General features: G+C 31.7%; 4 protein-coding genes across 5 annotated transcripts; 1 reads left to right on the top strand and 3 right to left on the bottom strand.

Moving 5' to 3' along the window:
- Positions 1-4,058: 4,058 nt before the first annotated feature.
- VNE69_09121 (uncharacterized protein) lies at positions 4,059-6,484 on the top strand (the record flags this gene model as incomplete). Its single annotated transcript, XM_065474640.1, has 3 exons — positions 4,059-4,128; positions 4,508-4,551; positions 6,467-6,484. The coding sequence occupies 3 exons, from the start codon at positions 4,059-4,061 to the stop codon at positions 6,482-6,484; spliced, it is 132 nt and encodes a 43-aa protein (XP_065330712.1).
- Positions 6,485-39,945: 33,461 nt separating this feature from the next.
- Positions 39,946-41,989, bottom strand: VNE69_09122 (reverse transcriptase domain-containing protein; the record flags this gene model as incomplete). Of its 2 annotated transcripts, XM_065474642.1 has the most annotated exons (4): positions 39,946-40,127; positions 40,185-40,993; positions 41,025-41,886; positions 41,962-41,989. In XM_065474642.1, the coding sequence occupies 4 exons, from the start codon at positions 41,987-41,989 to the stop codon at positions 39,946-39,948; spliced, it is 1,881 nt and encodes a 626-aa protein (XP_065330713.1). The 2 variants fall into 2 exon arrangements, with proteins under 2 accessions (XP_065330713.1, XP_065330714.1); XM_065474641.1 differs by lacking the exon at positions 41,962-41,989 and having other exon boundaries at positions 41,025-41,173.
- Positions 41,990-43,038: 1,049 nt separating this feature from the next.
- VNE69_09123 (endonuclease) lies at positions 43,039-44,880 on the bottom strand (the record flags this gene model as incomplete). The annotated part of the gene is made up of 2 exons (XM_065474643.1): positions 43,039-44,154; positions 44,200-44,880. 2 exons carry the CDS (start codon positions 44,878-44,880, stop codon positions 43,039-43,041), a joined length of 1,797 nt encoding a protein of 598 aa, XP_065330715.1.
- Positions 44,881-45,023: 143 nt separating this feature from the next.
- Positions 45,024-46,187, bottom strand: VNE69_09124 (reverse transcriptase; the record flags this gene model as incomplete). Its single annotated transcript, XM_065474644.1, has 1 exon — positions 45,024-46,187. The coding sequence occupies one exon, from the start codon at positions 46,185-46,187 to the stop codon at positions 45,024-45,026; it is 1,164 nt and encodes a 387-aa protein (XP_065330716.1).
- Between the last annotated feature and the right edge of the window lie 25,902 nt (positions 46,188-72,089).

Below are 72,089 nucleotides of genomic sequence, written 5' to 3' on the forward strand. Positions count from 1 at the left end.
ACAGCATCATCTTTCAATATTCCTTCTCTTATGGTTCCTATTACCCTTTCCACTCTTCCATTACTTCTATGACTTTCTACGCTTACTTTCCTATGTAATACATTTTCCTCTGAACACCAATTCCTCATATATTCATTACTAAATTCTTTACCGTTGTCAGTAATTATTTCTACCGGGTTCATTCCTGATCCACACAACTGTTTTAAAAATCCTACAACCGAGCTTCCGCGTTTGTCCTCTATTACTTTTCCCCAAACGATCCTAGTATAATAATCAATCACGACCAACACATATTTCCCTAAATCTCTAAACTCAATCAAATCCAAAGCAACCTTTTCAAAATAAAATCTTGAACTAACAAAATTACAACCACCACTCTTTTTCCTATTATGTATTTGGCAAACTTCACACTTCTTTAAAACATCCTCGATATCCTTCTTCATACCCGGCAAATAAAATTCAAACTTCATTGCATAGTACACTGGTCCTAAACTTCTATGTCCCAAATTTTCATGAGCATTGACAATTAAACCTTCACGCAATTCTTTCTTTGGAATCTCCGCTTCTCTACCAGAGTCAAATACCCAAATTTCCTTTCCATCAACAACTTTAACATGCTTGTCCCATTTACCCTGTGCCTGTTTAATACTTCTCTCCTTATTCATTAGCGTTTTCTCATTTTCATGTACCCTACTCAGTGCATCTGCTACAACCATGGTACTAGGCTCTCTATATTCAATACTAAAGTCGAACTCTTGAATCTTTTCAATCCACCTGTTAATTCTATTATTGTTAAATGCTGGTTTATTTCTAATCTCGATCAATGCCTTATGATCAGTTTCTACCCTAAATCTTCTTCCGCGTAGTTCATATTCAAACTTTTTAATTCCCCAAAAGACTGCATACATCTCCTTCTCACTGATTCCATATCTCTTTTCCGTAGGCGTAAACTTTTTTGATGCCCACTGTACTGGTACCCAATTACCTTGATCATCTTCCTGCATTAAAACAGCACCCATTCCAACATTACTCGCATCCGTGCGTAACAAAAATTCCTTATTATAATTAACAATTGCTAAACCTTTTAAATCCCTAATCACTTCCCTTAAACTAATATATTCTTTTTCCATTTCTTCTGTCCATTTCCAATTACTTCCTCGTCCTTTAAGAGAATCCGTCAACGCCAATGTACGTTTTGCATAATTATCAATATGATTTCTAAACCATCCAGCCAGCCCAAGAAACTTCCTAACATCTGATACACACTCCGGTTTGGGAAATTATAACGCTTCATTTTGCTTTATTTCAGATGGCAGTATCTCCTTGCCATTAACTGTTACTCCTAACAACATCACCTCTCGTTTACATAATTGAACCTTAGCCAAATTAATTTTCATATTATTCTCCTCTAATATATCCACAGCCTCTTTCGACAATTTGTCGTGACCCTCTCTTGTCTTACTATGAATCACAATATCGTCCATATAAATTTCGATTCCCTTACCAATAAATTTTTCAAAAATCCCATTCATTATTCTTTGTAATATCTGCGGAGAGTTTTTAAACCCCATGACCATCGAATTCCACTCGTATACCTTTTTATTAAACTCAAAAGCCGTCTTAAACCTTTCCTTCTCTTCAATCTCAATACTATAAAACCCCTCCTTTAGATCTATCACGGTAAAAAAATTCAGATCCCTGTGTACTTCTAATAACATCTCTTATCCTAGTTAACTCATAAGGGTCCTTCTCTACAATGTCATTAAGAGCAATTAAATTACTTACTAATCTTATATCACCATTCGGTTTCTCAATCGCTCTAATGGGATTTCTCCAGTCAGATGTCGACCTTCTAATTATCTTTCTTCTTTCCAAACTATTAATATAATCTTCCGTCTTCTTCAACAAAGCCTGAGCTATAGCCTGCCCTTTTTTAACAACTTTCTTGCCTTCTTGAGTCTTGATAATATATTTTTCAACCTTACAAAAACTAATATCTTCATCCTCTCTTCCTCCTACCCGTGAAATAATCTCCTCTAAATACGCGATGCCTCTTACATCCCTTCTCAACAGAACTCTCTTATTATTGTCCCTTTTGCTATAATCTTGTATATCCCCTAAATTTTTCTTCTTACGTTTTCCACCATCAACATTATAATAATCACATTTGTCCGAATTGGAATCGTCATCACATTTACCCTCTAAGTCTAATTGCACTTTACATTTACCAACATAATTAAAACTACTTTTATTTCTTCTGTCTTCAGAATCTTGCCTCATTCCCCTACAAAATCTAACACTATGGCCTAACTTCCCACAATTGTAGCAACGCATATTCTTTTTATTTTCCCCACGAGACAACTTATTCTTCTCCTCAAATTTAGCCCATAACGCTAGGGACAACTCTTCAAATTCTTTTTTTCTCACTTGTTCCTTTTCCTCCTGAATAGCTAGCAACTCTAATTTTTCCTCAATTTCCTTCCAACTACCCTCTTGCGAGATCCTCTCAACAATAAAATTTCTCAATAAAATAGAACCTCTCCTAAAAATTTCTAACTTAAATCCACACTCATCAATTTTCTCTAAAAACAACTCATAAACAATCCTTTTAACCTCTTTTAATAATATTCTAGCCTCTTGGCCACGGTCCTCCTTTGTAGACCCATTTTCTGGTATCGCCCCCATGTGTTTATTTTCCATAATGAGGGGTAAAAATAATAAGGATATATAACATATTTTACAAAAAATATTTAAATAAAAGTTTTAAAAGAAGGATAAGATAAAATGAGAAGAGAAACATTTGATCAAGAGAGGGCCATACTAGGACAAGGGCCAAGGTACAATGAATATAACAATATTAAAAATAAAAGCATTATAAGTATAATTGAAATCTGTTTTAAAGACGGGTGTTTTCCCCGTGGGGGCGCTAGGGCCTATTCCCGTGTAATGAACGTAAAAAAACGGCATTTCCCGGAAATAGGCCCTAAACTGCGAAATTTTTACAACCCCCAAAAATGAATAATTTTGAAGAAGAACCAAAAAATTCGAGATCTGACATTTTTTCTTCAAATAAAGCTGCCATGGCCTTTATTCAAAGGCATGACTTACTTGAAGAATTTAAAACATGCTCGAAATGTTATGAGAGCATGGTTTTGGAACATGATATTTCTTATTCGAACGGTTTTCGATTCAGATGTACTAACTTATTTTGTAGAAAATCCAAATCAGTTTTTGAGGTGCTAAAAATTTCAAGTCCAAAGATAGACACAACCGAATACTTATTCATAATATATTCATGGCTCAAAAAAAATTATGAATATAATATTAATAAAAAAAACTTCGGTTTTTAAATACTATAAAAAGAATTAAAAGGAATATTATAGAAGTATTAACTGAAGATAATAAGAATACATGGGAGAAATTGAGGCCAGAGCACCCAATACAAGTGGATGAGAGTGTTATAATAAAAGGAAAACTTATTAAGTCAACATCTGAAATGTATGATTCAATTAGTAAAGCTACTTTGATAATTGGCGCAGTAGAAAAAAAAAACTAGAAACTAGTTCTTAAAGTTTTACCAAACAGACAAAAAGAAACTTTCTTCGACCTTTTCTCTGAAAATATTAGTCCTATGTCTGTAATAAAAACAGATGGGCGTAGATCCTACCCATACGCTGTTGCTGGGATTGGTGGAGTACATAAAATCGTGAACTATGTGGAAGGATTCACCAATTCTGATGGAGACCACACTAATTTAATAGAATGTGAGTGGTCTCATTTCAAATCGGACATCAAAACGAGGAAAGGAATACCAGGTTATTCAATGCCAGGGTATATAGAAGAATATGTTTGGAGGAGAAGAAATTTAGTTACCCATGATTCCAAAGCCTATAAAGACGCCTTTTTAACTCTCTTAAAACTTTTAATTTGAAATATATAATTGAGTTTTTTTTCTTTAATTTTTTGTTAAAGGGTCCCCCCTTTAAACAAAAAAATTACCCGGGAATAGGCCCTAGAACCCCCGTGGGCATGACAATATGGTTTACTGAAGAAGGGAAATGAAGGAAAGTTTAAGACGATTGAGGATGATGAGAAGAACAAGAAATCAATATAGAATTGAAGTTAGAAGTTAGGAAAACAACATGGTTGGCGTTGCTCTGAAGGAGAGGGAAATTTATTTTATACACGGACGCTTCTGACATAGAGAGTGGGGCGATTTTGACACAGATACAGGATGGAGAAGAGAAAATTGTTAGGTTTTTTTTAGTAAAGTTCATTAATGGGAAATGAACTATTCTGCTACAGAAAAGAAATGTTGAATGTAATTAAGGCATTGACAGAGTTAAGATCGGATTTAATTTGGATGAGTTTGAGCTTCGAACGGATCATAAGGCATTGCTGTGGTTGTTTTCGTTACGAAATATGAACGGAAGATTAGCAAGATGGTCATTACTGTTACAAGAATATGATTTTGAAATAAAACACATTAAAGGTGAAGAAAATCCAGCGGATGTATTAAGTAGAACTGCTTGTATTGATGCAGTATTAGAGGTTTAGGAAGTGTCAGTAGAAAAGGGCTTTAAGAAACATGAGATGTTAGCGCATGGTTCAGCAAAGGCAGTTTGTTATGGTTTGAAAGGTGATTAAAGAGAGATATCAAAAGTAAAAGTAAGAGATATACTTAAGAATTGTGGGGTTTGTAAACAGATGGGCGTTTTAAAATTTAATAGATCAAATAATAGTATTCAATCATTAGGTACTTTTAAATTATGGGAGATTGATTTAATGGGTCCATTGAGATTGGTTTCAGAAGAAAACAAGTTTATTTTAACAATGAATGATCATTGGACAAGATGTTTGAGTGTGTAGGGGTGAAGGCAAAAGATATGGGAGTTATTGTTGAAGCAGTTGAACGATGCATATTGAAAAAATATGGCATACGGGGGAAGATTTTGTCGGATAACGGTAAAGAGTTCAGGAACAGAATTACGGCGGAATTGGCCAATAAGTATGGATTTTGTAGTATTATAAATGCCACAAATTATTTATTTTTTATTTTATCAATTTTCCCTTTTTGGAATAGACCATTCGACCGGTCTATTCCAAAAATCAAAATTATTTCCTTTTTGCCCCGACCCCCCACAAAATCATGAGACAAGATAAAGATCATTACCCTTGGAATCTACGACCAAGGAAGGGCCTCAGAGCCAGGGACCAGTATCCCATTACGGATGCCCTACGAGGCTTTAATCAACTAAATGAAGTAAAAAATCTAATCGAACTATATTTGTCCAGAGGTAGCTTCTCTGGATTGCGTCAGATTTAAATGGGGGTTTACATCTCCTTATTCTCCGAGAACTACAGGTTTAATAGAGAGATTCAATGGTACGTTCATTAGGAAGTTAAGGAAATTGTGTAGATTCGGTTCGTTGGATTGAGGAGAGCAGCTAGAAAAAGCAAGACCAGGATATTTAAATTCATATCATAGAATCATAAAATGTACACCATTGGTAAAACGCATGATGGAACAGGAAGAGAACTTTTTGGAGCAATCGAAGGCGGGGAAAATTTTAGCTAAAGAAAGCAGGTTTATGAGTTAATGGTCCAAACACAAGGTGGGTGATTTTGTTATGTTTAATAATAAGTCAGTAAGTAGGGATAAATTAGATCCAAAATATACTCATAAGGGGAATTCTAGAGAAAATGTTCGAGTCAGCTAGACTGAAATTAAATGATGGAAGAGTAGTTGTTTCAAATGTAAGACAGTTAGAATTTTTTTGGTAAGGGGAGGGGGAAGCGTGGTATGTACCATTCTGTAATATTTATTCCTTATTTTTTTTCTCAATTTAAATTAATGTTAACAGACAATAACAATAAATAGAGAATCAAATTGCATTGTTAATACTAACAATGTTTTAGTTTTTTTTATTTTCTAAAATTCAATAAAATGTCACATTAACCAATGATATTTAACTAATTGTTTTTTGTTAATAAAGAAATTTTAATTAGTATTGCTCTGAATTGATTTTTTTATTGTATTTTAGGGTGCATCTTTAGTAACGTGCCGGGATTTTGTTTTTTTTAAAAAATATTTTTTTACCCCTAAAATGGAAAACTTAGATTTAGAAACTCCGGCACGTTACTAAAGAAAAGCACAAAAATGAAACTTGTGTATATACAAAGGCTCTTCCATAACATTGACACCTGTTTAGAAGCTTTAATTGACTTAGAAGTGCTGAAGGAGCAAAAATCATGTTCCAAATGTGGATGTAACATGAGATTGGGTCCTGTCAAGAAAGAAATCGTTACAAGAGTAGCATATCGCTGCTTGAACTTAAATGCAGTGCGAGGCTGGCTGTTAATAAACCCAGCAAGGTCCCTCTTCAAACATTCTGTGACCTTGTATTTGGAATATTATGCAGATATTCTTACTTTCAGTTGATGGCAAGATTAGGCGTTTCAACAGCTACAATCTCTGCCGTAAAAAGCAGCCTCCGAAAGATCTATAAAGATATGCATAGAATTATAATCGGAGGACCCGGGCAAGTCGTTCAAGTAGATGAGTCTGTTATGTGCCGAGGGGGTAAAATAAGATCTCCTACCTCTTCGGACGACTTTATAAGGGACACCGTTTGGATTTTGGGCATAATAGATGCTCAAAATCCTTCAAACTTCTACATTACGAGGGTAGAGAATAGAACCATTGAGTGCCTTACTGCTGCTCTAGAGGGAAGAATTGGTGTAGGTTCGGTTTTACATAGCGATGGTCATCCTAGTTATTCTGGGGTGTCAGAAAATTTATGTCTAAGTCATCAAGTTGTTAATCATTCTATAGGTTTTTTATCTCCTGATGGTATCCATACAAATAATATTGAGAACGTATGGTCTCAAATGAAGTCTGAAATGACCAAAGAACATGGAGTAAAACGGTCGGAGATAGATACATTGCTCGATGAATTTATGTATAGGAAATTTATGCTTCGAGAAGATGTTATGGTAGACTTCTATAAGGGTTTTGTTAATCTTTTATCTAAACTACTGAATTAAATAAGCATTTTTATATCGTTTTCATATTTTTATTCAAAATTTTGTTAAATTTTTTTCTGTAAGGGGGGGTGTTACCTTCCGGCACGTTACTAAAGATGCACCAAATAAATCATTTAAAAGAATAAATGAAGTTGTTGAAGATGCCGAGAAGAAAGTGCAAGATTTTTATGTAAAATAATTCTGTTTATATTAATGGGTTATTATTCGAGGCTACTCTAAATACAGGTTCTGGAGCTTTCCCACTTTAGTCCCCCTTACATATATAAATATCAATTTTTAAAAAATATCCCCTTTTTTCGAAAACCAAAATGGAAAAAAAGGAGGAGAAAAAAATAAAAAAAAAGTACCATATAAATAATCGAATATACAAAAAAAATAAATATTTGTGGTATTTCTCAGTGGGACCTTCCCCGAGCTGAAAAAACTCTCTACTATATTTGTTATAGTTTTATAATTTTGTTTAATATAAGTTTTGTAGGGCTAATGTCGGCTTTAGGAGAAAATTTTCGATATAGGGTTTTTTTGCCCCTTTTTTTCAAAAATGGAGGAGAAAAAATGTGGAGGAAGAAACAAAAATAAAAATGAAAACAATAAATTTATTAATGCTTCAAACACAGAACTAGAAGAATTTCTTTGAAGCATATACCTGAATAAATAAAGTTCCGCACTCCGAACTGATCTATTTCTATTTGGTATAGAATTTTTTAAAGATCGCCAATTACCTTCTATGGTATTGGTATGAACTCCAGTAAGTGGGTCTCTAAAGTGTAGAGAATGATTTACCATTAGATGTTGGTTAAATATTAAGCCTAAATTACGGTAGGCTCTCCACATATCGCCATAAATTATACTATTTCTGTCTACATATTTTAACAAAAGATTAGTTAGCGTTATTTGGTCTCTTTTCTTAATATATATAAATATAATTCGGCGGTGTATGGTACGTTCGACCATACCAAAACACCAGAAACCTTTCACAATTCTACCTCTATTATTCTTATTCTTGCCAATCTTTTCTCATCGATTTCCACTACTGTATTTTCACCGCCTATAACGCCAATACTAGATAAATATTTTTCATAAATATCCAATTCTTTTAACTTTTTTAGTATAAATGACACAGATTCCGCTAAACAACCCAAAATTTGACAAATAGATTTACCGGATATCCTAGAATCCACATATTAAGTATTTGTAATACTGTAATATGGTTAAGTCTAGAATCTTGGAATAAAGTACCTTTCCATATTGAAACTGTTTTTTTACAAGTACTCCATTTACACTTCAAGATAAGTTTTTGTTTATTCTTTATTATCATCTGAGCATCACATAATTCACAATTCTTTATTTTATTTTTGGTTATTAATGCATTATATATGTTTTCTAATTGCTCTCTTGTTTGAATTTTCTCCTCCATTTTTGAAAAAAATGGGCAAAAAAAACAAAAAAAACCCTATATCGAAAATTTTCTCCTAAAGCCGACATTAGCCGTTTTGTAGTTGCTAACATATTTATTGTTGTTTTTGTTGTTGTTCATTCTTCTTGAAATACTTGCCCCTAAACGAATTATTTTTATTTATACAAAAATAATTTCTAGAAAATTCGTTGAGATTATTGACATCTCAATATGTCAATAATCTCATGTGGTTAATACCAAAATATTGTCAATTTTATTATAAAAATGTAATTTATATTTTTTTAATTTATCATGTGCTTTATTTTTTCATTTAAAATTTTAATTTTACAAAAAATAATACTTAAACAAAATCTTCTATAAATTCATTTGTTATACTTCTTTCAGACATTTATCATGATAAATGATTTTTTAGTAAACTTAGTAACACTGATAAAGAACCTTTTATTTTATACCCTATTTCATGCTTAACAATGAAGAAATACACGAAGCATATCATAAAATAAAAGAAAAACTGCGTTTAATAAAATGCTTTAATTGCGGGAAAGAAGTCAAAATAAGACAGCAAAAACCGAATGTCGTCAGATGCATTGGCAAAAAATGCCAAAAAGAGAGGAGTCTTTTTGCAAATACAATATTTGCAAAAACACACATGGATCATATTGATATGTTAAAGATTCTGAACCTCTGGCTTACAAAAATCTCACCTCTTCACATTGCCAAATTGTTAGGTATTTCCTCTAGTGCAATTTCGAGGTCCCTTCAGCAGTTTTTGTTGCACGAAATTTATCACAAATACATGGAAAAAGCAAAAGAAACACTAGGAGGTAAGGACATTATAGTTGAAATTGACGAAAGCAAATTTGGAAAACGTAAATACGACGTTGGAAAAAAGTAGAAGGTATGTGGGCATTTGGGATGGTCTTACGGACTATAGAAAGAAAAATTTTATTTGTACCTGTCCCAAATAGATGCAAAAGTACATTACAAAATCTTATTTCCACATATATAAATAAACAATCAACAGTTATTCTGATATGTGGAAAGGATATACGAAAATGGAATCTATAATTGCTAATCATTGTACAGTTAACCATAGTAAATGGTTTAAAGATCCTATTACTGGTGTTCATATCAACACCATAGAAGGTAATTGGTCTGCGGTAAAACGTCAAACACCACTAAGATGTAAAACAAAAACTTTAATTTCCCCTTATTTATTAAGATTTATGTTACTTAGAAACTCTAAAGACAATTATTATGATGTTTTATTAAATTTACTATTTTAAGTTTTTTCTTCTTCATTTTTTTCAATTTTGGTTTTCGAAAAAGGGATATATTTTAAAAATTGATATTTATTTATGTAAGGGGGGACTAAAGTGGTTTTTGCCCAGGTTCTACCTAGAATTTTATATAGGAGGCAGTTAAAACAAAAAATAACCATCAGAAAATGAGGCCAATTTTCACTTTATCCCCCCTTACCAATAAAAATAAAGAATTTTTTATTTTTATCCCTGATTTTCGAAATTCAAAATGGAAAAAACGAGAAGGAGAAAAACTCGAAAAAAAATTAAGCAAATATAATTTATTAAATATGTTAAAGAATTATCTTTAAAATTTCTTAAAAGCATATATCTAGACAAATGTGGCAAAATTAGATTCTTAGTCCTACATCTAACAGGAGTTCGATGTTTAATTTCTGTCCAATTTCCTTCTATTGTATTAGTGTGTACCTTACTTATAGGATCTTTGAAAAAATTGCTATGGTTTACAGTGGCATGTTTCTTGATGTACTCTTCCATTTCAGAGTACCCTTTCCACATGTCAGAGTGCACTGTGGAATCCTTATTAATATATATCATTATTAACTTTTTAAGTATTTCTTTCGATCTATTTGGAACAGGAAGTAAATTTATTCTCCTTTCTAGTATCTTTTCAACCATTATAAAAATCCAGACTCCTTCAACTTTATGACCTACGTTATATTTACGCTTCCCAAATTTACTTTCATCGATTTCGACTACTATATTCAGACCACCGACTATAGTTGTTGTTGTTTTTTTCATGTATTTTAAATAAGCTAGATTCAGTTTGAATTAACGAAGACATCTAGTAACAACACGTGGATTGATGTATAACAACTTGGCGATAAGTATCGGCGGAAATTTTAGTCATCTATAAGTTTAGGATCTTTATCATTAAGATATGGTCTAGGTGCGTTTTGGCAAAAACTGAATTTTCAAAAAGACTTCTTTCCTTTTGGCATTTTTTATTTATGCATCTTACAGCATTTTTCTTGTTTATCCTAAGTTTTATTTGATAAAAACATTTACTACATGGTTTTTGAAGTAGTTTGCATTTTATTGTTTCGTATAAATTAATAATTTCATCGTCATTTAACATAAGTAGGGCGTTTCTAAGAGCATTTATATAATAGATAGATAGTAAATATAAAAATTATAAAACTTCAAAAATCAAATTTTAAACCATAATAAGGTTTTTGATAAATTAAAATTTTTCATTCAAATAATAAGGTTTGGAAGTTATAATTGTAAAATATTATTGTTTAGAGACAAAATAAATACATAAAATTCTTAAGTCGTTTATGTAATGAACTTTTATTGCGACTTTTTTTCGAGTTTTTCTCCTTCTCGTTTTTTCCATTTTAAATTTCGAAAATCAGGGAAAAAATAAAAAATTCTGTATTTATATTTGTAAGGGGATAAAGTGAAAATGCTCCGAAATGACTTTCAACACATGTTTGGATGAGCCTATTATCATCGAAAAGCATGTTTTTCTAGAAATTGAATACCGAGGAAATATTTTAAGAGAAAAGTTTTACATTTTATCCAAAGTAGGGGCAGAGAAAATAATTGTTGGAAGAGAAACAATAAAAATTTTAGGGGAAGAAAAGAGTGTTAACCAAGCAGAAATAAAAACGAAAGAGGGTATTAAAGTTGTGGGAAAGATTTATGATTTGCCCTGAAAAATTGAGGCAGGGATTGATAAGCAGTAAACGAATTGTTAAAGAAAGGATATATTTCAGATTCTAAATCCACGTGGTTGAATAATATCAGACCAGTTATTAAACCAAATGGAAGCATTCGAGTTACAACTAATCTTGTTGTATTAAATAAATTAGTAGAGCAAGATCGATATTTTTTGCCCAATATAAATACTGTCGTGGCCGATCAAATACTGGCCAATCATATTCTACACATGGACAGATTTGATTGGCTACAAAAAGTATTTAAAAACATTTCCAAAGGGGGATGGAAAATGTAAATAAACTTATTGACATGGCGACAAAGCCAAAGAATGTCGAGTACTTCTCAGGAGAAGCAGTGAGGACATAACCACCTGGATAGGGAACATGATGTTGGTAGGCGAAGTTTCTAAATGGACCAATGAACAATTTAAGATTGCATTGGCCAGTAAGCTCAAAGGAAAAGCTTTATCGTGGGCTTCCCAAACATTAGGTGGGAAAATGGAAACAATGGGTGTGGACGAGGTAATCCAATTACTAAAGAAAAGAATTGGGTCACATAAAGACAACGATATAACACTGAGTAGGTTTCTTTTAATAACAGTCCCAGAGACTAAGAAAGATTATTCTCAAATGTTGAAGGAAGCAACGGTGATATTTGAGCGATTACTCATCAATTTAGATGCTCTATGCCAAATGGTCATAAGCAAATCGTCCATTGAGATAAAAGCCCTTCTATACCAGACTGCCACTACAGTTCAGACTTGGCAAGGATTTATTCAGAAGGCCGTGGACATATCGTGGATTCCGTATACCGATAAGATGTTAGCGAGAACAAAGCTGAATGACAACGCGTGTAGAGGACCCAGCACTTCAAATAACTACGAGGGAGGATTCAAAAAATAACCAATGAGAAACCGCAACGATATAACAATAAACGTTGTACACTTCATGGGGAATGTAATAATTCCACAAGAGAGTGCAAAGCATTAACTATAATACTCAATAGAGAAAGAAACAATATTAAAAAAATATATATAAATTCACTAGAGAACTGTGAAAGGTAAGAAGAATCTACTACTAATAAAGGGAATGAATTTTATTTGCATCATATACCGAATAGTCATAATTCATTTTTTGTTCAAAGCTGTTTATTTAATAAAAATATGAAAGTACTACTGGATACCGGGGCCGATGTATCCGTCATAAACTACAAGGACATTCCGCCAAAAGAACGAAATAAGATTTTAGATATAATGGTGTCGTAAGAGGTTTAGGTAAGGAAATATTAAAAACAGAAGGCCATATGAAAGATTTGAAAATTGAAATTACGGAAAGGACGTGATTTTCTTACTATTGATAATCAAAGATATAAAATATGTTATAATAGGAGCAAGTGTGATATGTAAAAATAGAAAATTGATTTTAGACATTATAAATACATCCAAAAATAGAATCAACCAAGTGTCAAGTTCCACATATGGCCCAGAAGAAAATAAAATTGTGAAAGAGTTCGAAGACGTTTTTAAAACAGAATTAAGCGACTATAACCTCCGCACAGCAGGTAAACACCGAATACTGACAAATAACCCTAAAATAATTTGTCAAAGAACGGCAGAATAACGGTATCTCAGGAAGAAGCAGTTAACGCAGAAATAAACAAACTTTTAAAACTCGGGAAATTGAGGGAGAGCAGAAGCCCCCTTTGTAGCAGAATACTTATGGTACCTAAACCAGATAAAACGTGGAGAATGTGCTTAGATTCCAGAGGACTAAATAGCATGACGGCCAAGGACGCATACATGACTCCCAGAGTAGACGAAATTTTCGATAGCTTATCAAATGCAACAATTTTCACTGTACTTGACGCAACTAGCGGGTTTCATAAATCCCTTTACATGAAGAGGATAAAGAAAAGACAGCGTTCTCGTATAAAGGACAATTGTACAAATTTAATCGCATGCCATTCGGTCTTTGTAATGCCCTGCAACATTTCAAAGGGCGATGGACAATATATTTAGGAAAGAAAATGATAATTTTGTGATCCCATACTTGGATGACATTATAATATATTCTAAAAACAGGGAAGAATATAAGAAACATGTTGAAATTATACTAGGGAAAATAAGAGCGGCAAATTTATCGCTAAATAAAAAAAAATAATTTTATTATGTCCAAAAATAAAGATTTTAGGGAATGTCATAGGCAATGGAAAAATCAAGGTAGATGAAACACGAATCAAAGACATACTGGCGTATCCGATCCCTACTACTTTGAAAGAATTAAGAAGCTTCTTAGGAATGGCATACTATTGCAGAGACTTTGTTTCAAAAATGGCGGAAGTCACAGGACCTCTGTACGATTTACTCAAAGGCGGAAAGCAGACCTCCAATAAAAAGCTATCACTTACGGAGCAACAATTAAAAACATTTAAAAACGTCAAAATAGTATTAAGTCAAAATACTATACGCGCACAGAGTAATTTTAATGCTCCATTCATACTTGTCACAGGCGCAATCGAAACAGGAATCTGAGCAGTCCTTCTACAAAAGAACAAAGGCGGAGCCGAAAAAAAAGATAGCTGCCTTTAGCAAGAGGCTAAACAATTGCCAGAAAATTACTCTGTAACAGATAAAGAACTCCTCGGTACGGTTAAAGGAATAGAGCATTTTAGACATTATCTTTTAGGAAGAAAATTTAAGCTTAGAACAGACCATAAGGCTTTAATCTACCTCTGGACAGTAAAGGATCCAACAAGTATGATTCTCCGGTGGGCACTCAAATTAGCGGAGTACCAATTTGAATTAGAATATATAAAAGGGAGAATAACATAGCAGATGGTTTTAGTAGATTCCACCAAGAGTGTGAAACATGTGATATCAATACACATCAATTATCGGACAGTAACATTAATAATATACTTGAAGAGTATCATAAAATCTCAGGACACGGGTCGACGAACACAATGAAATTTATGATTTCACAATCACATATGTGGAAAAACATGTGTTACCGCCAACACTTGCGGCACCAATAAAGGACTGAAACAAGATATTTCAAACGTTTCATCTCAACCTGAAACATGATTGTTTCGGGCTGAGAATAAAACTATATAAAAAAATTATATAAATAAATATTATGTCTCTTAAAAAGAATTCTTTTTCAAATACCAAGCCTCAGACTACCCCATCTTCGTTTTCAGGTAACAATATGTATTGAGACGTAGCTAATTTGTAAATAATTGTAAAACATGCTTACGCTCTGGATATCGACACATCAAAACAAAGAACAAAGTCATACTTTAAGAAAAACCAAATCAACTGTGAGAATTCGATCCTCTAGGAAAGCTTACCGACAATAGTGGAAGTGGCTACATACATGTAGAGATCGATCACTACTCTAAATGGATAGAAACCAAGATTTTGAGAAGCAAGAGGGGCTGTGAAATATACAAGGCAATCGAGGAATTAATTATTGGTAAGCACGGTATACCAGAAAGAATATTAACGGACAATGGTTTAGAGTTTGATAACTCAGAGGTACAAGCATTAGAGACAAGTATAACATATCGTGGGAATTTTGTTCGCCGTATCATCATCAGACTACAGGCGCAGTGGAGAGGGCCATACAAACAATAACGAACAAAATTAAAAAACTATCTAATTATGGAGAAATCAGCTGGAAAAAAATCGTTAAGGAAGCTACATTGTACACAAATCTGTAGTTTAATCGGCCAATGGGAACTTCGCTGTATATTTTAAGGTTCGGTCAACAAATAACAACAACTGTAGATGAGAGAATTGAGATTACCCCTACGACTTATTCGAAACAAGGGCTGTTACGTAAGCGGGACTCGAACTTCAAAAAGTACAGTAAATACACTGTCAAGGGAAAGAGAGACATCAAACAAAAATTTAGAATAGGAGAAGACGTTTTTGTTTACAGGGATTACCCAGGAAGTGGAAAATTAGAAGCTAAATGGTCACCTGGTTTTATTATTGTCGAAATTCTAAGTGAAGACGCATTTCTGGTAAAAAGAAAAAATTTAACGGGCGAATTGAGAGTTAACATAAGTCATATTAAGAAGGACTCGTCAAAGACTGATCGAGGGGGTGTCGTGGCCGATCAAATACTGGCCAATCATATTCTACAAATGGACAGATTTGATTGGCTACAAAAAGTATTTAAAAACATTTCCAAAAGGGGATGGAAAATATAAATAAACTTATTGATAAATACTATCTTAGTAAATTTAAAAATATGAAATATTTTAGTAAAATTGATTTAAAAGATGGTTTCTTCCAAATTCCATTGGCTAAAGAAGACAGGCACAAAACTGCTTTCCGTGCTAGACATAGATTATACGAATGGAATGTAATGCCCATGGGTTTTAGAAATGCCCCGGCCATATTTTCAAAGGCACATGGATAGAGTTTTGGCCGATGAAATAGGGAAATCATGTATTGTTTACGTGGATGATATTTTGATTTTAGTAAAGATGAAACATAACATGAAGCAGTTTTTAGAAATATTGTCGATTTTTTAGAGAGAAACAAGTAGAGCCAAATGTAGAAAAGACAATCTATAAACAAGGAAAGATCGAATTCTTAGGCCATATAATCAGTCACAATAAAGTTTATCCAAAGAATTCTGTTACACGGGGCATTGACAATACGGCCACTTCCCATGTTAGAAAGCTATTACAAGAATTCTTGGGTCTTATTAATTATTGTCGAGCGCCCAACGAGCGACCGCGCCCAGTGCGCGACCGTATTTTTCCCCAATTTTTTAAACCTAACTACAATTTTTAACATTTGAAATTGGGTTATTTGTAATTTACAACTATGTATATATGTATATTAACTATTTATGATTTATTCAACTAATTTTTTTTACTGACCCCTAAATAAATTTTAAACACGAAAGGATTCGAACCTACGACCTTCAAAATAACGGATGACCATAACAACCACTGTGGCAAGCTGGTTGACTAAAATATTTTGCAATTAATTATAGTAAAGATTCATCATTTTAAAAAAAATTTTATTTTTACCCTCTATGAAAGAAGTAAAAGACCAAGTTGAGTATGATCGGCCTGTCCAAATACTCAAAGAAGACGAGGTTATCCAACAATGTGACAAACATTTGAAATATGGGCTAAAGAAGAAATTAAAAGTTTTTTCTTGTGGATAACATTCTTTTCTTGAAGGATGTGGGGGGGCTGGCACAAAAGAGTATTTGTGAGAACTATGATCCAAGCTATGAAAAAAGAGGTCCAAGTACTTCATCGGCAGCAAAATGGCGCGAATTGTTCTATGATAAGTGTAAAGAACAATACTACAGTATACCTAGGTGTATTGAAATGGAGGCTTGCAGTGAATCCATTATATGCATGACAGCACAACCTTTTAGAACTAAAGAAAAGTAGAAGCACATCGTCGCTAAAAGACCTTTTGAAGATTTATTATTGATATTGTTGATATGAGGACTTATAGTGATGAAAATGATGGTTTTAGTTGAATACACACAGCAATAGATGTATTTTCTAAACATTCTTTTATTTCTGCTTTAGAAACTAAAACCGCCGTTGAGGTCGTATCACAGTTAGAATACAAATTTCAAACGTCAGGCTTTCCTGCTATACTTCAATGCGACAACGGCAAAGAGTTTAAAATGAAACATTAGTTGGAATTTGTAAACAAAATAAAATAATGCTTATTCATGGCAGACCTCGTCATCCCAAGAGTCAAGGACAAGTCGAGAGGTTTAATCAAACCCTTACTCGTTGCCTGCAAAAACATCTTTGTGAAAAGGTTTTAACAATAAGAACTGGCTAGCGGTTATTAATAAAGTTGTTTATGGCTATAATACCGCTGTACATTCTGCTTTAAAGAAGTCTCCCTATAAGTTATGGTATGGAAGCTTTGGATACAATACATGTCTAAGGGAGAATGATGTTGATTGCACTGATAAGGATGAAACAACTGTAAACACGATTCCAGGAAGTGATGCAGTGAGTAATGAGAAATATTTGGCTCGAATGAACGAAAAATGTGTTCATAATTCCATCAACGATTTTTCTATTGGTGATTTAGTGGTTGTAAAAAAAATCTCGACACTAATACGAAAACAAAAAAACTAAAATTGAGTTCTTTTTATAGTGAGCCACGAGAAATAATAGAAATTTTATTGAATAACCGATTAAGGTTAAAATACGAATGTAAGGAGGAAATTATATCAATGAATCTGGTTATAAAATTGAATAAATGATCTTTCAGATAAATTTTACTATTTGTTTTATTATAAATTTTAGTTGTTTACTATCTTTTTATATTATTTATACATTGAAAACTGCATTTAATGTTTTATTCATGAAAATTGTATGTTTTTGAATTAAAAAAGTTATCTGTGTAAAAAGATATCATTAATCAGTTTTTTTAATATAATCCATTTTATAATATATATATGATGTGCGATATTTCAAGGAAAAGTGTAAAAATGCAAATACCAACGTACTAGAAATATAATATTCATATGACCTTCGTAGACTATTTATTGAACGTGCGTCTAAAATGTAATCTCTACACAGCTATGGGTACCTAATTAGCTAAAATGAATTTTTGTGATCTCAAATTTAGGTTTTTTTCTAAAACTTTGTATATGAGCACAGCATCATATTTTTATTTTTTATTTTATTAATTTTTTTTCCAAGTGTGGTATTATAAATACCACAAATTATTTATTTTTATTTTATCAATTTTCCCTTTTTGGAAAATAGACCATTCGACCGGTCTATTCCAAAAATCGACTATTTATTTAAATTTATTTCTCACCCCCACAATTCGAAGGATGACAACACACTTTAACAACAAACATCCTAATTACCATTACCCTTGTAACCCAATGACAAGGAAGAGCAACCAAGCTAGGGAAGACTTAATGCCCCGTACTAATGGCCCAACGAGCCACAACAATAATAAAATTATTAATATCATAGAATTGTATTTGCTCAGAGGCAGCTCCTCTGGGTTTCGTCACCAAGATAAGCAATACTTGAGTTAAGAGTTTTTAATGTAATAAAAAAAATTACTTTAGTTTATATATAAAATCCTCTTTTAATTTATTTTTATTGTTTATAAAAATTTTTATAAATTGAAGTTTAATTAAATTCTAAGAATCTTCTGAGCTGATCTAGAAAAATCAAACCATAAAATATGGCTATTTGAGTATTATGAAAAGAAGTAATGGAATACAATGTACCCATAAATTTGTAATTTTTTTTATGTATATGTATAAAAATAAATAGCTTAATGAATCATCCGATATCAGCTCTTTGTTATAATTTTAATGCGCTTATAAAATCACAAAGAGCATAACCCAATTTGACGAAAACTACCTTTAATTTGAAAAATCTTGTATTATGTGTATATGTTCATGATGTAAGTGGAAGTTAGTAAAGTGTTACTACACAAATATGATCTTTTTTATATAACCTTGTTTATAATACACTTTTAATCCTCAAATATGAAGTTAGATTGAACATACTCTATGCTTATGCATAATTTATTCACGAATTCTTCCGGCCGCGCACTGGGCGCGCGACATTAATTAAATTTTTTAACCAGATTCAATGAGATTATTTTCTCTTTACATTCGTATTTTAACCTTAATCGGTTATTCATTAAAATTTCTATTTTTTCCTTGGCTCACTATAAAAAGAACTCAATTTTGGTTTTTTTGTTTTCGCATTAGTGTCGAAATCTTTTTTTACAACCACTAAATCCCCAATAGAAAAATCGTTGATGGAATTATGAACACATTTTTCGTCCATTCGAGCCAAATATTTCTCATTACTCACTGCGTTTCTTCCCGGCATCGTGTTTACAGTTGTTTCATCCTTTTCAGTTTAACCATCATCATTCTCCCTTAGACATGTATTGTATCCAAGGCTTCCGTACCATAACTTATAGGATGGCTTCTTTGTAGCAGAATGTATCGCGGTATTATAGTCATAAACAACTTTATTAATGACCGCTAGCCACTTCTTATTGTTAAAACCTTTTTCGTAAAGATGTTTTTGCAGGTAACGAGTAAGGGGTTGATTAAACCGCTTGACTTGGGGGATGACGAGGTCTGCCATGAATAAGCATTATTTTATTTTGTTTGCAAATTCCAACTAATGTTTCATTTTAAACTCTTTGCCGTTGTCGCATTGAAGTATAGCAGGAAAGCCTAACGTTTGAAATTTGTATTCTAACTGTGATACGACTCCAACATCGGTTTTAGTTTTTAAAGCAGAAATAAAAGAATGTTTAGAAAATACATCTATTGCTGTGAGTATCAAACATAAAGATCATTTTCATCACTATAAGTCCTCATATCAACAAGATCAATAATAAATCTTTCAAAAGGTCTTTTAGCGACGATGCGCTTCTACTTTTCTTTAGTTTTAAAAGGTTGTGCTGTCATGCATATAATGGATTCACTGCAAGCCTCCATTTCAATACACCTAGGTATACTGTAGTATTGTTCTTTACACTTATCATAGAACAATTCGCGCCATTTTGCTGCCGATGAAGTACTTGGACCTCTTTTTTCATAGCTTGGATCATAGTTCTCACAAATACTCTTTTGTGCCAGCCCCCCCACATCCTTCAAGAAAAGAATGTTATCCACAAGAAAAAACTTTTAATTTCTTCTTTAGCCCATATTTCAAATGTTTGTCACATTGTTGGATAACCTCGTCTTCTTTGAGTATTTGGACAGGCCGATCATACTCAACTTGGTCTTTTACTTCTTTCATAGAGGGTAAAAATAAAATTTTTTTAAAATGATGAATCTTTACTATAATTAATTGCAAAATATTTTAGTCAACCAGCTTGCCACAGTGGTTGTTATGGTCATCCGTTATTTTGAAGGTCGTAGGTTCGAATCCTTTCGTGTTTAAAATTTATTTAGGGGTCAGTAAAAAAAATTAGTTGAATAAATCATAAATAGTTAATATACATATATACATAGTTGTAAATTACAAATAACCCAATTTCAAATGTTAAAAATTGTAGTTAGGTTTAAAAAATTGGGGAAAAAATAGGTCGCGCGAAAATAATAAACCCATGTTTTCACTCCAACAATTTGGCGACAAGGACAAGAACTTTCTTATTATCAGAAATGAAGGGGATGACGACCCACAGCAGTTCCTAGGAGACTTGCTAGAGGTGGGGACGTTGTAGGAGCACAGCGAGGGTAACCTTAACCACTTTTTTAAAATCTCTCTAAAAGAAGAGGCAAGGGACTTGATTAACTCCCAACCAATGGGACTTGGGCTTGATAAATTGATCGAGCGATTCGAGGAAGGCTTTTAGTAATATACAACTAAAAATATTATTGGCAAACTTTCTTCGTTAAGATATCAGGGGTTCCTTATTAAATTATTTGGATAAGATGGCGGGATTGGCACATAAAGTGAATACCCGGAGTGTGTATTGGTAGCCTTTGCATTAAAAGGACTGCCTAATGACTTAACAAACATTGTGTCAATAAACAAAAAGGATTCTTCATCGGGGAGTAAATCTACAGAGCTTTAAGTAATGTGAAGTGCGAATGTACCAAGATATACAGAGGTAGTGCGAGGAGAGCCAATGAAGGTAGATGCAATGAGGGAAAGGTATCTCAGAAAGAGAATCGGAAAACGGAGAAGGAAAGAAAAAATTGGTGTTTTATTTGCAGAAAAGGGCCACATAGTTGTTCAATGCAGATTTAATAGAAGCCGAAAGATTGTTAGAGGAATAGAGAAAATGAAAGAGGAAGAAGATGAAGAATGTAATTTCAATTTATAATCTTTAACTATTCCCTTTTAAGATCTAATGACACTAAAGTAATATTTAAGGCCGCTTCATTGAATAATTCTGAGGCAAAATTTAAAGTCCTGATCGACACAGGGGCAGATTTAAATCTGATTAGACCAGAGCTTTTGCCAAACAACCCCGTTGTTAATCAGCTAAACAACAGCCTTGGGCAGACAATGGATCGAAAATAAAGATCTTTAAAGCAAACAAAATTATAATAAAGATTGATGGGATGATATCTGAAAATAAATTTTTTATAACAAGAGGTATTACTATTCCATATATCATAGGACATGCGTTACTGGATAAATACAAAATAAATTTAAGATCTGGGGATAATAAAATGGAAAGCGAATCCGGGTTAGTAGCAAAGCGTAAAGCAATAGGTTACCACAAGATCATCACAAAAGATGATAAACCAATACTTATACAGTTATACAAGTTAGGTGGCACAAAGAAAACATGGCCTCTAATAGTAAAAGAATAATTGAATTTGGAAATCATAAGACCTAGTTAAAGTGCATGGAGAAGTCCAATAATAATTGTTTAAAAAAGAATGGAGATCGGCGGTTATGTGTAGACTATAGAAGATTGAATGATGCGACTATTGAAGATGCATACCCAATTCAACGAGTAGAAAAATTTATTAATCATTAGAGGGCGCTACTTACTTCACAAAATTGGACGCAGAATTTGGATATCATCAAATTGATAGGGCACTGTGTTATATCGGAAAACAACCTTAGCCTTTAAAGAAGTGTTATTTTGATTTTACGAAAATGCCATTTGGGCTTTCAATGAATCTGCTGCTTTTCAGCGGGGGATGAATAACATTTTAAAAGAATCTTTATTCAAATTTGTTGAAGTATATATGGATGATATACTTATTTATAATAAAATGGAAGAAGATCATAGGAGAGGCGTCAAAAGGGTACTAGAAAAGCTTAATTCAGTGGGTTAAACTTAATAAGGAGAAGTGGGAATTCAATAAGACCCACTTAAAAATTTTAGGTCATGTTATGTCAAAGGAGGGAATAAGTGTTGATGAGGAAAGAGTTAAAAGCATTTCAGGATTACCAATTCTTAAAAGTAAGGAAAAATTACAATCCTTGTTGGGAATATACAACTATTGCTCCAAGTTTATTAAAAACTATTTCACTACTGAGCAAGAGTTGCTAGCAGTTATAAAATCAATTCAATACTTCAGAATATATTTTTGGGGAAATTTACACTAAAAACGGATCATCGGGCTTTGAAATTTTTGTTTAAGTCTAGGAGTGTAAAAGCTAGGTTGGCTAGATGCTTATACTGCTACAAGAATATGATTTCGATATTGAATACATTACGGGACCATCAAACTATACAGATCACCTAAACAGAGATTTTCAAAAACATGTGGAGACTGTTTTAGAAATAATTATAATACAAAAGAAAAAAATTAAAACAGATAGGATGTTAGTATTATTAAAGTTTTTTATGATTTATTGGGGCATAGATCAAAACAGAATATGAAATATAATATTGGTCGGAAATTTACTTGGAAGAATATAGACAGCTACATGGGAAATTACGAAGATAATTGTGAAATTTTATAAAAAGAAAAGCCTCGGGGTAAATGTAGAGGTATAGTATCATTAGTAACAAAGACAATAGGAGAGATTTGCGAAATAGACATAGTAGGGCCCTTGAGAGAAAGCGAGCAAGGATATAAATTCTTATTGACAACGATTGACCACATTTCGAAAGTTTCTGAGGTGGTGCCGATTTATACAAAAGACAGAACGCGGTTATTTATTTAGTAGATAAACATATACTTAGGAAGTATGGTATTCCAACGGCCATTTTATTGATAATTTCAAAGAATTCAAAAATAATATATGTGAGGAATATGCGAAGACCTAAAAATTCCTATGGAAATGTGGCTTCTTTTATAAACCCACATTCATGGACCTTGTTGAGAGGTTTAATAGATCAATGGCCATAAAATTAAGGAAGGTTACAGAATTTGTGAAATTTGATTGGGCAAAATGTGTCTCTAAAGTAGTCAGGGCCTATATGCAATAATATCATAGGGCTATAGGTGTGCACCAATAGAACTCTTAACAAGAATAGTTCCTAAAAGATAGATATACAAGAAGGAATGCATCTCACAAAAGATAAGAAAGAGTTTCAGGAGCAAGCGATTAAAAACTTGGACGTTTACAGGCGAGAATACGACACTAGTAAAAAAGCTATTTCCGACGATAAGGATGCCATTTAGGTGGGAGATGGGGTTTGGTATTATTTAATTCTACCGTTTAGAGAGTAACTCGAACTAAAAGGGGAAGAAAAAGGAACGGTTGTAGAACTGCGATTCAATTCATTAAAGTTGTTGATAGATTTTTTAATATTTTATACGTTACCCCTAATTTTATGAAGAATAATAAACATATTAACACGGTTGAGAATGAGATAGAAACCATGAATAAAGAGATTATAGAGAGAATATTTTAAATGAGATACGAGGACTTGAGTTTATGTCCTTCTTTAAGAATATGGAGAACGAAAGAGAGATTGATTGGATTGTGGTTAGAGCCAGTTACAATTTGATCGATTGGCACTACGAGACTATTGAAGATCGTAAAAAAATTAGCTATGTGAAATAATACAGATGGTTATAGGGGCATTCGGAAGTAAAACATTGTCTTTGGCAAAACTTTATCGAATGAAGCAGGACAAGACGAAAGCATTAAACAGTACATCGAGAATGCAAAGTCTTCATCGCAGCTGTTTAATCTTAAACAAGAAGAAGTAATTGAGATTATTATAGGTGGGATAAAAGACGAATTTGGAAGAGTCAAACATTTTTTAGAAAAAAGTGGATCTTTAGTTGAAAAAAAAATTTTAAAATTGTAAAATTATCGAAGAGAATGTTTAGAAGAAATTAAGAGAAAACAGAAGATGAATGTTTTACTCAAAAAACTTTAAATTTTAAAAATTTAAACAAATAAACAAGTAATTAAATGCTACAATTGTAAAAAAGTAGAACATGTTGCAAGAAACTGTCGTATATAAACCAATTACAATCAACAAAGAAGTAAGAAAGTAGATGAATTTACCACTGAACTATCAGACATTATTTAAAATAAAAAAAATTTAGTTTATTTTTATGGACAAGAGGTTCCTGTTACTTTTGACACTGGATCAACTTACAACTTTATCAGTAACGCGGTAGCTGCAAAGTTTAATCTACCATTTCAATGGAGTTCTAAAGAAATGTAATTTAAGACCTGCCTTGAAGAGCCTTTCATATTAAACAAACATACATTTATTGAATTGACGTATAAAGACCAAGATTATCGTTTAAAATTTTTTATTTTACCTAAAGTGAGAATCAAAAAAATATTGATCGGTAAAAATGGGATGAGGGAGATGATGGAAACAGAAGATGAAGTATATGTGTGCAAAATCAAGGCGGAAGCGGGCAAAAAAGTAGCAGAGCTTGTATAATCATCGTCAAAGAACATGGAAGAAGGCGTTGAAATAGCGATTCAGAAGCTTTTAAGCAAGGGATATATTCAGGAGTCTATGTCTACTTGGCTTAAAAATCTTCGGCCGGGAATAAAATCAGATGGTTCTATTCGAGTGACAACATATTTAGTAGCGTTAAATAAAATAGTTGAACTTGATAGGGGTTCCCTCCTCATAATGGACGAGATTTTATGTAATTTGCGTGGAATGAAATTTCCCCAAAGTTAGATTGAAAGATGGTTTTGAAATATAGTTGGTGGAAAGAGATAGATTCAAGACGGCATTTAGATTCAAACATAGACTGTACGAATGGAAGGTGATGCCACAAGGATTCAAAAATTCTCTTGCTATATTCCAGGGGTTCGTGGATTTTGCACTCAAAGAAGAAATAGGAAAGAGTTGTTTCTGTTATGTGGATGATATTTTAATTTTTGGCAGAGATGAAAGGGAACATGACGAGGCATATAAAAGAATTATAGAAGCTTTAGATAGAAACAAGCTTAAAATAAATGAAGATAAATCAAGTTCTAGATGGCGTAAAATCGACTTTTAGGACACCATATAGAAGAAGGTAAGATATTCCCGTTAATTAATAAATTACAAGGAATGAAGAATTTAAAATCACCAAGGGATAAGCAACAGTTGCAGGATTTTTAGGAGCTATTAACTATTATAGAAAATTTATTAAAGACTGCTCCGGTTCATGTAGTCCACTGTATGAATTATTAAAAGACAATAAAACTTCATTTGGATAGAGAAAGAAGAGAAACTTTTTAGGAAGATCAACAAGATTCTCAAAATGAACACAGGATTATTCCAGCCAGATTATACTAAAGATTTTATTTTGACAACGGACGCTTCTAAGTATGGAATCGCAGCAGTACTTTGTCAAATTATTGATGAAGAGGAGATTCTTATTGCATTGCTTCTAGAAAAACAAAAAGATCATGAAATTAATCACGGTATTAGTGAGAAAGAGTGTTTGGCCATGTTATGGGGCATGAAAAATTTTAATTACTTTTTATATGGTGCGAAATTTGAGGTAATTACAGATTATAAAGCAATAGAAGTGCTTAATAAAGGTGAAATAAATTCCCCGAGAATTCGAAGATGGTTAGATAGAATGTCTAGATATTGCTTTAAGGTGACGTACAGACAAGGCAAAGACATGCCTCACGTAGATTGTTTGAGCAGAAATTTTGATTACGTTGAAGACGAGGAAATGAAGGATGATAGTAAACAACTGGAAGAAGACAAAGAAAACAGGAAGGATATAGAAATCAAGAATTATAAGGTTATGAAAAGAAATTGTGCAAGCTATTCATTAAGAACTATTACATAGAGGGAAACAATAATTAAAGTATGAAATTACAAAAAGAGGACTCGAAATTAATAATGTAGAAAACTAGTTTAGATATTAGTAAATGAATGTGAGATATGTTGTCAATATAATTCAAAAAAGAAAAAAATGTTTATTTTTGTTGCGGCGTTTGGAAGAGGAGAAAAGGTTGCGGTGGATATAATAGGCCCAATAGGGAAGCAAAATGTTATATCGGCTATTGAATATTTTACTTCAGAAAGCTTTGCAAAGTTCTTAGTTTAAGAAAATATGAAAAGATAGTAAGGTTTATAGAAGAAGTCAATGAAAATTTAAGATAAAAACACTTTTATTAGATCAGTCAAATAAAAATTTCCGTTCAAGGCCGTCAATTTTTGTAAGCACTATAATATTAAGTTACATTATACGTCTCCCTACCATCATAAATCCAATGGTAGAGTAGAGAGATTTATTAGGACACTACAAGATCTAATCTTTAAGATTAAGGAAGACAGTTTTTTAAAAACGAAGTTAAAAAGAGCTATAGAGATTTATAACAACATATTTAATACTGGAATCTTAATGGCTTTCCAAGAAGCACCCTTGTTTAATGAACAAGACAAACGTAAATTGATTTAAATGGAAAATATAATAACATACACTAAAAAGAATGGATAAGGTGAAGAATATCATTTTTTAGACTAGGGGAGGTTGTGTTAAATAGACAAGAAGGGAATAGAGGAAAATGTAGCCCCAAGTTGAAGGTTCGAAGATGTGTTTATTTTGCTTTAAAAAATATGCGTATATAATCAAAATAGAAAAAAGGAAAATAAAAAGACGCGCTTCTCAGTTAAAGCTTTTAGTTGATGAACCAACTTTGTACATGGAGATGTTGATAGGTATAAGATATTTTATATGTTACTCCCAATTTTATGAATAATAATAAACATATTAACAAGATTGTAAAAAAGATTACGGGGCTATTTGGTACTCACTTCAGACACATGAGCCTCCCCGCTTACAATAAAATGGCTTGTGAAACGGACAAACCAGAGTTTAGTAGGTAAGTAATGAAGGCGGCGAGGGTTTTTAGAGCCAGTGGGATGGGTATTTACCGTTTGTAATTATGTGTACGAGGTATTCATATCATAAAATCGCATATGTCTCTATTCGAAATGCTATGGCAGGAAGTCGTACTACTTAGCACAATCGACGAACTACAGAGCGATTTTGAAATGTTGTTTATAAACACGGCTTATTTTCTGATCGAACGCACAAGACTCAACAACAAAATAAGAGAATTTACATGATGAAAGAATGTTGAAGATATCAGAAAATATGAAGAGCAGAAATCGAGAAAACTATCCGCCGACGATGGAAAAGAATGAACATTAATGTTCATCAGCATTAGGTATATGACTAGCAAACTTGATAAAATACATCGGTCTCTACATAGTCACGAAAAAAAGAGATTATTGGTGTATACGACATATTATTTTGTATAATACGCCCTAAAAATATTTTTATTATGCCTCTAAAATTGAAAATGAATCATCAAGATTGTACAAATTCTAAGAATAAAAGCTTTGAAGTAGAGCATGTGATCGAGATTTCAGAAGAAAGAAACTTATTTTTTAATTGTTTAAAGTGTAAGATTATTGTTTAAATATTTTTCCGATAAGGGTAAATAAGATGTAATTTATAAAAGAACTTTGGGTTATATAATTCTAATTATTTCATAGCATTTTCGGTTTAAAGCGTACGACTAACTCTTTACTATTTAAATTGAGTCTATTTTACGTCTTAATCGTTAAATAATGTAGTTGAAAAATAAAAATATAATATTAGATGTCAATAGTCATTGAATTGATTGAAAAAATGTTTCTAAATTGTAGTTTTGGGGTTCTAGTTTCAAAAAGTTTTATATAACTCTGTTTTGTTAAGACTAACGAAAATTGTATGCCAAGTGATTGAATCATTATTTCACTTCAAACAAATATGTCATATTGGTATGGATTCAAATCATCAAGTGTAATTTGCGGTATTGTCGATACCACCTTATACCGGCAAAAGAACATTTGAGAGCCGTAACTAATAGATCTGAGGAAAATTTGTTACCTATTATTAAAAATGTTTGTAAAAATAGGACTTTTTTGTACAGCGATTTATGGACCATCTACAAAAAAAAATATTGGAAAAAAAGAGTCAGACTTCGATAGTATATCATTCTCTCAATTTTATGAATCTTAACACAGGAGTCTCTACTCAACATGTAGAATAATACGGGGCTAAGCAAAAATTTCCATCAATAATGAAAGGTATAAAAAAGAAATATTGCAAAATTATTTTATAGAAATTGAGTTTTGTGATCGATATAGAAGATGCGATAACAATTTTACTTAGGTTGTTGAATATTTTTAATATGCATCTTGATCATTTAAAGGTCTTTTTGTTTCTTAGTCTGCCAAATCTTTATTTTTATATATATCGTATAATACTCATTATCCAAAAAAACTTAAAGGAGCCTATGAATTAAGGAGTATTGGGGCAGATTGGAACATTTTATTAACAAAAATGTTCTTGTAATATACAAACGGTTGATAATCTACTGGAAATATAACATCATTTCAGGAAGTGAAGCCTTGTTCTGAGGCGGGGAGAGTGTTACCGGCTGCATTGCACACGCAAAAAATCAGACTGAGATTGAAAGATGAAACAGTTGCTATTGATTTAAAACTAAACTATTTAAGAAATCTTCAACAAAGTATAATTCCAATAAATACAGTTCTCATTCTATTAAAAATACTTCTTAAATAATTAGCTCTTCTTCTGGTAACAGTCTTTTTAAGATTAAAAATCAAAGAGAGTATCTTGGAAATGAATATCTGTGAAGATATGTACTTTAAGAACATTGAAGCAACAATAAAACTTTTTAGTTAAGGATCTTCTAAACGATTGACTGCTTTCAGACATTGTTCGACTTCGTAACGACTTGTTCTTATAAACGTTGAGGGATGTTCCAGCTTTACTGACAGTAAAGCTTATCATTATGTTAATGAAAAGCGTAATTTAAATAGGGAATTTCTTAGGGACAATCTACCCATTTCACAAACTTCTCAGAGCATTCTATTGCTAGGTATTGAATTATATACTTAATAATCAATAGATTTTTGCAAAATATGTATTAATTCATCTGATAAAATCAAGAATACAGTGATTGAAGTAATTGATCTGCATAGTGAAGCTAGCTACTAAATTGGAGGTCCTTCTGTTTGAGTACAATTTGATGAATTCGCCATATGCAACAAGATCATTGATCTAATTCTTCTTTAACTTTGAATTCTATACACGAATTCAATGGTTCTTAGGCGTTATTATAAATTATAAAAAATTGTTCTTAATTTCTTCAAAATCGACAATCTACTACTATTGAAGATTTTTTTGAACTTAGAGTAAAAGCTAGCCTGTTACTGATTACCGTTAATTTTCTTTTTATTGTTCAGCGTCAGGAAATTTCGTAAGCGAACACTACATAGTAAATCACTCGCTTGGCTTTATAGAGGCAAAAGAAGACAACACAAATTATATAAAAAATTTGTGGTACCATAAGAAAACGAATATAGATCAAGATGAGGGTTGACAGGAAAAGATTGATTATTAATAGGTGAATTTGTATGAAAAAAAGAAATATCAACCAGTCAAATAATGAATCATTATATTTTTAATCAAAATTGAACTTTGTAGGTTAGATTGAATAATAAACTTCTTGTGAATAAAATTTTTCTGTAAGAGGACAAGAAAATGAAGTAACGGCTATTAATATTATATTGGCAATTAATTATAGTGATATAGTTATCATATAGTTATAATAGTTACATCTTAAATAGTAGATAACGATATATGAGAAAACAATAGCAGTAAGTAAATTTGGCCTTAGAAAACTAACTGGTTTAATAAAAGAACCGAAATTTGGGTTCATGAGATAATTAAAATTCAGTAATGTAAAAGGTTTTGGATGATACTATGTCGATTGTGTCTAGAAGTTGGTAATGGAAGTGAGAACTTGCGCATGAAGAATTATAATTGACTCCTGAAGTAACAGATAAAAGTTCTCCTGAAATTTTTTAAAAAATCATGTGTGCTCTGATTCATTGTGCAACAAAACCTTTTTAATTCTTGATTTTGCTTAAAAAGATAATTTGTTTTGGTATAAACTATTACTTTACAAAGATTTTTTATGAAAATCTAATACTTGCGGTACTAATGCTGTAAAATAAAGTTTGTACGAAGCAAAAAAGAAGACTTAGGTTAGACACAAAAAAGATTTAAACTTCAGCCTCGCTAACATGATTAATGTTAAAATATAAATTGTAAAAGTGTTTATATTCTTTGGCTTTTGGTTTTATTATTACTTTTGTTCCCGTCTAAATTTTAAAAAGACATCTTTAAAACTAATGTTATTGTGCGAGCGAACGTTGATTTCTCTTCAGAACGTACAAAAATAATAAATAGAAAGAACATGAATACATTAATAATTGATTGTTTTGTATTAAACGGTTTTAAGACTAGATATAGTGAAAATCTCTGTATCTTCTTTAGTTTTACAATTCACTCTGTTGTTTATGAGAATTTCTGCAATCGTAACTTCTTTAGAAAAAAACAACGATAATTTTAGTTTTTTGGTTTTGATATTATTATCAAGTCTTTAGTTAAAATGACCTCGTCACCCATTTCAAGTGTATATTGAGATATGGACCTAAGAAATACGATCCATATATGCAAGGTAGATTAAAGTTTCTAACACAGTTTGAATTGTTCTCCAAGAACATTTTCGACACATCTCTTTTATTTTCTGTCTCAAGTCAAAATTCTATTTTTTTTCAGACTATAATTCAGAGACTCGTTCTAATCATGCGTAAAAACGAAATTAAATCCTGGTATTTTGTTTGAAAAAAATAAATGAATTTGTTTTATCGCACTATGATTGTATAAATTTAATTTGTAAAGAACTTTATAGAATGTTTAAGCCATTCATTTTTATTTTCGGTTCTAGAATTGTCAAGGGAAAGCAAATCCTCTATAAAAACATGTTCTTAAATAGTACTAATATTCGTTGGTTAAATCTTTCTATTTACCAATTTGATTGTGAGTGATGGGGCACACTATGTTTTTGATCAATAAAAAAGTCTGCAAAGTTTATTTATATGTAAATTATAGAATTTTCATTCATTATTGCTTTAAAGAATCTTGGAGAGACCAGTTATATTGTAAAATAAATAGTAGGTTTTCTATAACCTCTCCTCCCGTTTTACTTTTTTTTGGAAAGGCCCAGTTAAACTTACAATACACATTAATATTGTTAAAATTCAACAATTCTCATTGTCAAATTTTTTATAGTGCTTAATAGCGATTAAATCGATCATATTAGCTTCATCGGTTTAGAGGCCGTTATATAGACTTGGCTATTACTGTTTACAGACGCGATTGTATACATACAATGCATTCGAAAAGAACTTTTATAATATTGTCCCTAGGGATTTTCAGAGAAACCTTATTTCATGATGACTTAAATCTGTTAACGCCTTTGTTACGAGACTGGTGGAAGCTCAACATTTGACTTCGATGGCTTCAAGATGTTTACTATAAAAACCGGTAGGTGGTTTCATATGTCTCATACCTTAAATATAGTGCCTCATCTACAAGAAGGAAATTGGCAGCCTTTTGTTTTTACTGTTTTTTGTCGCTTTTCTAAAACAACTTTATTATCTTTGCCTCGTAAGATTAATGTTAAATTTTCGTGTTCAACATCTTTTCTGAGAGAAAGAATATTTTTAGATGGGAAAATTTATTTTGGCCAAAATGTTATTATGCCAGTATATTCTTTTTGAAAAATTTTATAAATAAAATTCAATGTTCTGGTTGTATACTAACGAGTTTTCGCACGAGTCGTGGATTCGAATCCAGTTTGAAGTGTTAATTAATCTAAATGAGATATGATTCGGACAGGGCCTTTCGTAATGAAAACTCAGGGACAATGCTTGAACAAGGCAGAAATCCTAAGGAATCAACGCTCGCGCGCCATATTAACTAGCTTAAATTGTGAGTATTTATTTAAAAGTGCTTTATGTAGATAAGTTATAATCTTTCTTCGTATCGTTTTTCTTTATTTCTAGAGTTCAAAAACTGATTGAGAAGAAAATATTCATTTAATTTAAATTCAACGAAACAAAAGTGAAAATAAGCATTATGAGATGAAAAATAGATGTAATAAATGGATAAAAAACGTATGAGTTTGAAGCTAATAAAAAGGGGATGGAATATGAAGCAACTGAAAGAATTAGAAGAATATCCGAACCACTAGAAATAATATCTAGAGTCAATAAAGCAATCTTAGATCTGCGTGTTTTTTTTAATTTATCATGCTATACAATACTTTTTTGATATTTTGGGGAAATATAAGGCCGATGTATGGATGATAGTAAATAGTCTTACAAAAAAAAATTCTAGATATTTTGGAATTGATATAGAGAATAGTTAAATTATAACAAGTGATTTAAGCTTAAATTGTAAATTCAAAAAAATTGACAATTTAATAAACTCCGTTTTTATGTGGGCTAATATGTTGAAGTGTATACAAAAGATTCTTATAATGTTCTTAAAAACGAGGAACATAAACTAACAGACACTATGAATTTAGGAAAATAGTAGTTAAGTATATTTATAGGAGAGGGTATCGCATAGGGAGAGGCATTGTTATTTTATGTTTAACCCTTATTCATTTAATAGCAATATTTAATTAGATGTTACAGCGAAACAACCTTAATTAACGTCGCTATGATTTAATAAAATTATAAATAAAGCAAAATGTTACAGTTTAATATTAGTGCGAGCATACTTTAACATCTATATAAAATTTAAATCATATATAGGTATTGAATTTATCAAAAAAAAAATTTTAGCTTTTGGTTCACACAAAAAATACGTTCTAATATTATACTTAGCATATATAAAAAATTGAAATTTCAATAAGAAAATAAGTTCTATGGCAGCCCTAATCATAAACAACGCTCAGATAGTCAAAAGGTTTTTTATAAGGGTCTAATATTTTAATTGTTTGTTAATCTGAATTTTTTTAATGTATGCTTGAAGTTGCTTACAGCTAATTTTTGTTTCGTAAACTGCGTTTAAGTTTTTTTTATAATAGTGCTAATTCCCAGTTTCGAAATATCATGAAATTATCTTTGTAGATTTCTAACTTTGTCAGTTTTGTAGACATCTATTAGAGCAACTCATAAAGTCATTTACAAATGGCAAACATACAATTAAAAACCATAGTTAAATGTTTTTTGCTTAATAAACAAATAGTCTTTAATGACAAATCAAAACAATTACGCCTCAGAAATCTAGACTAGCGCAATACCATGCTCCTTCAAGAAAATCACCCTCATACATATACTATAAAATATCCTAATCATTGCACACATGACACTAGCTTCTTTTTATATTAAATTTAGCAAATTACTATATTTTTTAGGTTCTTGTTTTGTTAAAAAGATTCTTAGATAGGTTTTTGGTAAATTAGATATCAATTAAACATTTAATTCAAAAACAGCTTATGTCTATGAGGTATACATAGTTCTACACACAAAAAATATTTAGTTCGTGTATGATATTGATCTTTGAAATACTTATTCTGCATAATGTTAGTTTCGATTTCGTCATGTTTGTTTATTTTATTTACTGTGGTGCCAGAAACATTATCGGTGAGTAAAAAAAAACTCTACTGTTTTTTACACAATTTTGTAAAAACTCATCTGTATTGACTTCTAATTTCCATTTCTTTCATTTGGTTTTTTTTGTTCCCTTCTTTCTAAGAAAAATGTTTGTAAAAATTAATTTTATATAACAATTCAATTTCTAATAAAAATGAGAAAATTGACATGTCGTAGAATTGCAGTCCTTAAAATTTACACAATTATAAATGTTTGTAATCTTCATTAGTTCTTTTGCACTGTAAAGCAGTGACTGACCTATCATGTCTTGCTTTACATAAATAATTTTTTACCCTTAAAAAAATTATTCATCCAATTTGATATTATATCATTTTTTAAGTATATTATGCCAAACATAAATATTCAACCAAACAATAACAAGAAAATCAAAGAAAGAATTATTCTTTATATTCTTTCCAGTCGATTGAATATTTTGTTCATTAAAGGTGTTTGTTTATGCGCAAATTGGTCCGAAGCGCTATTTAAAAATTGTTACTCGTTTACATTTTTTTGCTTAAAAATGCCTAAAGGCTGTCATGTCTACATGATTCATATAAACATTTACTTATTGATATAAATTTTGTATTTAAAAAGAAGAAATTTATATAAAAAAGGATTTGTTTAGTTTTATTACTCATATTTTTCTATTATTTGTAATTGTGTCTCTAATATATTTGTTTTTTGCCTATTTTTTAATAGTATGGTGGTGAATATGACCATATTGAAACAATTAGATATTTTTTCTGCCGTGTTTACTCTCATGTGTTATTGTAAATATCTTTTTAAGTTATTATATTCGTAAAACACAGTTTCAAAATAAGTATTAGAATCGTTTTTAGAATTTATTAAACCTTTTAAAAATTGAAAAAAACTTTATAACCATCGAAAAATGAAAACGCAAAGATGTATAAGCGAAAATGAACTTTTAATGATTGTTTGAAAACATTCGTACAGTATTTTATTTGCGATTTAAATTTTATTTGAATATTGATATGTTCTTAGAAGTACTTTTTAAATATCATTTTTTTTAAGGTCAATCTTGTGTTCGGATTTTGTCAATGATAATGCGTGTATGCGGTAAGTGAAAAGGGGGGGATGCTTTAAAAAACTTCTTATGTTTTGAACTATATATATATTATAAATTATATTTTTTTGTGTTTTTTAATTTAAATCGATGTTCTTTTTTATATAGTTACTAACATATATTACTTTCATCAATTATATTTTCATTAGTATGGGAATAAATTCAAAAGTATAATTGATGATGGTGTTATATACGTCATATAATAAAGATAAAAGATAATCGTTATATAGAAAATAAACACAAAAAATATAATTTATTGTATATATATAGAAAAAAAAGATTATAGATATAGATATATAGAGAAAAAGATTATAGATATATACAGAAAAAGATTATAGATACATACGAAAAGATTATAGATATATTATACAAACAAGAAATTTGATTCTGTGGATATATAAAATAAGATTTAAGATATATAAGAATGGATAATGAATATTATCAATTAGATACAAAAGATACGATAGATGGCCATTGTAATTAATAGATATAAACCAGACAAATATTGATTATGAATATAAGGAGGGGTTTATGGTATCATTCTTCTTACTTTACTCATACACGCATTAATATTAACAAAATCCGAACACAAGATTGACATTACAAAAACATGATATTTAGAAAGTACTTCTAAGCAACATATCAATAATCAAATAAAATTAAAATCATAAATTAAATACAATACAATGATTTCAAACAAAAATTTAAAAGTTCATTGTTTGATCAATACATTTTTGCATTTTTCGATGGTTAAATGTTTATTCAATTTTTGTTACGGTTTAAAAAATTCTAAAAACATTTTTATACTATTTTAAAACTGTGTTTTTACAAAGGTAATATTTTAAAAACATATTTACAATAATACATGATAGTAGATACAAACAAAAGAATATCTGTTGGTTATATTATGGTCATATATATTTCTACACTATTAAAAAAACTATGTAAAAAGTAAGTAAAAGATTGCTTACAACCCCAAAAAACATTGTATATTGACTTAGAAAATAGTAGTTGAAAGATATTAATGACAAAGCATAACCATTCACTCGCATAAAATCATTTTTTCCTCGTATAACTTATAATGCTTGCTAAAATTATTTTTTTCTGACAGCTGACATTATTACGTTTTTTCCATATTTAACCCTTAGATCAAGATTAGTCACTAATAATTCTGTGCTATATTGCAAGCTCTTAAGCTTTTTATTTTTTTCTTCCTATTAAGATGAGTGATTATTATTTTTTAGCTTTATAAAAACAATTACTGTATCTGATTCGACTATAAATTTTAATAAACATATATTCCTTTGTAATATTTCTACATATATAACCTAACTGACGTTAACGCTAGGTACTTTGCTCATTTTTAATAGTTTTTAAATAATTTTTTATTGAAGGCGACGGCTCCCCTGGCATGCATTGGTCTTTGTTTAGTTTTGACCCGTCATAGCTTTGCTATGCATTTCTCCTCTCGCAGCTAATACCCTTCTTTTCTAAAATATGCATTTATAAAAAATAAAATTCTAGAAAATTCATTTTTTGAGAAAAGTTTTTGTAAGAAAAAATAATTTTTTTAACATGTGGATAATACCACAGTTATAAATCTATATTCTAATCGTCTGTCAAAATAGCCAAAACTGATGACCCTCGATATAAACTTAATTCTTTTAAATATTGAATTAGCCGTTTCGACTTAATTCAGCTGTTTTTGATCGTTCTCATCGTGTTACCTTTACCTGGTTTTGTATTATATCTTCTGTAGTCGGATTATCACTTGATAATCTCTATATTCTTTATAGTGTCTATAATACTTCATCAATTTTTTTTTAACTCCGTTATTGCTTTTTCCACTTTTCTCTTAACATCCTTAATCCAAAGTAACTAAACTCAAATATTAGCTCGTAATCGTTAATGATAGTTTCTCCCCATTTTCTATCCTTATATAAAATCGTAACACGATCTTCTTTTCTAAAATTCTCTTTTAGATGTTTTTTATCAAAATGGGAAAGCGGTATTCCTTTCATGCGTCGTACAAGATCTCCCTTAGTTTTTGTCTATTGTAAGCGTTCGTGTGTTTCAATTATAGCCGTATCTACTTTGTCTAAGGTTTCTTCAATCCTTTCCTCGTCCGTTAAGGATTTAAAATTCATCTTCCTGTATAGTTTTAAAAGTAGCTTTGTGGGGTTGCCACCAGATGAAAGGCCATACGGAAATATCACTCTATATGTTCCTTTCTGCATTATTATTTTTTATTATTGTTGTAAACAGTTTATAATTCTGTGAGACTCCTCATTCATCTTCCTTATTTTGATTGTTTAAAGCAGAGGTGGGCAAAAGCTGGGCCGCGGGACGAATCCGGGCCTTTTGCTAATTTTATCCGGCCCGCTGAATAATTCTAACGCAATTTTTTAAAAACTCTTTGTGAGATTTTGTTGACTAAACATTATTAGTATGCGAACTGTATATATAATAGGCGAAATAAAATAACCGTTTGGCCGATTACACTAGTGTGAACGATGCGGGTCGCTTGCGACAATCGCTCTCATGGTGGGGTTTTTATCGAACACAAAGTAGATCGCGCTAGGTTTAAAATGCATGTGTGGACAACATATGCTGCACTCCTCTCAGCCTCTCAATGTTTGGGGGACGATAGTTCGCAGCCCAGGTATTGTTAATTATTATTTTATTCTGATCGCATACTCTTTTTTAGTTCGAATCTACCATTGGTTTGCATATATAAAATTGAAAAAGTGGACTTTTTGTAAGTAAATTTTTAAAACTTTGGTGTTTTTTTATTGTTTTTATTTAACTTATTTTTTTGTAGTCCTTTTAAAATGAGAGAAACTAAGAAAAGAAAAGTTGATTTGGAATGCAGAAACTTCAATGAAGCTTGGACGGTAAAATTTCTTTTTTCAAACATTAATAAGAAAGCGATTTGTTTAGTTTGTCAGGAAACAATTGCTGTTTTCAAAGAAAACAATTTAAGCAGGCATTTTACAACAAAACATCCAAAATATGCAAATATTTACTAACAAAAACTTCAAAACATAGCTGAAAACTTAACAAAAAACTTGAATCAGTAACAAAAAATTTTTAACAAACGAATTAATATTGTAAAATCTACTACAAAAGCAAGTTATGCTGTCGCACACAAAATTGCTAAGTTCTGTAAGCCGTTTTCAGAAGCAGAATTTGTTATACAATGCATCGTACAAGTGTCGGAGATATGTTGTCCTGAAAAGAAACATATTTTTGAAAATCTAAGCCTTTCGAGAAGAACAATAGTACATCGGATTGAAAATATTTCAGGAAACTTACTTGACCAGCTAAGCAGAAAAATTGCTGATTTTACCTATTGTTCTCTGGCTTTAGATGAGTCCTGAGATATAACTGAAACAAGTCAATTATTAATATTTATTCGCGGCATTAATAAGAAATGTGAATTTAGCGTGGAACTTCTTAGTGTGCATCCAATGAAAAATACAATTACTGGTAAAGACTTTTTTCTTGCTGTTGAAGAGTGTTTAGTTAAAGTTAGTTTAACTTGGAATAAAATAGTAAGCGTCACTACGGATGGCTGTCCTAGTTTAACAGGGCAAATATAGGCTTACTTAAACGAATTCGCGACAAAGTAAAAAAAGTTACAACCAGAACACGATATATTATTTTTGCACTGCATTATTCACCAAGAAATGCTATGCAGAAAAGTTTTGAAATTAAATCACGTCGTTACTGTTGTGACCAAATCTGTAAATTTTATCCGAGGACGTGCCTTAAATCATCGACAGTTTCTTGAATTTTTGAAAAAAATTGAAAGTGACTACTACGAAATTCCCTATTACACTGAAGTGAGATGGCTTAGCATTGGTAAAGTTTTACATAGTTTAAAAAATTTGCTTGATGAAATAGTATCATTCTTGTCGATAAAAGAAAAACTACAAGATTTTCTTGAATTGCAAAATGAGGCTTGGCTAAACGATTTCTCGTTTTCAGTAGATATAGTAAAATATTTGAATGAACTAAATATAAATCTACAAGGTAAAAACCAATTCGCTTTCAATATGCTTCAAACGTCAAAGCATTTATGTAAAACTCAATTTATTTGCTGAAAACTTCAATAATAAATTATTAATTTATTTCTACTCATTGCAAGCACGGCGAGAATCATTAAAAAATACAGATTTTTTTAAATATAGTGCAATAACACAAGACCTGCATTCTAAATTCCAAAAAAGATTTTAAGATTTCAAAGATATTGAAAAACCTTTATCATTAATTAGCCATCCTTTCAATTTCGACGTGCAAGAAGCCCTGTTGAAATTCAACTAGAACTAAATGACTTACAATCAAAAAATTTACTAAAAGAAAATTTTTACTCAAACGAATTGAGTGCTTTCTATGGCGCGTTAAATAATGAACATTTCAAACATTTTTTGAACTATGCTCAGAAAAATCTTGTTTTATTTGGTTCGACTTATATTTGTGAAAGAACTTTTTCTTTAATGGTTTCCACGAAAAATAAGTATCGATCACAAATTACTGACGAAAATCTACACTCGGTATTAAGGATTGCTACAAGTGATTTAGAACCAAAAAATGAAGAAATAATGTCGGATGAACATTCGACATTTCAAGTTTCACATTAACATTAAATATTTATTTTAACGTTTGATGTTTTTTTTCTTTTTTGAATTTTTTTTACTATTATATTTAGAGATGCAATATAAATGTTAAATTGTAATAACCATGTGTCAATATAAATAATAAAAAATCGTTAAGACATAAATAAGTAACAAAATAAAATTTTTTTGTTCCCTGAAGGCAAAGATGGGGCAGTCTGAGGCTTGGTATTTGAAAAAGAATTCTTTTTAAGAGACATAATATTTATTTATATAATTTCTTTATATAGTTTTATTCTCGGCCCGAAACAATCATGATTCAGGTTGAGATGAAACGTTTGAAATATCTTGTTTCAGTCCTTTATTGGTGCTGCAAGTGATGACGGTAACACTCTTCCCTCTTCTAATTGGAGCTGTCCGTCTAAGATCGACTGGGCATTCTCTGACAAATTTTCTTCTGTCTTGAATGTTACGAAATCACTGCGGTTAATGTGATGTTCTGTGTCATCCTTCAAACTTTTGATTAGATACGAGCCTTCCGTTTTCCTCCATATTGTTATGTATAGTCAAATGTAGATCATGTTGAGTTCACTGCTATTCATTATAACTATAGTATCTTTAGCATTAACAACATGCCTATCATCTCTCGTAGATCGCCTTTCCCCCTTTGTAAAGTGTTCTCTATTCCGTGTGTTGATTATTTCCAGATTTTCCTCGGTTTTTAGTCTTTTTAAAGCTAAATACTCTAATGGGATTGTAAATAACATTTTGAAGTAGATTGTCAAGACGTGTATCATATTTAGTAAAACTGGTTTTGTATCATTTAGTATTTCTAATGAAGACATTCCGAGTTTTCCGTTCGGTAACAGGCGGTAGTGAAGAAGGCCAAGAGACAAGACATTGTCCCAGTGACTTGAGTAATTAAACATAAATTTAGATGGTTCTACTAAAAGACTCTGATTTGTTCTCTCCTCTATTATCCCTTTTTCTAGGTCGAGTTGGGTGTATATCTTCGCACCGCTCAGATATGTTAAACATTCTTCGATCAGAGGTGGCTGACATACTTCCTTTCCCGTAATCTCGTTAAGTTCTCTGAAATCTATACACAATCGTTTCTTACCATCTCGTTTTGGGGCCACTACTATTGGGAAACTCCATCTACTAGTACTATCCTCTATGATACCTTCTTCTAAAAGACGTGATACTTCCTCCTGAACAAAATTCCTCTCGTCTATACTTAATGAATAATTTCTATTACACACTATCTTAGGTGTGTTTAATTGTATCTTATGTTCAACAAAGTTCGCAGGGGATTTACATGTCAAGTAATTTGATTCATATTCGTGTAAAAGCTTCTGTTTAACGAATATTTTCTTATCCGAAGGCAATCTTTTTAAAAGGCTACTGAGATATAAGTTTTTGGAAAGAGTACGACTTAATAACTTTATTATTAATCACAATTATTTGGTCGTCGTAGTTCATTCGTATTCCGTGGGTCCTCATAAAATCTCTTCCCACAATGACGTCGAAGTTAAGGTCATTTACCACAAGCAAGTCGGCTTTATAGTGGTTTCCTTTCATCCTACATCTTTTTTTTATTTCATCGATCCGAGAATAGGAGGTGGCGGTTGTTAGTACGGATTCCTCAGTTTTCTTTACAGTTCTGTTTCCTATCAGCCGTCTGTTTATGAAAGAATGAGACGCACCGCTATCGAATAGTATTCTCACAGGGGTAGTAGTATTGAGGTGCCATTTGATCGTGGTAAATTCTTTGTCTTCTTGAGACTGAATGTCTTCTATTGACATTACCTTCTTGGGATTATTTTTAAAGCAATCCTTATACAAATGTTCTCCGCCCCACTTGAAGCAATTAAGTTTCTTTCTTTCGTTGTCTTCTGTTTTGGAAGGGGGAGCCCTTTGTCTGATCGGCCCACTACTCTCTGTTATCGTCCTCGCCATTTTCGAATGTGACGTCTCATTGGATTGTTGATTTCTCTCGTACCAGTCGAGGAGTTCTTCCCAAGATTCTGTTGCTTCAGCCCTTTCTCTCAAGGCCAACGGAAAGTGTTTTGCTATTTCCTCGATTGGGTCTTTGACTTCAATATTCGCCCTCTTGTTCAAAATCATCAGATAGTGTATAAAATCTTCAATGCTTCCTTGCATTGGACCTTCATAAACTTTCTTATAGATAATTTTAATTAGATTCGCGTTTTGCTTCAGCTCTTCTTTCCCATATTTATTTAGAAATTTTAATTTAAATTCCGCAAAAGAAGTACTGTTATCTTCGATTACGGCTTCGAATCATTTTAGTGCTGATTCAGAAAGAAAATTTTTAGCATAAGCGAGCATTTTCTCATCCTTCCATTCACCTTCTAAGTATTTGAATGATTTATCCATGGCCATGCATTGTTGTTTGATTTGCCATTGTAGGATATCATTCTGAGTCCAGTGTTAACTCCAGGTTTTTCTAATAAATGTTCCATTGTCGTTGGATTCGCAAAGTTGTCGCCAGTGTTACCTGAAGGCGAAGATGGGGTAGTCTGAAGCTTGGTATTTGAAAAAGAATTCTTTTTAAGAGACATAATATTTATATAATTTCTTTAAATATTTTATTCTCAGCCTGAAACAATCATGTTTCAGGTTGAGATGAAACGTTTGAAATATCTTGTTTCAGTCCTTTATTGGTGCTGCAAGTGATGACGGTAACACTTTTATTGTGTGGTTTATCTAATAGTCATTTATTTATAATAATAATATTTCTTTAAAAGGTACTTGACATGTTTTATTCTAATTGAATTGATACTTAATATTTTTGTTAAAAAATGGGCAGGGAAAAAACATCCAAAATTTCCGCTTGTGTAAAGCAAAGCCGAAATAGTCCTCCGGCCCGGGAGACATTTTAAAAAATTCATTTTGGCCCACAGCTTTATGTATTTGACCACCTCTGGTTTATAGTGTGGGCAAAATAGAGTAAAATGTTTATAACAAATTATTTTCTATAAAAAACATTTATAGGAAAAACAAAATTAAATAAAGTGGTCATTAATACTGTGAGGCTGGCTTCTGCCGCCTGCTTTAAGTGCTTTTAATTCAAAATGATTTTATTGTTACTTGGTGGCGTGGAGTTTTCCATCTCCGATTCTTTCCTTAGCTTCATCCTCTCGAAGGTGATTTTGCTTAAATAATTAAGAATGACCGTTTTGACATGTTTGGCAACTGAGGTCGTGCACAGGGATGTGTCCCGTCCTGAGGTAGTTCTCTAGGATGCTGTGGCACTTGGATACATCGATCCCTGTAATATAATCCTTAGTTGGAAAAGATTTATTTATTTTCTCTTGATTGCTCTTGAAAGGCATGGGGTTAAAAAATTATTTCTTTTTATATTTTTGAGGAACAAAATATTTGAAAGATGATTTTACGTGTGGTAATACCACATTCTGCCTCTCCTATAATTTGACGTCCATTATGTGCGTCATGTGGCGGTCTCCTTCTAGTCTAATCCACCTTCCCTTCCGTCCTATCTCCGTGACTCGTTTCTTCCTTTTAAATTTCTTATCTAGTTTTTTGGCGTGATGGTCTTTGGCGTATACTAAATCTCCTATGTTGACTTTGCATGGTGGAATGATGTATGGTCGCGATTTTACCGTGGTTTTGTTGTGTAGGGGATCGAATACAGAGAACTGCTTGATGGCTGCAAGGGGCGATGTTCCTATGGTGCGATTATGGTTCATGTTTATTGTATCCTCGATGTCGGCGAGGATTGTCTGAATGTTTCTTTTCTTGTTTATTGCTAAGATAAACGCAATGGTTTTGTTTAAAGATTCAGATATTCCATTGGATCTCGGACTGTAGGTTGGAATTAGTGAATGAGTGATCTTTGCATTGTCTAAGTATGTTTTAAGTTCTCTACCAATGTACTGTTTTCCGTTATCAGATATGATTTGTTTTGGTTTGCCGTAATCTCTTTCCCATTGGGTTAAGGCCTCTATGACTTTATTTGCTCCAACATTGTAATAGAAGTATAATCTTGTAAATCTAGAATATATGTCTGTGATGGACAAGATATATCCTGCCTCCTTTTTCCCTTTATGAATGTAGTCATTTAATTTAAAAGGTCCGAAAATGTCGCTGCTTATTTTTTCAAATTTATGGTTGGCAGATATATGGGGTCCTTTAGTCTCTATTCCGTTATTTCGTGGTTTATATCTTTTACAAGTTTCACATTTTGATATTATATCCTTTAAGTTTTGAATGACGTTTTTTACGTAGACTATATTTTTCAAGTTGTTATACATCGTGGTAATGCCCCGATGACCAAATAACACGTGATTGTTCTTTAAAAACATTTTTGTTTCGGCATCCTTTAGGATGATTCTACCCTTTGAGTCCAGTAAATATTCTCCGTCTCTGTAGTGGCTTGCCCTTTGCAAACTTGCGATGTATTCTTTTATTTTAGGGGTTTCCTCTTCAGTGATTGCAAAGCATCTTGATAAGTTGTCGGCTATTACATTTTCTTTGCCATCTACGTGAAAAAGGTCGTAATCAAATTCATTCATGTTTAGCTTTTATCTTAGTATTCTTGAAGTTTCTTTATTGCATCCCATTACACAGTTTTTACTGTCTGTGTAGACTTCTATGTAAGATCCCTGTGTAATTTTTCTAAAGTGAATCATTGATAGCAATATTGAGAGATACTCTTTTTCTACTATTGTATAGTTAAGTTCCGGTCCTCCAAATTTTTTGCTATAATAGCCTATGATTCTATCTTCTTGGTACAATACACTTCCCATTCCCAACTCACTAGCATCGCAGTTGAGTTTAAATTTCTTTTTAAAATTGGGAAAACATAATTTATGATTTTGGCGGATATGTAGTTTCATCCTTTCAATCTCTAATTTCATTTCTTGGGTGAGTGCTTTGTTTTTGTTTTCTTTCTTTAGTAGATCACTAATTGCATGTAGTTTCATTGACAAATCAGGTAGAAATTTCCTGTACCAGTTCATGACTCCTAATAGTTTTTGTACATCTTTTAGTGTTTTGATTTCCTTGTAGAAGATTTTGTTTTCTAGATAAGACTGTTTTGGGTAAATTCCATCACTTTTTACGACGTATCCTAATACTTCTACTTCTGATTGAAAGAATTTTGATTTTTCAAAATTAATTTTAATGTGGTGTTCAAATAGTCGTTGAAGTACTTGTAATAGGGTCGCAGTATGTTCTTCTTTGGTCTTGTTGAAAATAATTATGTCGTCAATGTACACAAAGATGTTACTTATTTCTTCTAGCATGTTTGAGATTTTTCTTTGGAAGATTTTCGGGCCCGGTTTTATCCCAAAAGATATTCTTTTATATTGGTATTGTTTTCCTAACAAGAAAAATGACGTGTACTTTTTGCTATTTTCTTCTAAAAGAATTTGGTTAAACCCATTTTTTAAATCAATTTGACTAAAATATAAATTTCTCCCATGAGTGTAATTGAGTCTTCAATATTTGGAATGTTCCATATGTCGTCTCCAATGTATTTGTTTATCTCTCGATAATCTACGACCAGTCGTAGTTCATTAGTCTTCTTTTTTTCCTTGAAAAAGGCCGGACTCGTGATATGTGATTCGCTTTTCTCTATTATGTTTTCTTTAAGTAGTCTATTTACTTCGTCTTTGGCCCTTTCCAGAAATTTAAACGGAACGCTGTAATTTTTTGGCTTCATATTTTTCGGTTCCTTTATTATTTTAAACTCTACTTTTAAGTTGTTAATGTGACTAAAATTGTTGTTGTTCTGTTGGTAAAACTTTAAATATTTAATTATTTCATCTTCTTGAACGACACTACATATATTGTCCATTAACCTATCCTCTAGTATTTCGTCGATGTTTTTTCTCGCATTTTTTAGAACTACGATGTCGTTATCCAGCACGATTGTACGATCCTTATAATTTAAAATAGCATTGTATGAAGTAAGAAATTCGTTTCCTAACAAAAATTCTATCGGTGCATTGTCTAATATCTTAAAGTTAATATGGTAATTTTTTCTGTTTGGTAGAGTGACGTTGATTAAAGCTTGTTTGCTTATGATCCTGTGAGTACCATCTCCAAATGTAGTTCTTAGTGGCTTGCAGTCCTCTACTGATAGATCAAGGCTTTTTATTACATCACTTCGTACATAGTTGCGGTGTGATTCAGAATCGATTAATAGATTTATGTTGTTTCCTTGGGTAGTACCTTCTAATATCAGTTCTAAGGGTTCATGTTCGTTCTCTTCACGTAATATCATTGTTTTGTTTTCTTTTTCCTTAATGCCTTTATTGTTGTTAAGGAAATAGCAATCTTTACTATTGTGGGTATTATTTCTATGGTGAGTGCACCATTTAGTACTTGAAAGTGGAGCTTTAGTTTGGGGTGTTTTTTGAGGTAGCATCATTTTCTTACTTCTCTCACTATGCACTAAGAGTCCCGATTCTATTCTTTCTAGGTGAAGAATAATCTCTCGTAGTGTTTTATTGTGTATCCCGGCTTTATATAGTTCCATGTCGGTGTATGGCTCTAACCCTCGTAAGAAGATTTCTTCTGTTCTTCTATCAGTTTCGACTTTGCTCATGTGTCCCAGAAAGCTATACACCTCGAGATCTTTGGTTATCTTATTGAAGTATTCTTTCACAGTTCTGAAGTTACTCTGCTTGATGTTCTCCAGTTTATTTAGGTATAGTCTTTTGTTTTTAAGGGGATACTTGATAGCAAGTAATTCCTTTTTCAGTTGCAAGTATGAAGTACTGTCTAGTTCCTCCTTGTAGTATTCATCTAGTATGAGGCTATAAGCAATTAGTCCCATCTGTGAGTCATTCCAGCTATTACATTTAGATAAGTGTTCAAATCTTTTAAACCATGAAAGCTCTAATTCTTGTCGTACGTCAAAGATTTTCTTAATTCTTTCTTGAATTTTTTCTTCAGTTCCAAGAACCTGCATGGTGAACTGGGCGTATTCATCACTTCTGTGTTTATCTGAGTTGTTTGCACTTGTTGTCGTTGAATTCAACTTGAGGTCGTGCACAGGGATGTGTCCCGTCCTGAGGTAGTTCTCTAGGATGCTGTGGCACTTGGATACATCGATCCCTGTAATATAATCCTTAGTTGGAAAAGATTTATTTATTTTCTCTTGATTGCTCTTGAAAGGCATGGGGTTAAAAAATTATTTCTTTTTATATTTTTGAGGAACAAAATATTTGAAAGATGATTTTACGTGTGGTAATACCACAGCAACAAAAGTATAGTTGACCAAACATGACAGTTTAGGCCCTAATTACATAACTAGGCCTTTGCCCGCTTCCCTGTCAAATCTCAATTATTGTGTTGGTCTCGCCAAATGCCTGTCAAAACACACTTCATTCCTTGGGCAGGGCAAGTCTCAGTATGCACCTAGGCTTGTCCCCTGACAAATACCACAGACCATAAGATCTTTACCCGTGATATATATGATAATAACAGTAAGAAAATTATCTAAAGTGCACTATAGGAATATTTTTTAAATTGGGGTTTTTTATTTTTTTTGCCCCTTTTTTTGAAAAATGGAGGAAGGAATCAAAACAAGAGAAGAATTAGAAACTATATATAATGAACTGATAAGAGAAAAAACAATAAATATTTGTGATCAATGTGGAGGTAAAATACGTAAAGTAAGTAAAAAGTAGTATTTATTAACTTGTACTTGGAAGGGATGTCGAAAGACAATTTCTATTTGGAATGACTCTTTCTTTAGTAATTCTAAACTTTGTCATTTACTAACATTACAAATACTTAATCTGTGGATTCTTGGGTATCCCAGTAAGTATATTTGTCAAATTTTACATTGTTCGAAAAAAACTATATCTACTGTATTAAAAAAAACTAAAAGAAATGAACATTTACGATAAGTATTTGTCATCGATGACCATTATTGGCGGAGAGGACATAATAGTAGAAATTGATGAGACGAAGATAGGAAAAAATAAAAACCACCGAGGCAAGCTAGTGAAAGGATTTTGGTGTTTTGGAATGATCGAACGTACAATGTGGAACGTAAAATATTACTAGTACACATCAAAAAAAAAGATAAAGCAACTCTAACAGAACTTTTATTAAAATATGTAAATACAAAAAGTATCATACTTAGTGATATGTGGAGAGCCTATAATTCTTTAGGTACTTTATTTAGCCACCATATTGTTAATCATACATTACACTTTTGAGACCCAATCACGGGAGTTTATACCAATACCATAGAAGGTAATTGGCGTTCCCTAAAAAATTCTATACCTAATAGAAACAGATCAGCCAATAGTGCAAAACTATATCTGTTTAGGTAAATGCTTCAAAGAAATTCTTCTACTATAGTCTTTGCTGCTTTATTAAAACTTTTATTCTACTTGTTAATTTTCTTTCTTCCTCCATTTTTCAAAAAAGGGACAAAAAAAAATAAAAAACCTAGTTCAAAAAATATTCCTATAGTGCACTTTAGCCAGAAAATTCATAATGTCTTGTTTGGAAATTCACCATCATTTTAGACATATCCAAGTCAGGGTATTTGATAATAAAAATATAAAATGTTAGGGTTGAATCCCATATTAAATAAATGTATAACATGGCGAACACAAAAGACGAAAGGGTAATAAGTGAGACCCGTGTTCAAGAGAACAGAAAATTATTAAAAGAAGCTAAGAGAGTAGAAGCAATCATCAGAATGCAGGAAGATGTAAAAGATGTGACAACGAAGCAGGCGATAAAACAAGTAAGTACTGAACTTCAGAAATTATTGATAAAAATTTAATCAGTATGATAAATTGGAATGATATTATTGATGAAATTGATAAATTAGTTGTTGAAGAGGAAGAGAATGAGAACAAGGAAAAAATAAAGAGGAGAGAACTAGAAGATACGGTAGAGGTTATGAAAGAAAATTTAAGAAGAGAGAGATCAAAGGAGAACTGACTAGGAAAGTAGCAGTGCCAGGAAGACACTTTCAATATAAAAGACGAGAAGAAAAACATTGTTTTATATGTGGAAGAATTGGACATATAGCTAGAAGTTGCATGGAGCGTAAAGGAAGACAGGAAGAGGATAATGAAAATAAAAGTGTTAAATTTTTTGGCATTTTTGATAATAGAAAATGAAATTATTAAAAGGAAATGATTTTAAATTAAGACTACTAGTGGAGGTAGAAAGAGAGAACTCAAGAAACAGTTTTTATGTGGAAAATACAAACCAAGATAAAAGGAGAAAAAATATTAATAAATTAGAAGAATTGGAAGGAAAATTTCCAGAGGTATTAGGAAAAGACGAAGGGAGAATAAAATACTTAAAAGGGGGAAATGTTTTATCAAAACAAAACAAGGCGTGAAAGTAGCTAAAAAGGGACAAAATATTCCTTATAATCTCCGAGAAAAGTCAGAAAGTATATTAATTCATTAGAAAGTAGAGGTATTATTAGAAGGACAAAGAGCGAATGGAGAAGCCCAATAAGGGCCATAGAAAACCCAAATGGTGAAGTACAATTGAGAAGCAATTTGAAGGCTTTAAGCGAACTGGTTGAAAAGGATCCATATGAATGCCACCGACTAGAGACATTATTAGGGCCACGAAAGTTTTTAAAGTATTTACGATTATAGACCCAAAGGAAGGATTCTATCATATAGAAATTGAGGAAGCTCACAAACATAAGATAGCTTTTGAGATAAATGGTAGAGTATACGAATGGAATAGCATGGTAATGGGATTTAAAAATGCTCTCCATTTTATGCAAAGAGTGATGAACGAAGTTTTAGATAAGTTTAGAGGCAAGGGTGTTGAGGTGTACATGGATGATATTATTATTCATGCAAGAGATAGTAATATACACGATAATTTATTAGAACAAGTAATTCGAAAATTTAATGAATGTGGATTAAAAGTAAACTTAAAAAAGATACAATATAAATTAGGAGAGGTAAAACTACTTGGAGTAACAATTAACGGAGAAGACATTAAACCAAACGAAATTAAATAGCAAGAGACATTAGAACACAGAAGGCTTAACAACATAAAAGAGCTTAGAAGATTTTTGGTGTTGGCAGGCTGATTTAGAGATTTTATCCCCATTATGCTTATCGGACAGCACGTCTTACAGAAGCACTAAAAAAAGATGTTAAATGGGAATGGTCCGTGATATGGAAAGAGCTTTTATGGATATCAAAGAGGGTTTAAAGGATATGAAAAAATTAAAAATAGTAGATAGTTAAAAAATATTTAGAGTAAGAACGGATGCATGCGAATCGGGAATTGGAGCCATACTATTGCAAGAAAACAAGGAAGGTGGATTCCGATACAATGGGCATCAAAAATGTTGACACCAACAGAAAAAAAGGCATACGATTAATGGAAAAGAGATGTTGGCAGTGTTATTTAGAATAAAGAAATTCGAGTCAGATTTGCGAGGAAGAAAATTTCATTTAATGACAGATCATAAAGCACTGGCCGAGATTAGAAACAAACCGTTTTTCAATAATAACAGAATCAATAGATTTGTAGAATATATACAAGAGTTCGTTTTACTAGTGAATATGTAAAAGAAGAATTAATGACGGAATGTGGATGCTCTTAGTAGACAATTTGAAAATAACGAAGTGAAAGAAGAAAGCGAAAGAGAGAAACGAACAAAAAAAACAGATGAAAGGGAAAGAAATAAAGCGCATGGTTAAAAGAGAAGGTAAAAACTTTTGGAAGTTTTCAACAGGGGAAATTAAAGAAATACTACACAAAGAACTAAAAGAGACAGAAATTCGTAGAGTTCATGAAGAATTAAATCATCAAGGAGTTAAGGGAACACATAATAAGATTAAACAAAGATGGTACTGGCCAGGTATGAAGGACCAGATAACCACAAAGCTAAAACATTGTAGAGTATGTAGTATGGATAGCAGAAAAACGACCGGAGGTTGCAATTTTGTAGCAACATTCAAGAAATTAGAAAAAGTAGCAATAGACGTAATGGATATTGGGGGAAAAGAAAGATACGTGCTATTAGTGATTGACTACTTTACGAGAAGAATATGGGGCGCAAAAATGGAAAATAAGGAAAGTGATGTTATTACGAAAATTTTAGAAAAATAGATAAAGGAAGATGGATGCCCAGATGAATATATTACGGATAACAGTAAGAAATTTGTCACTGTAAAGTTTGTAACTTAATGTAAAGAAAATGGAATTATGCAACAAAAGTAGGTTTAGAAGCTCATAGGAGCAATGGAAGAATAGAACGATGTATTAGAACAATAAGGGAATCAATGATCAAACAAAAAGAAGGAAACCCAGAGGGAAAACTAGAACAAGCTGTAAGAACCTATAATAACACTCTACACACAGCGATAAAATGTACACCAATGGAAGCATTGAAGGACCAAGGATAAAAGGTCATTATGGAAAATGATGAAAAGGGTGTGTATGCAAGTAAGTTTAAACAAAGGCATAGAGAAAAATTTGAAGTAGATCAGGTTGTGAGAATCCCAAGGAGAGAAAATTTGGGTTAAGAGATGAAAAGTATGAAAGGAAGACTTACAAGTGTTGGTAATATAATGGGAAAGTGTGAGAATAATTCTTATATTGTAAGGACTGATGGCAAAAGATACATTAAGAAATGACATTATGACCTAAAAGATTATAAAAATGGAAAATTAGAAGCTTGTAACGTGAGACTACCGGCCTGGAGGAGGAGGTTGGGGTCGAACCCCCTATTAAATAAATGTATAACATAAAATAAACAATGACATGAAAATGTCACAACAATTATTATATAAATATTTATAGAAAATAATGGACGCAATCAATAATTCTTTAGTGAAACGAGAAAAGATGATTCAAATACATCTGTAACATTACATGCTTATTTAAAATTATTTGTTTATTTCTTTGCCTCTATAATGGATTAAAAAGTAATGATACTTCTTATCGTCGATTTTAAAAATAACATTTAGTATCCCCCTCAATTTAACGAAAATGTTCATCATTATTCATGTTGTTGGCTATATCAGATTTACTTGTCATTGAAGGCTTAAGTACCTTCCATGAAATTGTAGTTTGATTATTGTCATCGCTCGAGATGTAATGTACAAACATAGAAAAGTCTTTCATGATGAATTCCATTAATTATGCCCAAAACAATTCTTCATTTAAAACCAAATCTTTCGAATTGCTCTCTCATTGATAACATAGGCGAAAACGGGGCAAAGACCAACGTACTTGAATTAATGATGATAAAATTGGGAAGTACAACAAAAAATACAAATGAAGGGCAAAGCAAGAGCGAGCTCAGTAGAGCAAAAAGTGATCAGTTTAAAGGTCTAAACAACGATTTATATTCAGAAATATATTAAAAACAACAAATTAAGCATTTTTTTTGATAATGAAAGTTTCCTCAAGTGTTACTTTCAAAAATTATTGAGAAATGAAATATTTTCCCAAGAAAATCAAAATGCTCTCAGAGTGTGTTACCGGATATGAGAGATCCGCTTATCATATGGCTTAAGTTTCTTCCATGACACTATTGTTTATTGTTTGTTTGTTTCCTAATATCTGTTGACGTGTGAACAAGCAAACATACAAAAGTATTTAAGAAAGACCCCTGAAAAGGGTATGCCAAATAAAATTGTTTCCATTAAAACTAAACCTTCTCCTGCTACCTGCGCTCATGCTAATAACATTGGCGACAACGGGATCAAAACTAACACACTAGAAGCGAAGATGGAAAAACTGGGAGTTACAACTAGCGAAATGTTATATTTTCAAGGAGAAATTGTGAAGGATGCCTGGATATGGCTAACCCGATTCGCTTACCTTGAAGGAGAGTGGAAAGATCAGAAGCTGATGAAGTACTTATGAGATTAGGCACTATTATGATACGAAGCCATGATTGAAGATATAAGAAACCTACGCAGACTTAAAACAGAAATTCCTTAACAAGAATTAGAATGAAGAGCTGAGATAAGGTAGCAACTCTGTAAAAACGTTTTATAAGAAACTGTATACTGGACCGAAGTCGCAGAACTCCAAAGACTTTGTTTATGGATTGATCAAGCTAAATAAAAAGGCTAAAATTACCGTTACTGAGATTATAGAGTAATAATCTAAATACTTCCCATTATCGTTAAAGAAACAAGTGGAGGAAGCTACATCGTGGAATGAACTATTAAAGATCTACAGCAACAATATTTATTGTGGCGCGCGAGCGTTGACCCCGTGCAAGCGTTGACCCCCTAGGATTTCCAGCTTGTGCAAGCATTGACCCCTAGTAAATGCAACCCCGTGCAGGAGTTGACCCTTAGGATTTGCATCCCGTGCAAGCATTGACCCCTAGTAAATGCAACACCGTGCAGGAGTTGACCCCTAGGATTTGCATCCCGTGCAAGCATTGACCCCTAGTAAATGCAACACCGTGCAGGCGTTGACCCCTAGGATTTGCATCCCGTGCAGGCGTTACCCCACCTTTCAGAAAGCCCTGTCTAATTTACTTCTTTTTTAAATATATAAACGCACTTGTTTGGATTCGAACCCGCGGCCCATGTGAAAGAAACAAACAGCATACCACTCGACCATGGCATACTATATAAAACGAAATAAAAAATAAGAAAATACTTACATAATAACAATCATATATATAAAAGAATTTTATTTAATTTTTTGCCCCTCTTTTTTGTGACTTAGAAATTTCTAAACTATTACTTTTGGTCTTATGAAAATATTATAATATAAAATAAGAACTTAATGAATGATTTTGACTATCGTAAGTGTGTATGTTATAAGTTGATACTTTTTTGTTTTAATTATAATTTTTGTAAAACTCAGTTCCAAAATATCGTCAGAATCGTTTTTTAGAATTTATTTAACCCTTCCAGGAAAAATTGCAAAAATAATTGACAAAAGAAGAAATTGAATGTAAGTGTCGAAAAATGAGCTTAGAAGTTCCCAAAATTATCTCATCATAATTATTAAATGTTTTTAGCTAAACTTTACTCCTTATATATTACTAAAAAGTATTTTTCAAAACGTACAATTTCTTTTTCTTATTCAAACCAAAAATGGAAGATCAAAAAAACAAAGGAGAAAGTAAATGCCATAAACAAAATAAATAAATCCCGTTTTCAAAACGGGAAAGCATACGCTAGTCATATATATAAAAGAATTTTATTTAATTTTTTACCCCTATTTTTTGTGATTTTGTAAACTTTAAACTTCTTATTATAGCTTATTGTGTCATTGTAATATCAAATATAAACTCATTGAATGATTTTGACTATCATAGGTGTGTGTACTGTATTTTAATACATTTCCATTATAATTCTTTGTTTTGTAAAACTCAGTTCCAAAATATCGTCAGAATCGTTTTTTAGAATTTATTTAACCCTTCTACGAAAAATTTTAAAAACAATTGACAAAAGAAGAAATTGAATGTAAGTGTCAAAAATTGAGCTTAGAAGTTCCCAAAATTATTTTAATGAGACTCATAAGTGTTTTAAACTCAACTTAATCATTTTATGTCACTAAAAAGTATTTTTTATGATACATGTCGTTCCTCTGTCAAATTCAATCATCTTTATCAAAATTTACCGAGGCGGGACATAACATAAAACTAAACATTTAGATCCCGTTTTCAAAACGGGAAAGCATACGCTAGTTGATAAATAAAAAGATTTTTTTATCCAATTAAAAATGATTCTTCCTTCCAGAAATGCTAGTGAATACAGTAATTTAAAATTAGTTTTACTAGGCAGGGACAATGAAGTTGTTTTAGAAAAGCAACAAAAAAAACGGTTGAAACAAAAAGCTAGTAATTATCTTCTTATAGATGGGGCACTATATTTAAGGGACCAGGCTAATGGTAACCACCTCGAGGTTTTTCATAGTGAACAGCTTGGGGTCATGGAAGTGGAATGTAGAGCTTTCCACCAGCTTCATCACAGGGGCGTTAACCGATTCGAAGCATCATGCAATAAGGTTTTTTTTAAAATTCCTAGGGACATTATAAGAAAAATCGTTTCCGAATGCATCACATGTGGACAATCACAACCGTTAAAAAATAAAGAGCGCCAATTACATATTACGGCCTCTAAACCGATGGAATTAATTATGATCGATTTAATCGATATGACACGCTATAGAGGTTTAACGATGGGTATTGTTGGATTTTAACAATAATAGATGTGTATTCTAAGTTTGCCTGGGCCTTTCCATTGAAAAGTAAAACAGGTGATGAGGTTTTAAAAAACCTTAAATTTTTATTTTACAATATGACTGGTCCGCCCAAGATCCTTCAAAGCGATAATGGAAAGGAATTTTGTAATTCTTATATAAATAATCTTTGTTTTGACCTTTTTATTGTTCAAAAACATAGTAGGCCCCGTCACCCACAATCAAACGGGCAAATAGAAAGGTTTAACCAAACTTTAACGCGAACAATACAAAAACATGTATTTTAAGAAAGTCTGTTTGCCGTTGACAATTCTAAAACTGAAGAAGAAAAGGAATGGCTGAAACATCTAGATAAAGTAGTTTACAACTACAATTTGGCCAAACATAGTGCGACAAAGCAGGTCCCGTTTAATTTATTCTTAAAAATACCAGGATTTAATTCTGTTTATACGCAAGATGAGAACGAGTCTATAGATGATAGCTTAAAAGAAATTGAAATGATACTCGAGACAGAAAATAAAAGAGATTTGTCGAATGGTGTTTTTAATGAGCAAACTGAAACTGGTTCAGTTGATCCAAATTACCTTGCAAGAATGGATCGTCATTCATTGGTTCATATCTCAAAATATACTTTTGAAATTGGTGACAAAGTCATTGTAGCTAAAGACTTTAATAATAATATCAAAACAAAAAAACTAAAATTATCTTCTTTTTTTAAAGAAGTTAAGATTATAAAAATTCTCTCAAACAACAGAGTGAAATGTGAAACTGAAGAAGGAACTCAAATTTTCCCCATGTCAAGACTTAAAAAACTATAATTAAAATTCAATTTTAAAATTTTTTTGTGTTCTTTTTATTTCTTATTTTTTTACGTCTTTTTTTTTGGGGGGGGGTCAACGCTTGCACGGGGTCAACGCTCGCGCGCCACATTTATTAATCGAGACAGTAAAAATTCGAAACGAAAACTCAAAGCAAAAAGCGAGGAGTTCACTTTCTGATATGAAAAATAAAACCAATAACACTAAGAGAAGGTTAGTATGTTACAAGTTGGGGGAGAACACCGGTTAAGTTCACGACTTACCCCCCCCCTGAAAAAAAAATTATTCCACAATTGTAAAATCTATTTCAGAAATAATATCATATGCTAAAATACTAAAATTACCCATTTCAAAAAATTCTAAGATTTTATCTAATAGATTTTCACGATATATTAATTTGAATCTATTAATATAAATCTTTCATACAAGATTCATAATAGTACCATGACTAGTTCCGCTTTTTCTTAGTTCTCTTTTAAGAACCGACCACATTCCCTCTATAGTCTGAGTATGCGCACCAGTTATATTATCAACAAAATTTTCGCTGTGATTCACAGTCAAATGTAGATACTCATATTCTACACAGATTGTTTGAATATCACTATAGCCGCGCCAACAATCTGTCACAATTGTGGTCCCCGGAGCAATTTTTCTTGTGATTAATTCAACAAGAGTAGCTCTTGTTCTATTTTCTACGATTTCAAAGAAAAAAGAATTCGCATCCCCACTCACGGCGCCTCCAACTGCTCATACCTGATATTGAAGAACCCTTCCCGCATGGTTTTTACTTTTTACAAGTAAAGTTTCATCAATTTCAACAATACAACCGACGCCGCAAATCGTTTGATTGTTTATATATGTTGAATAGCAGACGTACACGGCGTTATTAAAACGCGTAAACCATCTTGATACCGTACATTTACCTATATCAAGTTCTAACGTGGCGGCCAAATTACTTGAACCCTTTACCCATTCGCAAAGCAATATTAAAAGATCCTCAAAAAGCAATTTTGAGTTCTTAAAAACGCTTTGTTTCATTATGGTTCCTTTGTAAGAACATTTGTACCACCACGTCTTAAATAACAACGATAGTTTTCAGTGTTGGACCGATTTTGAGTCATAGGTATATTGCATTTATTGCACATAGGGACCCTCAAATTTTTTTTTTGCAATTAAAAATTGCATTAACTCATTTTTTTTATAGATGAGTTTTCTGAATTCTTTAATTCTCATTATGGGTTAAATAATTTATTTTTTTATTTTTAGAGGGGAGGTAAGTCGAGAACTTAACCGAGAACACCTATTTATAGACTGCAAACATAGAAGGAACGAAAGTGTTATTTATGAATGCAGTTCCGTTTTCCGAGGACAAAAACTTTATACAGTAGAAGGCTTATTCCGAGGGGAGAGAGTAAAGACACCATTTGATTTAGAAGCATCGAATTCATTCATAAGTCATGATCTTGTCGAAAGAGAAAAGCCCATACCCGTTTAATTAGTGAACCTAAGAGTTGCCTTTACTAGAACTGAGATCAAAAACTCGGCGGAGTCTAAAATAAAAATTATGATGATGACTACAGAACAGCGTTATTTGTAGTGGAAGACCTTGAGGAGGAAATAATATTAGATAGGGACTTTAAGAGGAAACAAAATATTCAGATAAGGCATAGTAGTCAGTCATTTAAAATCGATAATAAGACTACTACGTGCTGAAAACTTTTAAATTTAGAAAAGACACCGTCAAAGTTATCAACCCCTGATCTTTCTTCGATTTATAATGTCCATAAATTGATTAATTTGCATAAAATGAAGCTGGAAAACGCAAAAGAAAAAAAAGATAGTAGAACATAAAATCGAACTGAGTGAACGTAAGGCGATATGCAAACAAAGTTACCGACCGAGCATCGATGAAAGAAAGTTTTTAAGAGGAGGTGGAGAGGTTACTAAAGTCAAATGTGATAGAAGAAAGCACAAGCGTTTGGAATGCCCCAACGGTAGTCGCCCCGAAAAGAAATGGTGGAAATGGGCCATATATAGACTTTAGAGAACTTAATGACATTACAGAGAAAGAGGTATGTCAGACACCGCTGATTGATGAATGCTTAACATATCTAAGCGGTGCAAGAATATTATCTCAACTAGACTTAGAGAAGGGATACTACCGGATACCAATGGAAGAGACATCTAAGAAGTACACATCGTTCATGGCCCCGTCAGGCAAATTCCAATTAAAGAGACAGCCGTTGGTCTTACTAATGCACCGGCTACTTTTCAGAGCCCAATGTACTAGATATTTAGGAAACAGCTTAATAGGACCACGGTCGTTTATTTAGACGATATATTCGTATGCTCAAAGACTATCGAGGAGCATTATGGGCACTTAAAGAAGTAATAGAAATCCTAGCAAAACGGGCTTAAGGTGAACTTTAAAAAAGCAACTTTATGACAAAGGATATCAATATCTTTGGATACAGTATAAAATCCGAGAAAGCTCACTCCAAATAAATATCGTATAGGACCTTTAGAAAAAGAATTTGAAATCAAGAATGTAAAACAATTACACTCTATAATCAGACTTCTGGGATTCTACGGATGTTTATAAACAATCTTAGTAAAAAAGCGCTAGAAATACATCTAACAATAAATGAAAAACTTCAAATTAAAGATAAAGTACGGAATGACGTGGCGTCTCTCGGGAAGGAACTCATTTCCACGTCATGGCTGGCACTCCCTGATCTCAAGCTGACGTCTATAATTGAAGCGGACGCATCAGATGAATGATAGGAGGTGCCCTGAAACAAGTACAAGACGAAGAATTAACTATCCGTTGTTGTAGTCGGATGCTTAATAAACATGAAAGTAGTTACACGACCTTGGGGAAAGAAGCGTTAGCTATTATATTTTCAGTAAAAACTTTTAAAATTTATCTACATGACGAAGTCTTAATAAGAAGCGATCACGAACCTTTTCAGTGGTTATATAAAGTGAAGACCCCCAGGGACGTACTGCACGATGGCTTATGTTTTAAAGCGACTTGAGATTCAAAATAGAATATAAGAAAGGAAAATCCCATACTCTTCCAGGCTGCTTAACTAGAGTTTATGCATCTAGTATGGATATTGTGATCAACGAAACGAAGAGAGCAAAAGATGATAAAATTAGAGAAAACCATCACTTATAGGCCTTGATGCTTTTCTTAAAATCACAAAACCTGGCCAAAGATATTACTCTTCGCAATCAGGCGAGTAATAATACGTTGTCAGACTTGTATAGAACATAAGAACCTAAATAAAAGTTTATAACATTTTCAGCTAAACTAGAGTCGGCTTTTGAAATGATTGGAATAGACTGCATAGGCCCCCTACCCAAATTTTCATCTGGAAAAGGTTTATCATAGTAGCAACAGACTACATGACTAAATGGGTAGAGGCTAAGGCAGTAAAACATAAGTCCGCGTTTGAAATAGCAAAGTTTATTATAGAGGATATCTTTGGCCGCCAAGGAACGGTAGACATAATAAGAATCGACTAAGGACTTGATTTCACAAATCTGATTTTAGGAAGATCACGGAATTGTCCAGCTCTCGTTTTAGATACTCCAGCCCAAATCACCCTCAATCTAATGTCTTGTAGAGAGAACAAACCAAAGCTATATTGTAAAAATAGCAAAAGCGGTAGCAGATTATCAGAATCAGTGGGATAGAATACTGATACTAATGCAGTACAGATTGTCCCCATTGGTAAACTAACAATTTCACCATTTTGAATGCTTTATGGTAGAAAAGGCGCCCTACCTAAGTAGTCAAAGAACTTCCGAGTGACTTTGAAATGATATTTATTGATCCAGCAAAATACCTGAACGAGCGTACTACGGTGATTAATGAAATTTGGAAACTTATATGTGACAGTAATAATAGGGAAATAATGAAACATGAAGAAAAGTTAAAAGAAAAACTCTCGCTGATGACGTGAAAGAGGGTTCTCTAGTACTTATTAAGAACCGAAACATGTCCAGTAAACTTGACAAGAAGTATATCGGGCCATATATAGTTACCAAAAACAAAACCAAAGGAGATTATGAAGCAAAAAGCTTAGAGAATGGAATAGAACATCACATAACCCGATGTGACTTTATAATTTATGGAAGGAGGAAAGAATTAAAGATAAAACCTCTTCCCCGGAAGTGAAGCCTTATTTGAAGGAGGGGAGAGTGTTGTCGGATATTTAAGATCCACCTTTCATAAGGCTTAAGTGCCTTCTCTGACACTATTGTTCATTGTTTGAATGTTTCCTAACATCTTTGACGAGTAAACAAATAAATAAAAGTATTTAAGGAAGACCTTTGAAAAGGGTATCCAAATAAAACTGTTTCTATTAAAACTAAACCTTCTCCTGCTACCTGCGCTCTCGCTAGTAAAAATAAATAACATTTATATAAGAAAAATTAAATAATGTTCTACTATCTATACAGATTGCTAAATCAAAAATTAAATATCAAATATGCAAAGTTTTTTTAGAATTATATAGTTTTATGGTTATATTCGTTTTTTGGCTAATGTTAGCTTTAGCTAACAAAAATGCATATTGGGTTTTTTTTCTTTTTTTGCCACTTTTTTTTAAAAATGGAGGAAGGAAAATGTTAAGGAAGGAACAAAAACAAAAATTAGAACAATAAATTTAATAATGCATCAAAAACAGAATTAGATGCATTTCTTCGAAGCATATACCTAAACAAATAAAGTTTGGCACATTTGCAGACCTATTTCGATTAGGTATAGAATTTTTGAGTGATCTCCAATTACCTTCTATGGTATTGGTATGAACCCCAGTATTAGGATTTCGAAAGTGTAATGAATGGTTGACCATGTGATGTTGTTTGAAATCATTACCCAAGGAACGGTAAGCCTTTCACATATCGCTGTATATAGTACTTTCCGTGCTCACATATTTTAATAAAAGGTCAGTAAGTGTTTTTGTATCTCTTTTTTTTTTTAATATAAGTAATTATTATAGTTCGTTTTAAAGGGTGACCGGAATTTTCGTCCCGGTGGTAGGGGTTAAAAAAATAAAAAAATAAAAAATCTCGGTTTTTTTATTTTTTTAACCCCTACCACCGGGACGAAAATTCCGAAAAAAAAATAAAAATAAAACTTTAATATTTCAATAATTTCAAAGACAAAATCTAAACCAAACCCTTCATCCACAGTTTTATTCAAAAAATCAGCTAGCCGAATCTCTTTTTCAATGTATTTTTGTTTACGTTCAAAAACATGATTTAAAATTGTTTGTTGGATTATCTTGATTCGCACTATATCTTCTTTATCCTTTAACTTGCTCACTAATAGATAAAAACTGTATCGACTTGTACCAAATGTGTTTTTAAAGGTATTATGCCAACCTTCAATCGCATTATTAGTTCTTGGAAAATCTATATCCATATTATTTCTCGTATGCCACAAATTCGGCGGAAATCGACATCCTAAATCAATATAATTTGTAAAGAAATAGGCATATAACTCAGTCAAGCATTCAGGGAAATTTCTGTCTTGTTTTAATTCCAAAAAAGTAGACAATATTTCGTCATATTCAACATATGCAAGTGCCGTAAGAGACAAAACAAATTTTTTCACCATAGGTGAACATGTGTAAACAGAAGAAAGTCCTGAACTTTTAACACGTCTATCAATAGCCTGGGCTAAGTGAAAAAGACAACCCGAAATTTGACAATCCGGGAAAATTATTGAAAATGCTCTTATCGCAGCATACTCAAAATCGGGGGTTATCAACCTTGGGTTGAGCTCTGGAAACCTTCTCTTTAACATTTGAAACAAAAAACAATAGGTTTCAAAACTTTTATCTTTTAAAATTGCAAATATAATCGGAAATACATGCGCTTCACGGATAAAACTAATTGTGTAAAGTTGATAATATGGAATTGGAACCACCGTAAAGGTCCCATCCATCGCCCACATGTCATATAGAGCCAGTTTTTCCATGGCCGAATCTGTATAAAAAACTATTATACTGTCATTGGGCTTATCACTCCCGTAATTTTCAGGCCCATATCGATACCATTGTTCGCCTGTATGACTGATTAATAAATCAGCACATAAACCAAATGTTTGGTTGGCGTATGTTTTTGGATTTAAGAAATTTAGCCTAGCTTTCCTTAATATCCTCGTAATAGGCTCAATAGGGCCTATTGCGGCGATTGTTTCTTCACCAGCTCCTCTTAAGGAAGAAAAAAAAATGTTTCTAGGAGAATCTTTGCCAGAGATAATTTCCCGTTTCATTTTATCTATTTTATTCTTCCTACAGACCTGTTCAGGATTTGGTTCATGATTATGAGACGAAGAAATAATAAAGGATTCGAGATTATTGACGTAAACAATACTACTAATGGCCTTGGCATTACAGCTTCGTACAATGCAGCGCCACTTTATAGTAGTATTGTTGATTCTTTTTTTCTCGTAAATATATAGATTTTCATCTATTATTTGGTCCATATTTCTTTTGCTTTTAATGATCCTTTTTGTCCCGGTCATAGGGGTAAAAAATAAAAAAAGAAAAAAGTTCGTTTTTTTTATTTTTTAATTTTTTTAACCCCTATGACCGGGACAAAAAGACCGGGTACCGTTTTAAAGAACGCTCTATCATTCCAAAACACCAAACCCCTTTCACTAGTTTACCTCTATTATACTTATTTTTTCCTATTTTTGCTTCATCTATTTCTACTATAATATCTTCCCCGCCTATCTTTCCAAAAGATGATAAATATTTATCAAAAATGTCTATTTCCTTTAATTTTCTAACAATAAACGATATTGAAGGTTTTAAACAACATAAAATTTGGCTAATTACTTACGAGGATAGCCTAGAATCCACAAATTAAGTACCTGCAAAATTTTGATATGATCGAGTCTAAAGTTTTCAAAGAATGTACCTTTCCACATAGAAACTGTCTTCTTACAGTCCTTCCAAGTACACTTTAACATGGGGCCCTGTTTATTAAGCAACCTCATTCTACCATTACACACTTTGCATAACTGATTCTTTTTTTTTGTGAAATAAAATATTATAAACTGTTTCGATTTGTCTCTGGTCATAATTGTCTCCTGCATGTTTAAAAAAAAGGGGGAAAAAAGAAAAAAAAACCCAATATGCATTTTTGTTAGCTAAAGCCAACTTTAGCCCTTTTTTAAATAAATTTTGTATACAATACATGTTTTTTGGTATTTTTACTGTTTAAAGATGTAAATATTTTGAGTGTAATGATTGCTTCTCCTTTATTTTGCACTTCTTTATTAGGGTTCAAATAAATAAAGTGAACACCCTCAGAGGGTGGCGTTTTGGTCCCCAATTCTATAAAATCAGAAGGGAAAAAATGCTTATTCATTTATATAATTGTAAAAACTTGTATTGCAATATAATTGTATACATAAATATATATTTATTTATTGTTTTTAATGTCATAAATGCTTAGTGATTTTTGTCTCCTTCCTGCTCCTCCTTTATTTTGCACTTCGTTTTTAGGGTTCAAAAAATAAAATGAACACCCTAAAAAGTGGATGGTCTGTGGTACCCCGCCTCCAAAATATGGATTGCAAAATTATTTTTTTGAAATTATGTTTATAGATAGCATAGGAGTTGCGATCTAACAAATTTTTTAAAGTTATTGTTCGTTGTTATAAATCTCATGATTTTATTTGCTTTTTTATCTTAGACTGCAAACTCTTTATTTTTTTTGTGTCGTGTAATACCATGGTCCCTTTCATTGTCAATTCGGAGTAAAAATAAATCCTTTTATAGTTGTATTCCCCCGCCCGGTCAACTTTCTGAGAATTTGCGGGATATTTATGAAGTTTTAGATACTTACGTATTTTGAGTGTTGGAGCTTTTCTAAATACTTTTTATTCTGAGCAATGTTTGTTTACGATGAGTCATTATAAACAAATTGAAATCTCTGTCATTTAACAGTTCTAAATAGAAGATTAGTATTTAAAACTCCTATACTATCCCTAGAGAGTCTATGAGGATGTCCTGCGACAGAAACGGTTTCAACTCCTCTATTTACTACAGACCTAAAGTATAATTGCCACAATTATATTTGGCATGAGAAAATCGACTTTTGTTAGTCTTCACTACTTTAGAGATGCAAAATCATCATGGCCGCCTAAACTCTGACTATTAATAGTCACTCCTCGATTACGCGTTTCCTGCAAAGCAAGCCTAAAGTACTTTGGGGGGTTCCAATAAAGATCATTCGATATGTCGAAAAGGAACACACTTTAATATAATTTATGTCATTCTTATAATTTTACCAAAACTTAACTTAATGTTTTAAAATTGAATCTGCATCTAATCGACTTTGATGCTGTAAATAAGGTTTCACATTTACAAACCCCTTAATCAACCAGTTTGTTTTTCAACCAGCTTCGTTGAATTTTTAGAGTCGCAAATACGACAAAAAGAAAGTACTAAATGGGCTGGGTACAGAAAAATTAAGCTGTTTTAGAAATTAAAATCATATTTAATTTATTTTCATTATCAAAAACCATAATGTTTAAAAAAATCGTTTTTACCAATATTATTGCTTTTTATAACGCTCATTATAAATTTTCAATGCGGTTCATTTTTCCAAAGCGGGTTAAAAAAAGTCATGTATTATTTCATTTGATATTGGTGCGAAATATAATTCTATTAGTTACTCAGTGATACAAAGACTTTTTCTTATGCTTTAAGATTTAAAAGCTGAAATAAATAAAGGACATGTTTAGAAGAACAAATTATTACAAACAATACGTTTTACTATAATTTAATCTAAAATAAAACATATAATGTACGGCTGATTTTATGTCCTTCTAAAGATAAAATCTGAGAAAATTTTAATAGGAGCAAACACGATAAATAAGGTATTAAACAAAGATAAATTAAAATATATTTGTGAAAAAACAAAAGAAGGATATAAAGTTGTGGAAAAGGTATATCCATTACCAAAAAAGCTAGAAATTGAAGCCGATAAATTTAAAAAAAGAACTTGTGGAGAAAGGATATATTCGTAAGTCGAACTATACCTGGTTAAACAATCTTCGAGCAGCAAAAAAGCCCGATGGAAAGGTTAAAATAACAACCAATTTAGTGTCATTATATAACCTTTTAGGACTGGATCGTTATTCGCTACCAACTTTCTACGAAATATTATGCAATTAAGGATATATGAGGTTTTCCCCACGATCTACCTATAAGACGGATTTTAATAGATACAATTAAGCTTTAGTGATAGACCCAAAACAGCATTTCGATACAAGCATGTGTTATATGTGTGGGCGTAATGCCACAATTTTAAAATTGTCATCTATTTGTCAACGATGCATGGATCATCTTTTGAATAGTGAACTCAATGATTCGTGTATTGCTATGTGGACGACATTTAAATTTTTGGTAAAATGAGAATATGCATTACGAGGCATAAAAAAGACTTACAGATATACTTAACAATACAAGATGAATATCAATATATAGACAAATTAATGGTCAAAAAAGAGGAAGTGAAATCTTTGGGCCATAAAATCATATAAAATAGTAATGTCTTGTTTGAAACGAACACAGGCGCTCATGAATCTTAGCCCTCGACCGATAGGAAGAGTGTTTAGGAATTCCTTTAGAAAATTTATTCCAAACCGTTCACTATTTACCGAAACCCTATGGATTTGTTAAAAGGCGATAGGACAGTTTATTGGAGAGAATCAGAAAAACTTTCATTTTTAGCATCGTAAATTCTTTTAAACCTACACGGAATTGACAATTGGCACAACCAGGTTTTTATAAACGATTTAAAACAGAGACCGATGCGTCAACGAATGGGCTAGGCAATATTATCCCATGAGTTCGTGTAAAGTTAAAGCCGTAACATTTGCATCCAGAAGACTGCTTGGGACAAAAAATTCTGTACCAGTGAAGAATAATGCTTAGCAATACTACGGGGCATGGAACATTTTAAGCTCTTTCTGTATGATACTAATTTTAAGGTCATAACGGGCAACAAAGCCCTAGAGTCTTTTATAAGGATAGATAAAATCGTTAAGGATACAAAGATGGTTTAATTGCAGTACATATTTTAGTTCGTAAATAAATTTAAAAAATGAAAGGGATACTTTACATGGACTTTCTGAGCCGAAACCTAAACAATTATACGGCAAAAATTAACCCTCTCCCAGAATTAGATTCGCAGTCTGCGAAAAAAAGAAGTTGAAAAGGCAAAGTAGATGTAAGAACAGATAAAGCAACAACATAAATAGACCTTTCATAGACGAAAACAATCTATGAGATCGAGAAAGAGAATTTAAGGTAAAAAACGTAAAAATGGTAATAAGAAAGGTAATAAAAAAATGCACAATCTGAGCAAATATAATACAAAAAAAGGCTAAATAATTCTATTTGTGATAGGATATGAGAAGGGTCCGAAGGTTGGCAATGAAAAAATCGAGCCTATTGATACCAATACATAATCCCTGGAATTGATTATTTTACAAGATAGGGTTTTGATAAGATAATAAAATCGCGTGAAGCCTCAAAACTCACACAATTTATATAAAAAATCAATTAAAAGTTAAATATAAAATATTTATCTAGACCAATTAAAGGAAAATTTGTGAAATAGTTATAACATTCTGTACAACAAGAATATTACGCTTCATTATACCTCTATATTCTAGTATTAATCAAACGGAAGGGTAGAGCGATTGGACAGGATTTTACAGAATCTCATATATGATGATATTGCCGGAAATTACTGACACAAGATTAATACTTGCCTTGCTCGTATTTAACACCAAATTTCCAACGGAAATTATTTTGCCCCAGCATAACATGTGCTAGAGATAAAGCTAAGAAATTGAAACAAAATCAACCACGACAAATATTAAAATATAGAAGAAAGCATAAAAGAAAACCGACGGAATACAATTTTGAAAGGGGCAGGTTGCGATGTTTTGGAAAGAAGGCATAATTAAAAAAGGTGCTACAAGTACTCAAACAGAGTAGGTAGTTAGCTCGTTTGAAAAAAGCATTACTTAATCGATGTTAGTTAAATAAGATTTAAGTGAATGCTGCACAGCTGTAATTTGCAGTCGGCGATATGTTTTAAAGGGGGATGTTGATGTTTATTTCCAAATTTTGAATCCCCAATTTTCATATAGGACAACAATAAATGTATTTACAAATATAAACATGGGAATTTAAAGAGTTTATTTCTGTGGTATCAATTGCCACATTATTATTTCGGTTTCATTTACCAACCAAGTGAATTTTTTAGAAAAAAATTTGCTTTTTTATTTTCTTCTTATTTTGCCACACAAAAAAGGATGAACAGAAAAGAGAATCACCTGAACAATTATGGGAGATCCCCAAGAGACCTACCCCTTACAGGAGGACAGCCAACTACCCATATATGAATAGCAACTGGCGTGTTTACCGGGAAGCTTGCCTGTGGCAAAGAAGCATTCAATGATGCTACGGGTCGGGGAGCCATGAAAACCGGAGTTAAAAGAGTTAGAGGGAAAGGATTGTTTATTGTTATTATGATATCCTAAATATCATAAAAATAGTTTTTAAATATTTCCCACCAAATTCTTCCAGTTTTCCCTCCAACATCTATTTAAATATTTTATCCGGAGAGGGGTACGGAGTTATGGAAAGAAGGAGTAATATTAACAATAAAAATATTTTACATACTTTCCTCAGTGGTGGATACCACAAGTTAAATTTAACAAAGACGTATTCTAAACTAACCAAAAGGATAGAGATTAAAGAACAAAAGAACATGTTCAGCTTCGAGATCAATGTTAAAGGCCTAAAGCAGCCTATTATTAAACAATTAGTGATTGTAAGCAATATCGAGAAAACTAATATGTCAGATTGGGTTCGAAAGTTTGAAGAGCTACGGAATAAACTAGAATGGGACGAGGAAAAGACTCTCCTAGTATTACAAAATTTAATTGAAAGTAAAGAATGGAAAGGAAAAGACAGTTCAAAAATTATTTAAAAAGTAAAGAGGAAATATTAAGTGTCGCATATCCACATCACTTATTTTCAAGCTCGGGAATTAAATTGTTAGAGATTAAACAAGAGAATTATCATATATATAAAAGAATTTTATTTAATTTTTTACCCCTCTTTTTTGTGACTTTGAAATTTCTAAACGATACATTTTGAGCCTTTTACGTCAATATAATATCATATATAGATTTAATGTTTTAATTTGATAATTGTAAGTGCGTAAACTATATGTTAATACTTTTTTGTTTTAAAAATTATTTTTGTAAAACTCAGTTCTAAAATATCGTCAGAATCGTTTTTTAGAATTTATTTAATCCTTCCACGAAAAATTGCAAATTAATTCATTAATAAAGATTTTGAATGTAAGTGTCAAAAAGCGAGCTGTTAGAGTTTTAAACATATCTCATTGAGATTCATAAGTGTTTTCAACTTCACAGTACTGTTTAAATGTTCAATAAAGTGTTTTTAAACATAACATCTCCTTTTCAAATTCCATCTTCCTAAAATGGAAATTGAAAAAAGATAAAGGAGGTACAAAAGCAAAATTTACATATCCCGTTTTCAAAACGGGAAAGCATACGCTAGTCATCATATATATAAAAGAATTTTATTTAATTTTTTACCCCTCTTTTTTATGATTTTGAAAAATCCAAACTTCTTATTAAAGCTTATTGTATCATTGTAATATCAAATATAGATTTACTGCCTTAATATGAATATTCTAAGTGTGTATGTTATTAGTTAATACTTTTTTTGATTTAATTATTATTTTTGTAAAACTCAGTTCCAAAATATCGTCAGAATCGTTTTTTAGAATTTATTTAACCCTTCTAGAAAAAATTCAAAAAAACATTAACCAAAAAAAATTGAATAAAAATGTCAAAAATTGAGCTTAAAAGTTCTCAAAATTATCTCATTATAATGATTAAATCTTTTTAGCCCAACTCTACTCCTTATATGTTACTAAAAAGTATTTTCCAAAATCATGTTTCCTCCTTTTCAAATTCATCCCAAAATGGAAACTTAACAACATTAAAAGGAAAAATACATATTAAAAAACTAAACATTCAAATCCCGTTTTCAAAACGGGAAAACATACGCTAGTCATATATATAAAAGAATTTTATTTAATTTTTTACCCCTCTTTTTGTGGGTTTGAAATTTCTAAACTATATATATTAGGCTTTCTATGTTATTTAAATATCATATATAGATTTATAGGGATAATTTGACACTTCTAAGTGTGTATGTTATTAGTTAATACTTTTTAATTTTGATTATTATTTTTGTTAAACTCAGTTCCAAAATATCGTCAGAATCGTTTTTTAGAATTTATTTAACCCTTCTAGAAAAATTGTAAAAACATTTGACCAATTATGATTTTGAATAAAAGTGTTAAAAATTGAGCTATAGGAGTGTTCAAAATTATCTCATTGAGATTATTAAATGTTTTAAAACAACATAACTTCTTATATGTGTCTAAAAAGTATTTTTAAAAATCATGTTTTCTCCTTTTTAAAATTCATTATCCTTAAATGGAAACTTGACAAAATTAATAGGGGCTATACATATTAAAAAACAAAACATTCAAATCCCGTTTTCAAAGCGGGAAAGCATACGCTAGTGATTTGATAAAAAATATGTTTGTCGATATCCATGCCAAGCTTGAAGTGGTAGCCTTTTTAGAAAAATATACCAAAAGTGAATATGAGCGAAGATTTAATGAAATTTGTTTGAATGCCTTATCTGACGCTACCAAAGACTATGTGATGAAATCAAGTATCAAGAATGTCAAGGATATTATAAATCTGTAGGTAAACTTGGAGAAAGAATTGGTAGTCAGAATTCAGAATGACGTGGAGTTATCAAGAAATGCCCACTTCGAGAAAATGAACCAAGACAGAGAAATGAGATGAATCGATGGTGTAGCTTGCATAGATCGAGAACTCATAGCACCAGTGAGTGTTTCAGTAAAAATTAACGAATCGAGAATAAGAATAATAAGATTAAAACAGATGAATTAAAAACAAATAAAGATCTTAAGTTTTCTCATTGTAAGGTAGTTTTTAAAAAAAAGTCCGAATATTTAACAGTAAAACTTCCAATATCAATTAAGGGCCACGCCGTAATCGCTATTTTAGATACAGGATGCACCAAAAATTTAATAAGTTTAGAAAAGGTTAAGAAATTAGGTACCATAGCAAGAAAAGACAGAGAGATTGGATTTATATTTGGAAACGGTTATCAGGAAAAATCAGATGAGATAATAGAAGAGAAGATTAGTATTAATAATTTAAATATAAACAATGAAGTAAGATTGCACGTGATAAAAGAATTATCAATAGACATAATCTTAGGAGTAGAGTTTTTAAGTGAGAATCAAATTATTCTAAACTTTATAACCCTAACAATATATCATAATAAGAATATTATTAACATGGTTAACGGATTACCTCAACCATTCGAAGAAAACAAAGATTTATTGGCTCTACTTAAAATTCGCACCCCCTAAAAAAAATTACATTGACCAATTAAATTTATATAAAAAAAAATATTTTTAACCCTTAAAATTATATTTAAAACATAATTTTTATGAAAATATGAATTTACAAAAGTTAAAATATTTAAAAAACAGTTATAACATATTATTTAGTTCAAAAATTTAATTACTTTAACATAGAAAAAATATCGGTTATTTTTACGAAGGCTAATTTGATTGTAAATGGTTTTGAATATTCTATATTTTCTTTTTTCCATTTAAACTCATCTAACCAACATTTAATTCTTATTTTATTAATTCCTCCACGCTTTCTATAATCAAGCTTAAGATGCGACCACATATTTTCTACATAATTTGTATTTTGTCCTTCTTCATTACAAAATCCCATAGAGTGATTTACCACACTATGGTGAGAACCAAATTTACTTATAGCACGTGGATAGGATGGATAACCATCAGTTACTATATCCGTGCCTACTTTTACATATTTTTTTTAATATTACTAAAATCGTTTCCCATTTTCTATTGGGTATTAGTTACACAAAAAATTCTCTACAATTTTCTTCCAATACACCTCCTATTATCCACTGAATTCCAGGTTCAGAATCCAATCGACTAGACGGATTCGATACCATAATTCCATTACAAATAGCTGTTTCGTCTATTTGTATCCTCTGACCAACTCCATCTATCGTTGTAACAACAGTAGAACACTTGGAAATTGTTTCCATTATTATTTCTTTTACAGAAATATATGTTGGTTCAGAAGTTTCACACATGTTGATGGCCTGAAAATTAGTATATGACAAACACCAACAATAAATGCAACGAAGAATTTTCTTAAATTCTATATAGAAAGATTCAAATTTAGAACCTTTATTTAATGAACATCTTAGTTTACAAATTTTTTTGCTACATTTGTACCCCTTTCCTTGAGAAAACAAAGATATGTTTTGAATAAACATAATTCCTTTGCACTGATCATTAGTACAGGGAATACAAGGATATAACAAGTTGTTCTTCAATCCGTAGTCGATTGCCCTGTCATTATCAGTGAAAATAGTATTGTATGGATTGAATTGAAGCATTTCGTCCATCATCCTGTTCATTATAAGGGATAGATAAAATAAAAAAATTTCACGTTCAAAATACCATTACTTAAAAATTCGCCCCCCCCGGAAAAAAAAATCCTTTAAAATTTGATTTTATCTCATTTTATACCAAAATTTTTTTTTTCAGTGAACGTATTTTTTAGGGGGGGCGAATTTTTAAGTAGCGCCGATTTATTAATGCAAAAATGCTTTTCAATAAATGAGGAAAATGTCAGCATGAAAAATACTTCAAAAATAATACAATACATAAAAAATAATGATTTGTATAAAGAGATGAAAATTAAAAAAGTTTCATTTGATATCAACACAAAAGAGGATTTGAAGTTGATAAATAAGATATACACTATTCCACATAAATTCCTTATAGCGACTAAACAAGAGATACAAAGATTGCTAAAAGAGAAAATTATCAAGTATAGTGAAAGTAAGTATAGCAGTCCAGCGTTTGTTATTGCTAAGAAAAAAGACGAAAAAAGACTAGTAGTAGACTACAGAGAATTAAACAAAAATATAATAGATGAATTAGATGTATTGCCCAAAATTAAAGATTTGGTTAACGAGGTCAAGGGGGCAAAATTTTTTTTACTAAAATTGATTATAAAATGGATTTAATCAAGTACCCATAGAAGAAAATTCTATGAATTTAACAAGTTTCAAAATTTTAGGAAACGTTTACAAATATACCAGAATCCCATTTGGTATTAAATCTGGTCCTAAATTATTCCAAAGGACCATCAACAAAATAATAGCTGAAATACCTTATGTGGTAGTGTACATTGATGATATTTTAATATACACCACAACCAAAGAAGAGCATAATAAGAT

This window comes from Vairimorpha necatrix, chromosome 9, assembly GCF_036630325.1.
Source record: "Vairimorpha necatrix chromosome 9, complete sequence".
Taxonomy (NCBI): Eukaryota; Fungi; Microsporidia; family Nosematidae; genus Vairimorpha; species Vairimorpha necatrix.